The sequence below is a fragment of the Brachypodium distachyon genome, chromosome 5 (genome assembly GCF_000005505.3).
Source record: "Brachypodium distachyon strain Bd21 chromosome 5, Brachypodium_distachyon_v3.0, whole genome shotgun sequence".
NCBI classification, from domain to species: domain Eukaryota; kingdom Viridiplantae; phylum Streptophyta; class Magnoliopsida; order Poales; family Poaceae; genus Brachypodium; species Brachypodium distachyon.
The window spans coordinates 9788645-9858032 of record NC_016135.3 but is presented as its reverse complement, the minus strand read 5'-3'; the positions used below and the strand labels follow the sequence as shown (position 1 = coordinate 9858032).

The following is a 69388-nucleotide window of genomic DNA, read 5'->3' as shown; positions in this document are numbered from 1 at the left end:
GTGACTAATGAGTTGTGAAGTATTTTAGAATATTCTCAAGTATGCATTGTTATTTTTGTTAATCTGTTCGATGTGCACCGGGAGCCGTTGCAGTTCGGCACAACATCGACGACCGACACCGCATCACGGTAAACTGGACTGAATATTCTTAAATATGCATTGTTATTTTCTTAACTTGTCGATGTGCACCGAGAGCCGTTGCAGTTGGGCACAATATCATCGACGGCCGCCACCACATCATGACAAATTGGAGTACGTACTTCAGGACAAGTGGCTGGCGCTTAATGTAACACCCCAAGTATCGACCCTACCCGGAATATTAACACTCCAAATCAGTGACACTAAGTCAAGGATATACTCAAAATTTCGACAGAGTCTCCTTTGTTTATAAGGGCATCCAAGACAGGCAGTTTAATATAACTATCAATTATGATTACTATGCAATCTAGACCAGCACGCGGTTCATAATCTATCAAATAGTCTCAAGTAAAAACATAATAAACTCCCGAACGATCGAAGACTCGCAATAAAAGTGGTACGGAAATGTTTCACTACAGTATCTATGCAGGAAGCTAAATAGTATGAAACTAAGACATTTAAATTGTAATATGTGATGTGTGGTGTCCGCATGTAGTGCTGCTACTCCCGCCCATGCATGTGATTATTTGGAGTACCTGAAAACCAAATAAAGCGACAAAAAAGCAAAAGTGAATAATCAATACTCAGCAAGTACAATTTTTGAGCTGAAAGATCATAATGAATATAAGTCAACAAATGTAACAAATCCCTGCCAGCTTTTTATCCTCATGATATTTACATTGAGCGCTAAGGAGTATTCACATATGATGGTGACTAATCATCATGTGAAAGTTCTCACCGACCTGGCTCTAGCACAACGGAGAAGTTCACATGTGACGGAATTCACTGACCGAGACGGATTAGTCCATGTGAATGGTTCTCATCGCATCGGGGCACCGGGCTAAGCATTAAAGATGCAGAACAGCAACAACCTCGAGACCAAATAAATCAGAGAAGGACAAATTGCATGGAAAAAATTCTCAAATCGAGTATGAATGCAGTCAGCCATCCAATCATAAAGGGCACACATTTAAAGAGGCTTGTCATGCACTTGCCTTAATTGTAAAACAATCTGAATGTTTAATCCGTAGATTTATGCCCGACACCCGAAGATCCCGGGCTTGTGGGGTAAAGCAAGTCTTAAAACACCAAACCAGACTCTTGTCTTGCCTCCAATTAACAGAAAATTACGGGTTTGCGAAACTGGTTATGTACCTCTTTCTGAGTAATAGATCAACCAAATCAGAAGCTAGCATGCTACGGAATCTGACAAAACAAGCCACACTAATTTTCTTGCTAGTGCAAGTGCCAGCGTCCAAGTGCTAAACAACTAGTGGCACTAGTACTAACTAAGAGACCGGGTTTTCTACTCCCGACCACACTGCTCCACCTATCCGGGCCGTCAAGCCATTTTTGCTGCACCGTTGGATGGGAACACCTGACGACATCCTGAGGAAAACCACACGCACGCAGACGGCGTCATCGTCATCCATGGAAAAGGAGGCGGCGGATTACTGTATGCTCATTCTAAGGAGAGTTGTTGTGCACCCTGGAGAGATCGAGATTACAGGAGGAGGGGGGGGGCGGACAATCTAAAATTTTCCAAAGAATCAGATCTTTACGTCCGCTTCATCTGGCCTCTCGAACAAAACTAGTGTGGAAATATATCTTCCGTGTGCTTTGTCGTGGCCGTCTGATAAAGCAACCATATATATGATCGGAAAAACATAATTTGCACATCAAGAGAAAAGGGTAGCAATGGAGGAGAGGAGAAAGACAGACATAGCTGCCGTCTGATGAAGCTGGAAAGAGAAAAGATGTTGGCATAGCAAGAGAACGATATGGCTGTTGAAGAGAAGAGGGTAGCAATGGAGAAGAGGAGAAAGGCATACATAGCTGCGGCTATTGCAGATGCAAACCGGATGGAGATGGAGCAAATCAAGATGAAGGTTGAGCGCGTCTGGCGGAGTTAAATGTGAGGTTGGTGGAGTTCCTAATACTGCGCAGGGGTAGGCAGCTACTGAATTCGTTTCGAGCCATTTAGCATTCGCAGTTGCAGCCCCGGACCCGTAAACAGTTGTTGTGGGCCAGATGTCCCTTTCAAAGCACGTCCGAGCAGCTGTGCACAGTGGTACGAAAAGCATTTTCGCACTGTTTCCTGCCGTTAGCTGCTGTTTTGCACTGACGGCCGATGGACGGTAGGAGATAGGTGGAGCAATATGCTCGAGACCTGGTCCCGACCACACTGCTGTCAAGACATTTTCGCTGCACCGTTGGATGGGGACACCTGACGACATCATGAGGAAAACCACACGCACGCAGACGGCGTCATCGTTATCATCCATGGAAAAGGAGGCGACGGATTACTGTATGCTCAGGTCTAATACAACGCCCAGCTGTTCACGCGAATCCAACCTCAGTCGGCTAGCACTAATCCATCCATACATGGCAGGGAATTAACCAGTCTCCAAAAAATAAAGAACACAACCACCTAAATTTACTGGACACAACTTCTAGCAAGAATCGGTCAGAGAACCTACAAACTGAACCAAACAACAGTGTACTAATTGCAAGTGTTACACAACCAGCGGCTTGATCTAGCACTCATTCCATCGAGCAACAGCAGCTAGCGCAGAACTTGTCAATTCAATTCACTGGGACGAGCTGCGGCGAGCGAGGAAATACCTCCAGGCGGCAGAGGAACAGCCCAATTCGTACCTGGCAGCAGCGACGGCGACCACGCTCGAACCGGCAAGCCACGCGAGCGGTGCAGAAACCCCGTGGCGGCGGCGGCGTCCAGGCAGGAGTCCTGGGCGGCGTGGCTGGCGGCTGGCGACTGGACGAGGGCAAATAGATGAGAAAATTGACAAGATGGGCACTGAAACCTAACACTCCAAAATATCACTCAAAAAGTCAAGCATTCCAAAGGACCAGTTCTTTTCAGCTTGTAAACCGAATTCTAGGTCCAGAAAAGTTGCAGCCGAAAAGAATTCGATTTCAATCCGTTTCTGAAAGCAGCCCAAGCCCTCAAATACTTCGTACTAAAAAAAGCTGATGCAGAAGTACTTCCCGAGCTTCTCAAAATCCCGATCAGCGTAATTACACCGAAATGCCATTCGCGTTTTCTTTTATTCTCCCTCCCGAGCGCCCAGTGACCCCCGTCCAGTGTCTCCTCTCCGCCTAGGGTTAGAACCCAGCCGCCGCCGCACCCAGACGCCTCCTCTCCCTCCGTCCGGCCTCCTCTCCCTCCTCCGGCCGAGGCTCTCTACCTCTTCCGGCCAAGCTCCTGTACCTCGTCCGGCCGAACAGGTATGTACTCCTCTCCTCTCTCCTTCTGCAGTGTGTATTTTCCCATGGAAAATGTGTGTTCTTTACAGTCTCTAATTTGTGCAATGATTGAAAATTATATGCAATATTATAGGAAGAATATGATTGTTGAATCTAATGAATGACAAATGTATGCATTGTTATGGTGAAAGTATATGATATGCATGCTATGTATCCAATGAATGACAAATGTATGCATTGTTATGGTGAAAGTATATGATATGCATGCTATGGCAGTGAGTAATTTCATTTGAGAGTTCATATTCATTTTTGAGATGCCAAAAGCCGAAAAGAACTGGATTGCAAGTTTGTCACGAGCTTCTCCCCACCACAGTTTCTGGGGGTAGAGAAGCTGAAGCCGAAAAGAACTGGCCCAAAATACCATTAAAACTCAGTTTTTCACTCCAAAATACTACTATGGACTAACAGCCCCTAACATACCTTAACATCAACAAACTTGGACACATATACCCTTATACCTCTTCAAATAGACAACATTTTCAGCAGCATTTCAGCAGCAAAAAACAGCAACAAACAGCAGCACTTAACAGCAGCAAACAACAGCACTTAACAGCAGCAAACAGCAGCATTTTAGTACTAATAATGGTTCACTTAGTAGCTAGACACATTGTCACATCACATGGTACTTTAGCCAAAAGGATAACACTAATTTAACGCAACAACCAAACACCATTCACTGCTTAAGAGGGCTGGCAGCTCCAGTTTTGCTCCTTGTAGATGCACTAGGAGGTGAAGAAGCCATTGCCATGCTGAGGGTATTTCGGGTATGAGCCACATTGTGAAAACTGTGTTGACCGAAATACTAACGGGGACTCACGGTGGTGGTAGTTTGGAACAAAAAAAGTGTATAGTGATGGTATTTTGGAAAGCTTGGCTTTTTGAGTGGTAGTTTGGAATCCTAGGTTTTCGTTAGTCATATTGTGTCAATTTTCTCCAAATAGATTGGGTGTGAGTTTGGGTAAACTAGGGATTTAATCGGGAGAATACCCTTCTCCGATTCAGTTTGCAAGCAGCACGCTAGTATGCCTTATTTATTTCCTTTAATCCAAAATTTTCTTCAAAGGCCGAAAACAAAAGGTGCTCTGGTAAATTAATCCAGTTAAAAAATTAACAAATCTATAGTCATTTTCAATCAACTCGACAAGACAAAACTAACCATGGTCTTCGATTTTCCGTGCGGCTTACGGTTCAAAAAGTCAAACTATGGTCAACTTTGTCTGTCCAGGCTAAACGTAACCTTTAAAAAATTCGGGGCATTACACTCAATCAGGATGGCGTCATCTTCGGGCACAACTCTGACGGCAGGCTTCCTGTCGGCTCACGACACGACGTGCCGAGCTACGATCTCACGCGTGAGCTGGTCCAGAACGTCAAGGACGCGGCAACGGCGATCGAGGCTGCAGTAGAGCCGTTCACGGTCATCTACTACCCGCGGCAGGGACTCTACTACCCGCGGCAGGGATGGGATTTCGTGGTGCCTAGAGGACAGGTGGACCGCACACTTGCGGAGAACATCAATTGGCAACCCAGCTTCCTAGTGGACAAGCACGGGCTAGAATCGAGCAAACATCGTGCCAAGAGGCCCGACAACTACCATGGCTTCGTCAATGCCGTCAAGGTCACCACCTGGTGCAAAGTTGAGGCATCATATTCCGGCCTATGCAATGCATGTGATTCCGATCATGTACTCGATCGTGACATGCCCTTTGACACAAATGTTTACCGATCTGATTAACTGTAGGTATTCATATCATGTGTGATACTTTTGGGGAATTGCCCCTGTCTTTCAGCCTGCTCTTGGGAGCATTCATGTGCTTCCTAGCATTCATATGTTTTTGTGGCTGCTTATTAACAATAAACTTCTCGGTAGAGATAACTTGGAGAAAAGACAAAAACTGGAAGATAAAACATGTGTCATGCGCACTGATAATGAATCCGTCACCACTTATTCTTTGTTTGTGTTGTTGCACAAGCACTGTGGAAAGACTTGTCAGTCTTTCTAGCTACAATGTGATTGAGTGAGAAAAAGAATTTTGTTGTTAAGATGATAGCTTCTGCTATGTCGTGTACCAACTTTTTTGCTAAGTTGTTAAGATGATCTCTAAGGTTGGGTATACCCAGCCCTCCAAACCCCTTTTTCATTGCCATCATTTCCCAATTTGCTAAGTGGTACTTGTGATGGTCTTCATAGTTGTCCCACAAACAGTGAGCCATTTGGAAATTTATAGCATGTATTGCCCAACTTGGAAATTTAATCACAGATAATAAGTAACGTGTAATGTTGGCTAAACAGGCCCAAACTAAAATGATTCTCCCACCATATGAGAGAAGCCTGCCTCTCCACCCAGCCACTCTTTTAATAACTTTGTCAATTACAGGCTGGAGGTCTTCTTTCCTAAGTTTGTTGTGGTGTAAAGGTACACCAAGATAAGTAATAGGAAGGGCCCCTTTTTTGTAGCCAAAAATTTGGGCTAGAGAATTAACTTCCTCCTCTTCTAGGTTCATTGGAATAAGATCAGATTTATGGTAGTTAATCTTCATTCCTGAGATTTGTTCATACAGAGTACGTAAGAACCCATTTCAGATTTTGTGCCATTTGAAGGTCATTTTTTAGAAAAATTAGTGTCTATCATCAGCATGCCGCAAACTGATGACACCACCAGGGCTAAAACCAGGCAGCAAACCTGAGATAAGGTTCTGGTTAGCTGCTTTAACAAGCATATTCTGGTAAAAATGTCATCTACTAAGTTGAATAAGATGGGGGACAGGGGGTCACCCTGCCTCAGTCCTTTTCGGTAACTGCTCTCAGAATCATTTAATCTAATACCAACTGAACCTCCATAGATCAAAGTTTGGAGTTTGTTGATCCATTTTTGGCTATAGCCCCTCTGTGTGATCATTTGTTCTAAAAATTCCCAACTAACTCTATCGTCTGCTTTCTCATAGTCAAATTTAAGCAAAATTCCTTTTATCTTTTTTTGAGTAAATCTCATGTATAATCTCATGTGCCGTCACTACACTGTCCAGTATATACCTTCCTTTGATGAAGGCAGTTTGGTTGATGGAGATCAACCTGTCAGCACAACCACTTAATCTGATTGTGCAAGCTTTAGCAAAAAAATTAAAGCTGCAGTTGGTAAGGGTTATGGGTCTGAATTTGTTAAGGGAAGTAGCATCTTGTTTCTTTAGGAATCAATGTTAACATGGCAAATTTCAGCCTGTACAGGTCAGGTCGGCATTGTTGTTATCAAAGTCTCTAAAGAGATTCAACAAATCAGGTTTGATGGTTTCCTAGATAATTTGATAGAACAAAAATGGGAAACTTTTGGTCCCGGGGCACCATCTGCATAGGAGGAGAAAACAGCTTCCTTGATTTCCTCTTCAGAGAAGTTTTGGTCCAGGAAGGTGTTTCCTCCTCTGTAACTATGTCCTCTGGGCCTCAAAAATCATTATCCATATTAATGTCCAGCCTGTCTTCTTTACTAAAGAGTTTTTCTTGTAAAAGTCTACAACTATATGTAGCATGGTAGGTGTATCATGTACCAGCCCATCTGGGCCTTCCAAGGACACAATCTTCTTCTTTCTCCTTCTCTGGTTAGCAATGGCATGAAAAGTTGCTGTATTCTTATCCCCTTCCAGGATGTCTTTTCCCTAGCTCTTTGTCTAGCTTTGATATCTACCATTTTCCAGATTTTATTAAGCTCTGACCTAATGGTCATAAATATTTCATTTTCTACTGGGCGTAATTTTTGTGATTCAGCCATGATATCAAACAGTCATATTCTGCAATCAGAGATTTTTTGTATTTCTTCTATTCTGCTTCAATGTTGATACTTCATCTTTTTAGTAACTTTCTAAGTCTTCTTATTTCGAATTGCCAAACATCAATGGCTGTATGACAGGGGTAAGGGAGGGACCAATTTTGGATGATTAGTTCAATACATCTCTCAATTTCTAACCATCATTTTTCAAATAAAACCTTGAACTTTGTCTATAAAATTTTGATAGGATAAGTGTGCACACGTAACCGCCAAACTAAGTATGAACCACGAGCTGTTCTTTTGTTTTCTTACGGGGGTTTTCACAAAATTGAGAACTGTATGCAGCTGCAGGTTTGGCCCGCGACAGCGTCCCCTTTCCTGTCCGCACCACCAAACCTAGGTTGCAAACCCTTGTTGCTGGCCGGTAGCTCCACGCTCCCGAGTCTCTCCTGAAGGACTCTACTATCCGGCACCGCCACCTGCCCCCCTCCCCGGCGGCTCTCCTGCGTTGCTCGCCGCGCTCAAACCAGGCCACCCAAATCCGGTGGCCATGGCGGAGAAGCTGGCACCCGAGAAGCGCCACGCCTTTGTCCACAACGGTAAGCCTACCCCTCTCCATTTTCCTCTTCTAGAACATTCCAGAGCCTGCCTCACCTAGTTTTTCCTCCCTTCCATGGGATTGGTGGGGCGTGCAGGGCAGAAGGTTTTCGAATGGGACCAGACTCTGGAGGAGGTCAACATGTACATCGAGCTCCCCAAGAACGTGCCCACCAAGCTCTTCCACTGCGTGATCCAGGCCGGCCATGTCGAGGTCGGCATCCGCGGCAACCCGCCCTACCTCAACGTCCGTGGTTTACTCTTTTCTCCCTATTCAATTCTGCTCGAGCTCCTATAGAAAGATTGATTTCTTTTATTTTTTTCGTTGCGTCTGTAAGAGATTTGATCTATGGGTGGTTTTGCAGCACGACCTCATGCTCCCCGCGAAGACCGATTCATCTTTCTGGACGATAGGTATGGTTCAATTCTAACCCACCTGCAATTCTTGGTCATAACATTGTTTCATTTCCTCTGTTGTGGCCTGAACTCTGTGGTGTGCTGCACAAATATGGTGCCAACTTGTAGCCTGTTCTTTTCGGACGTCTAGACTATCGTTTTGGTAGCTTTGCCTCTTCTTTTTTTCTTTCTTGAAGTTGGGTTCGGGCAATTTGCTTTTAGAAGAAATGAGAAGACGTCTGGGTTCAAGCCCAGGTGGGTGGGGCGTTCAGCAACATCCTCCCAACTAAGTAGCCCCCAGTTTTCCTTGCTTGTCTCTTTGGAGGCACATTATTTATGTACTTGCAGCAGCGCTTGTTGGTTCATTGATTCGTATTTCTGACATCATATTTGTGTTTCTGAAATTGTTGCAGTTATATTCATCTCTAGTAGTACAACTATCAAATTTACGCAATGTTAACTAATTCAACTTAGTGTGTAGTTGATGAATGCACTCTCCTACCGCTGGTAATGCAAACATGGAAGATGTCTCTTTTGGCTTTGAGTTACTTTGCTGAAAATTACATGTTGTTGTCAGCTGCTTTTAGTTATTATTTGGAATATTGCGGAGCAAGATAGTTGAAGAAGCTTATTTGGCAACTCGTCTTATGAATTGCTACTAGATTTAACTCTTCTCTAATGGTGCAGTCACAAAATATCCTAAAACTGAATGGGGAAAGCTATGCTAGATTTAGTCAATGCACTCATGTGCTGGTGATGGTTTTGTACGATTGCCACTAATTTACGTGTTAATGATAAACTGATAGTGTAAGATTGATTGATATTCTATAACTGCATATGGATATGCTGGCAAGGATCAGACGTCACTCATACGAGGTTCAGCATTAGGGAGATCTCTATATTACAGTATTCAAGTTATTAGCACCTTCTGCTGCTCTATATTTTTTAACATGGAAAGTGGTGATCACAATACAGAGGATGGTGAATTGCATATCACTCTGCAAAAAAGAGAAAAGGGGAAAACATGGGCATCTCCAATAAAAGGCCAAGGTAGCTTAGATCCATATGCTGCAGACCAGGAACAAAAACGGCTTATGCTGCAAAGGTTTCAAGAAGAGGTATAACCGATTTGCCACATAGACTTAATTCCTTTTTGATAACTGCTCATTTCTTTCTCTGTGTACTCAATAACACCTCACTCCTGGATTGTAATATGTCTTCTTCAATTTTGTATATGCTTGTCGATAGTGTGTGATATGAAGCAGTAGCTGGTATCACCGCATAAGCATTGGTATTGCATTGCACTACTGAATGAAGTCACATTGTAGAAATGGTTGAAATAACTCATTTGCAAGCTTCGCTTTGTTATTCAAATTACATCCTATAGACCTATACAAATCCGTATTGATGTGTCATAGTCACACTGCACGAGAAACTATGATGCATAGATGAGATGCTTAGATCAGACTAGGATAAACAAATTATGTAGATAAGCATTGTGTAGCAATGTTGTTCAGGGCCTTGAAAATAAGAATCTAACCAGTATTGCTGGGAACTGTACCAGGGCCCAGCTGGCTGGTGGTAGTAACAGACCCAAAAGGTCAAAACAAGAACCAGATAGGTATTTAGGAGTTAGGATGCATGGTTCTCATGCTAGTGAGGAGTTAGGCCTAGCAGGTATAACCTATTGTCATCTCTAATGTGAGAGAGTGGGGAGATCAGGAGAAATTAGGGATAACATCTCGTCTTCTTTATTCATTGCGAAATAATCTTTGGACCCATGAAAAGCGGAATTTGCGCTTGTAACATACAGAATTTATCTTCAGAATATAAATCTATCTTTGGTATGACCTGATCAGGCCTGGGTGCACCTAGGGAGTGAGAACTATTCTGAAAGAAATATAGGAGTGCTTCGGTAACAATCACATATGACATCCTGCTTTGGTCTTACCCTAGTCCTCCAACATCTTTAGATATATACGTGCCCAAAAACCATGCACTAAAAAATTCTATATTGGACCACTAAGTAAATATCTGTTTAGACTTGTTACAGAAACTGTACCATTATATTTGCGATGAAAAATAGTTATAGATTTTTTTCTCATTTACGTTGATCAAAGTTGCACATTGGTAACTGTGCCTAATCTAAAAATTCATTACCATGGGATCAGTGCTATAAATCTTTTGGAACTTTGTACCTCAGTATGTGTACAAGTATATATATATATTGACTACACAAACTGTGTCACTGGATTATATTGCAAAATACTCCTACTTTCATCATATGTAGTATTTTTATTTATATTATGTATGTGTTATATGCAGAATCCAGGGTTTGACTTCTCGCAGGCTCAGTTCAGTGGAACCTGCCCTGACCCAAGGAGCTTCATGGGTGGAATTCGCTCTGACTGAAGCTTCTTAAAATGCAGACAGATGTACCTATTGCCTATGTAAATTGTGAAAAACATCATTGTCTTCAAATTATTCGATATATACCCTGGAAATAATAGTGATGGAATGACTTTGACCTTCTCGTTGAGTTGCTGAACTAGCAACGTCATTTGCTCTGCAACCTCAACTACTTCCAATCTGCAAGGGCCATCTCCAAATCTGGGTTTTTACTGTCCGTTTCGACCATAACACGTAGGTTTAGGTGAGATGTTGTGCTGCTATTTGTTGGCGCAGCGGACGGGATGTATTGGCTGCACTTGCAACTGGAGTAAAGATGGCCAAAAGTTCCCTTCTCCTGATGCAATTAACAAATGTGCTCTCATCTGAATGAAATGTCAATACTTCTATACTGACTTCATTTTGAGTATACCTGATTTTAGTTCAGAAAGATGCCACACAGTAGTATTATATATCTGTTAGACAAACTTAGGCCTATCACGGAAGTAGTATTTGTTTGTATCAGGTCTGTAAAGAAGAACGGAAGCAGGTTAAAAAGGGCAAGACAATAATGATCCGATTGAGAGCGGATAAATTAATTCCAGAAAATACAACTTGCACTCACTGTCGCTGGCACTACATGAATGCATGACACAAGCATCTCGAACCACAACTTCTGCCATTAGTTTTACAAGGACTCTCCATTAGTTTGCAAGGTTATTTCCTTTTTATTACCTTAATGTACATTTGTAGTTGATACTTGCGTATGTAAAAAACATCGTGGTCTTTTTTTCTTCTCATTTTTCAAAACTTCCGTTGCTGCAGGCCTGCAGCACTGCAGCAACATAAATTACAGAACTTCGTGGGTTCTTCCGTGTTACAAAAATGATACTATCAATAGGAATCAATCCATGCATGCATATTCAAAGGTAACGTGCCTGCTTTAGAATCGTTCAAACCAATACCTTTCATATAGGACACCAAACAAGCGAAACCCCATTTGGCTCCCGAGATCCAGTGCTCCGTATAGTTCAAACATCATGAAAATCATGTTTTGAAGTTTTTTGTAGTGTTAGTATAGATGTATACTACGTATCTGTACATTTTCGTGCAAAGATTCATTGATTTGTGGTCTGTGTAAAAATACCAAATCTGGGGATGTATAATAGCGCTATTGAGGTATCCATTTCCTCCCCAGATTTGGTATTTTTACACAGACCACAAATCAATGAATCTTTGCACGAAAATATACAGATACGCAGTATACATCTATACTAAAACTACAAAAGAAGTTCAGATTTTTTTGAAACTTCAAAACATGATTTTCATGATGCTATAGGGAGCATTGGATCTCGGAAACCAAAAATCCAAACAAGGGACTAGGAACAAGAGTAAAAATCAATTTGTCATGGTCTAATCCCCAATAAACTACCTCCTCTAAAGTATAAACTCCCATTCCCCTTCCCCAATGTTTCCAAACACGCCATCCATGGGAACACACGGGTTACTCTACTAGTAAGCCTTTAACACTGTGTGCTAAAATCAAATAAAAAACGTTAACCAAAATTAGCATTCCACTGCCAAAGAACATGGCCATCAATTTAGGCAAACAGAAACGAAAATGTTGCACAATGACCGAGTGAGACATAAGATAGCTATTGTAGAGCTAAACATAGACATTCTTACTGGCATAAACGCAGAAATTTTTATATTGGATTACATGTATCATTCGGTGGTTTGATTGGACTATATGGTTTCAAAATTTAATCATTCAAAACAAGCTTAGTGCAGTACACTAACACTTCTGCAATTTAATCCAGCAGAAATAATTGAGAGAAAACAAAAAATGCAACAGACTGGAACATTAAAGAGAAGAACACACCACAAGCGGACGACCTCTTAGGGAAAGAAACGCCCACGTCTTGGACTCTTGGTGCAGAAGCCAAATAGCCCAGGACGCACCGGCTGCGGGGATTCAAAGTCAAAGCTCCGCTGTGAAGCCTACCTGCACTGGTTTGGTCTCAAGGGGTGGAGGTGGCGGGTAAAGACCTGGAGGCGGTGTCAGTTCCTTCTCCGGTGGCCGTAACCCTAGCGGCGATATTCGCGAGAGAGGAAGCAAGGAAGGAGAGAGAGGCCCATTTCGCAATTGCCACAGTGTTCGGGGGGGCATTTGCAAAAGTTCATGTGAAGTCGGCGGAAGGGCCAGGGTAAGTGGCACGATCAGGACCCTTCATAGTATCTGACGGTCCAGGAGGTGGGAAGGTGTTACTTGAGTACGCCAAGGTCTCCCGTAGCACTAGATATTCTCTCCTCCCAAGTCCCAACCCTAACCCCTGTCTCGCTCTCCCGGCCAGGCCCTCCTCCCCTGGCGGCGCTCCCCCTCCCTCTTGACGGCCGCGCGATCCTCCGCTCTACTTCTTCTACCTCCTCCTCCTAACCTTCCTCCTGCTCTTACCTTCCCCGAGCTCCAATCTGCCGCCCGCAGCTGCAAGCTTAGCGTAGCCGGCGACGCCTCACACGTCTTACGCGCGAACACGTATTCCTTCGCGGCGCCGCCATCGCCGCTCCTGTTCTATCTCGTCACGACATCAGGTTCCTGCTGTCTCGATCCCGTCCGTGAAATTAGACATCCGATTTCGAGGTATGAGCTTTTTTTCTCATCCAGTGATTGGTCCAATTAACCCCGGTTTTAGTCATGCAGCGATAACTTAAGTTAACCTCCATGAATTTTGGGCTTGCCCGGAACACCATTAGATCTGCCCCTGCGAGCGGTGAGGCCGTGAGCACGCCCTAGGAAGAGCTTGAAGTCTACTGGAGATAGACTTTTCGTTTAGGATTGTTTTTTCGAATGAGTACAAGTGGGCAAATAGTGTAGGTATAGAAGGGGATGATAGTCTCCCAATCTTATTTTTGGCTCCCAAATCTCCAGTGAGCTTGTTTTAAAAAGTTCGAAAGGTGTATGCTTAAGTTCTCAGAAAAATCTGAAACTTCTCACGTGTTCATTAGGGGGATAAACTATGAGCCTACATAATTTTGCGCCAAATTATTTTCATTTGTAGGCTGTCCAAGAAAAGCAAGCAATAAAACAAATATTGGTCCTCTGAATTTGATCTCGTTCATATCTTGCAAAATTAGGTCATTTTACAAAAAAAGTTGCAGCACTGCTAATGTTTTAAACTTAAGTGCGTGATTTTTTTTGGGACCTTTTGCAATGCTGATGAATGAACTTCCTGTGATAGCCTATGTCACTATGTCTATGAACTGAATACTACTACTCCCTCTGTCCCATATTAAGTGACTCAAATTTGCTCAAATATGGATGTATCTATGCCTAAAAAGCGTCTAGATACATGTAATAGAAAGTCACTTAATATGGGACGGAGGGAGTATTATGTATGCCTTAGTTGTCAAGTGATTTTGTCACATTCACACTTGTACTGTTCCCTAGTCGATACCTAAACTGCTAATATCTGTTTTCTTATAGTGCTAGTTTAGTGTGGATCTAATTATTTAATCAATCAATAATTGAATTTTTGCAGGTTGTATAATACTGACGCTCAGCTATATTATCTGAACAGAGGGGATTCTGTTAATAACTGTACTACAGTGATCAATGGGTTCAAAGAGGAGTTGTCTTTTGATCACTTACTCTCCTGAGATTACAGATGGCATACCTTTGTATGTGTCATCTAATTGCCTGCCTGTAAAAGCTTCCAAATATGAACCTGCCGGTCATTCGTTCCATGCTGTGGCATTGAAGCTCCGTGGTCTTGATGAGAAAGAAGACACAGAAACTGATGATCGTAGTGTTTCATCAGATGACAAGAGCCAAGATTTTTCTGCTGCTTCTGATACCTTTAGCAGCAAAGGAAAGAAGAAGTCTGCATCTGGAAGTCAACAACAAGATCACTATGCATTGCTTGGGTTGGGTAATTTGCGATTCTTGGCCACTGAAGATCAGATTCGGAAGAGTTACCGTGACATGGCTCTTAAACATCATCCAGATAAGCAGGCTGCTCTCCTTCTTCATGAGGTAACAGAGGAGGCAAAGCAAGCTAAGAAGGATGAGATAGAGAGCCATTTCAAGGCCATTCAGGAAGCTTATGAGGTCCTCATGGATCCTACAAAAAGAAGGATTTTTGACTCAACTGATGAGTTTGATGATGATATCCCGACAGACTGCGCCCCTCAAGACTTCTTCAAGGTTTTTGGCCCAGCCTTCATGAGAAATGGGAGATGGTCTGTTACCCAGCCTATTCCTTCTTTGGGAGATGATACCACTCCTGTAGCGGACGTTGACCAATTCTACAATTTCTGGTATAACTTCAAGAGTTGGAGGGAATTTCCACATGAAGATGAGTATGATCTGGAGCAAGCTGAGTCTCGCGAACATAAGAGATGGATGGAGAGGCAGAATGCAAAGATACAAGAGAAAGCAAAAAAGGTAGAGTATGCACGAGTCAGGAATCTCGTTGACAATGCTTTCAAGAAAGATCCCCGAATCCAGAGGAGAAAGGAGGAGGAAAAGGCTGAGAAACAGAGGAGAAGAGAGGCAAAATACATGGCCAAGAGATTGCAGGAGGAGGAAGCTGCAAGGGCTGCAGAAGAGGAAAGAAAGAGGAAAGAAGAGGAAGCTAAGAAGGCTGCAGAAGCTGCTCTCAATCAAAAGAAGTTGAGGGAAAAGGAGAAGAAACTGCTACGCAAAGAGAAATCTCGTCTTCGCGCTCTTATGGCACCTGTCGTTGCAGATAACCAATTTAATCTGTCACAGGATGATGTCGAAACAGCATGCACATCACTTGATATAGAACAGCTGAAGAAACTCTGTGATAACATGGAGGATAAGGATACAACTGAAAAGGCGAGGTTACTGAGAGGTGCATTGAGTAAAGAAAGCTCCCCAAATACTTCAAAAGAAAAGATTCAAGCAAATGGCGTGGAGGGTTCTACTCCAAAACCCATGCCCATGGGTGGAAAAGTCCCACAGGGCAATGCACTAAGCGGCTATGAGAAAAAAGAAAGACCGTGGGGAAAAGAAGAGGTTGAAATGCTTAGGAAGGCGACACAGAAGTATCCGAAGGGAACTTCAAGGAGATGGGAGGTTGTTTCAGAGTTTATTGGAACTGGTAGATCCGTTGAAGAGATTCTGAAGGCCACAAAAACCGTTCTTCTGCAGAAGCCAGACTCAGCTAAAGCTTTTGACTCGTTCCTTGAGAAACGCAAACCAGCTCCGTCCATTGTATCGCCTCTTTCCACAAGAGATGAGACAGTTGTGTTGCAAGCTGTGGGAGCTGGAACTGAACCATCCAAGGCTGCTGCTGCGGAACCTGCTGCTGCACAACCTGCTGCTGCTAGCAGTCAGACAGCTAATGAGAAAACTGGTGCTGATCCAGTACCAGATGAAGCACCTTCCGCCACAGATCAAGATGCCTGGTCAGAGGCCCAGGTGCTGGCCCTGGTTCAAGCTTTGAAGGCTTTTCCCAAGGATGCAAGTCAAAGATGGGAGAGGGTAGCTGCTGCTGTCCCAGGTAAAACAGTGGTGCAGTGCAAGAAAAAGGTGGCGGCAATGAGGTCGAATTTCCGGACCAAGAAAGGTGCGGAGTAGAAGAGACAGGCCACCATCAGAATTACATTTATCCGATTAGTACCTGAGAGAAGCAAGTCTTTGAACAGCATTATTCTTATAGATCTGAGCATCATGGGTGGCGCAAATCTCTGCTGACGGTTTTGCTGACAAACCTAGGCGCCTCCCATGGTAACTATAATTTTGTCGTGGAGCTCTGTACGAACTCTCATTCATTCTTATGCCACTGTCAGCGTTTTGCTTATGCAAGTTATATCGAGGTGATTAGCGCATTGCTTTCTAGCTCATTACTGGTTGCTTCTAGTTCTTCATTATACACGTATAGGTGATCTCCCTGGTTGCTTTTACTTATGACATATCCCTGCTTTCTTCTGCAATATCGAAATTGTTTGCGGTCGGTCTTTGATATGCACTATTGCCATGTGTGCCGTCTACTCTCATCTAGATTTTGCAATACAGATCGAGTCGGGTGGAAAGGCAAAGGCTTTTTGTCCACTTTAGCCAAAACACCGTCATACCACTGACAATTTGTAACAAACGTGTACTGTTCTGAATTCACGCCCGTAAGTCATTGGATGACTTGTTTTGCATATGTTTTTGTGGTTCAGTTCGTATTAATGCTAAATTGCACAGCAGTAGTAGATGGCAACTCCATTGTGGTTATGCTTCTATACCTATGCGTTGCAGGTGCATTTTGATCTCAATCATACGTGACGCCCGTCTAAACTTTAATTTCTTTTATTTTCGGTTGAATTTCCATTTCCACTTGCTGAAAACGTCCCAATGAACTGATGCCACGTGAATCATTGTTCTGATCTATTTATTGCTACCTCCTCCTTTTCTGAACATAAGTGTTCTAACTTTGTTCTAATAAAATTTCTTCAAGTTTATGGAAAAATATATTTATATGATATACTGCAAAACTATATTGAGAAGATTAATAAAAAAGAAGTAGAGTTGTGGATGTTGCTAGATTTTTTATTAATAACTTGGTTAAATTTTAAATTTTTTATTTAAGACAAGTTAGAACATCTTATATTTATATTTAGAAATGGAAGGAGTATTTGTAAATACCAAAACGCGACGTCTGAAAATATGATGCTATAGCTTTGTCCTAAGTCAACCTTTCTAATGTTTGATCAAGTTTATAAAAATTATTAACATCCATGATATCAAATAAATATATTAAGACAAAGTTAGAACATCTTATATTTAGAAACAGATGGAGTATTTGTAAGTACCAAAACATGACGTCTTAAAATATGATGCTACAGCTTTGTCCTAAGTCAACCTTCCTAATGTTTGATCAAGTATATAAAATTATTAATATGTATGATATCAAATAAATATATTACTAAAATATATATTATAGAAGATAAAAAATTAGAGTCGTAGATGTTAGTAGATTTTGATAGTTAAATTTTTCTCAAGACAAATTTAGAACATGTTAGAGCAACTCTAGCAGTTACCGAAAAAGCCGAAACGACAAAATGCAGATTCGGTGTACCGAATCAGGTTTTTTCGGTTCTGGAAGAACGCGGTCAGAACAGAAACCAAAAATGAACCGAATGCAAGGTATCCGGTATTGTTCTGCGTTGGTCCGCGGAAAACCGAAACAGGTACCAAATCGTGAAAATCGACAGTTCATCAGATACAAATCGATAGTTCGACGTCGTTCAGATATAGTTCTCAAAATTGCGAAATAGAAAGATACCTATCAAACGTCAGTTGCTCCAGCTGAATCGACGCCATTTGTGGCTCCGGCTGCAGCAGCGGCGGCGGATGCCTGCTGCCGCCTGCTCTTTCTCGGAGGCAGCTTGGCGATGAAGGTGCACGGTCTCATTTCTTTGCAGCTCCCACCACTCCCTTGCAAGTGGATCATCCCAGTCGGATCCATGAGCATGATCTTGTTCTCCTTTGCAAGCACAATCGCAGCCGCCTTTTCCTCCTCAACTTTGGCCTTCCGTGCGTCGATGCTGATCCTTTGGAGCTCGACCGCGCGAATAGCCTGGAACTTTTGCAATTTTTGTTCATGCTTGTTCTCAGCACTGAGCTTTTTGAGGTCCAATTTGGCGGCCGAAGCGATCTCCTTGGGCTTGATCAATTCATCGAATTTGGTATTCAAACTTGAGGACTCGGCTGCTTCTTCATCTTCTCTTTCTCCTTCCTTCCATCCGGCCTCTTGCTCTTGCGCCCACCCTTCGGTGGATCACTATCTTCATCATCATCATCCAATGTGATGAATGCCCCTTTCTTCGGTGCTGCTTCTTTGTCCCTCAATCGCCATTTCTCATTGTGCTCCAACACCCTCCAACAATGGTGAAGTGTAAATGGCCTCCCCTTGGAAGTCGGCATTGCTTTGTACCTTAACGCCGCAATTTTGTTCTACGAAGCAAAGATTAGCAACAGTTCACAATTCAACGAAGTAGAGAAAGCAATTTCTGCCAATGGAACTCACATAATCATCGATTGTGTATCCACTCGGCGGTGCATTCCTCGGTTGCTCCAAGCAGGCACTCCAACGGTACAACAAGACTTGATCAACTCGAATCGACCTTGCAGTGACCTCAAAGTGCGCGAGATATAATTAGGCGGAAGGAGGCGGTAAAATTTGTCCTCAATTCGTTGCCAATACTTCTTGCCGGTCTGATCATTGCCGGTCACGGCATCGAGTGAGACGCTCTCCCATGGCTTAACCAAAGTAACGTCTTCTACGTCACTGTAATTGGTTGCCCTGCTTGGTTGTTTTTGTTGGGATCCATCGTACGCACTCTCATCTATTTCTTTCACTTCGTTTTCTTCTTCCCCCTCTGCCCCCTCCCTACCCATGCTGGCATCAAAATCCTCAAGCGGTGCCGATTCAATGTTCCCGTATTCTCAGCCAACAAATCGGCATACGAATTCGGCAACGAATTGTAATCGAAGCTACAACAACGGAAAAGCAATTTCATTGACAAGATTGGCGGCGGCGATGGCGGGTAGTTGGATGATATGGACATGCTAACCATGGATACGACTATTAGAACCCTAATTGTTGGTGTATCTAATAACAATTATAATCAGGTGAATTCAATTATAAAATGTTTTCAATATGTTACTTGCAAAGAGGCGGAGCTACTATCTTGTGTAATCTTATTATGTAGCCATCTTATTGAACTTTACATGTCCAAAGTGAACATGAAGTGTGATAGCCTGCAAAGGGAGATTCAAAGTGAAGCCTATCAAGTCTACTTTCCAACAAATCAAACGGCACATGATTCGGAGCTTGCTAGAGAAAGATATCACGAATTAAAGTTTAATCCGATTCGGGTCTGAGCTGTCAGGAGACCCGAATTTGTTTTAATCACCCAGGCCTCATCCGGAGTCCAAATCAAGCAAACAAGTACTTGTTGGAAAGATAATTACAAGACCTTTCCAACGGATCTGTCCCCATCAAGAGATTCGACTCGTGCTGACCGTGGCGGACAAAACAAGCTGACGGATTTGTTTTTCTGTTTCCTAAAGAGTTGTAGTTTGTTAGGAAAGTTAGAGATAGAGTTGGATTTCGGCCTCCTTACTCAAGGTGGACGAAAATATCTCTCCCTCCTCCTTTATATACCCCATGAGCCCCCCTAAGGAGCCTTGGGTTTTGATTAGATAAAATTTAGCCATCTTTGCTACTTTCGTGTAATCGCGTGTGTCGGTTAGACCACCTGTTTTACCGTCGTCAGGACTCCAACTTATCGTCTTGTTGAGACATTGGTTTGATATAGTATACTCGCAATTTTAGATTGCATCCGCTATTTATCTTGTTCTTGCTTGTTCTTCGATTGCTTGCAGGAACAAAGATCTTCGTGGTCAGGTTGATCGTGTCCCCATGTGATCAATAACCCTCTGGAGTTGGTGTATCGATTGCTAAGACACTGCCTCCTAGGCTGTAGTCGGATCGTCAATGTCACCTCCTACCCAAATCGAGAGTTATCAATCTCATCGAAAGATCGGGCCACCCCGACCCATATCATTGGAGCTCGCGCGCGAAGTGGAAATTCCCTCCCGTCGATGAGTTCAGCTGAGTTTCGGTAAGGTGCCAATTCGATGTCCAACCCGCGTATATTAGGATTTCTTGCCCGGGAGATCGGATCCCCGAAAACTTTTTTCATGTCTGGGGTCGTTTTCGTTAACTATTAGGGGCCTTTTTTCCTATCGAAACTGAAAACCGGCGGTTATTTTTCGGATCGGGGTGGTATTCGGTATCTGCTAGAGTTGCTCTTATATTTATATCTAGAAATTGAAGAGTGTGCATGAATACCAAAATTAGGTGCTGATTGACTTCATTTTCTATGGATATGTTTTTTTAAAAGGGAATAGAACGAGATATTCAACCGTATATGCTAGCTCGAGTCAGAGCCATACGTTACGGCAACTCTAGCGGGGCGACGCCAACGGACCTGACGCGTTCGGTCGGCCGAAACAGACCAAACGAGTCCAGCGAAGCGACCCATTTTCGCCATCGTCCAAATTTCGGTCCGTGGAGACGAGTTCCGGCCGCAAATCTGGGCCTGGTTTGCGTCTCCACGGACCGAGAAACGGAGCACCGCGCGGTCCGCTCGTCCTCTTAGGACAGACCCAATCAACCCTTTTCGCATTCTCGGGGCCACCTGCCAGTGACCAAACAACCCACCCAGCAAGCCCCCCCCCCCCTTCCTTTTTTATGGGACCGAGTCGACCCCATTTCCCCCACACACCACTCCATCCCAAAACCCTAACTTCTCGTCGGCGACATGGATCCGCCAGCGTCTCCTCCATCCTCAACGAACATCCGTGCCGGGCTGCCGGCGGCCGTGGAGGTAACTTTCCCGGCTGAGGAGCTACGCCACCCGGTGTGGAGTAGGCGGGAGGCGCACCAGGCTTGCCCCGAGGCACAACGGCGGCGGCGCACTCCGGGTGCTCAAGATGGAGCACGAGGAAGAAAAGGTGGCAGAGAAAGCGATAGAGATCGAGGAAGAAGAGGGTACCGTCTCAACCTCCATGTGCTATGCATGCTATTGCCCCGTCGAGGTTGCCGCCTAACGTCCAGCACCTTGAGATGCCAGAATTTGACGCTATAGACAGCTTTTCGTTGCTGCGTACACTAGGTGAATGCACGTCCTCCTCCAATGCGCCTTGCGTCATCACTGCAGTTCTTGACAAACTCCACGATCGTCGTGCTCAACCGCTGCCTCAGCTGCTTTTGGACAAAGCTCCACGACCTCAGGTTAGCGATGATGAGGACGTTAAGGCCAGATGCAACTGGTGTTTCAAGATGTGAGTTTCTTTTTTACAGTACCTTCATGATGCAAGTTTAATAGTACTCCCTCCGTTCAGTATTAAGTGTTGCAATTTTGTCTAGATATGCATGTATCTAAACGCATTTTAATGTGTTGGTACATTCGTATCTAGACAAAATTACGATACTTAATATCTGACGGAGAGAGTATAAGTTTTGTAGTCTATGCAATATATTTGAAGAAAACAATACAAATGCAGACGACAAAACACGCGTACACTCACCCTTGCAGATCCATGTAAGTTGAAGCGCATGCCATGGGAAATTTGCAAACAGGACCGTATATTTCTCTATCTTGGTCATGCTTCAAGTTTTAACTGATATGTTGGCCACTTGGCCATTTTTATCTCTCACAGACCATCTTTGATTATGGAGTTAAATATTGTGTTTTTTATGGGTTCGCCTACGGCTTAGTTGAACGAGAAACACAAATTCTCAATCGACCGATCATGTGCGTCCAAAGTACTAATTGTACGGCCGAGAAGGCGCCGACCGAGAAAACCACAGTCTCAAAAATGATCGTACGGTCGAGAACACGATATCAGTCGGCTGAGCCCAAGCAAAACCGTTTTCTTACTAAGATGCTCGTTTCCTTTCAGTTCTTGGAACAATGGTGTATTGCACTCAAATTTCTATACGGAGTACCAGTTTTTGCCCCCTGCTTGTTGTTTGCATTTTTTGTCTAATTCGAGTTGTTTTCCTCTACATGACTACATCGGCGCAACACTTTCTCAATCGCCTCAGGCCTTCCCTCTTGTTCGTCGATCTGGAGTTCTTCCTCCGGCCGGTGTCGACCCGCCGTCTCCCAACTTTGTAGCGGCAGCGCTTCTTCCCCATCTCGCCGCCAGTGGAGCTCCGTGCCTCCGTCCCCCTCCAATCCCTTCGCCTTCACCTATTATTAACGTGGATCCGTGAGTGCGCCCCTCGCTGTTTAGCTCCTCCACCCCCAGCGGCGGCACCGGCCGGGAAGTGAACATGAGGTACTGTGTTCCTGATAATTTCGTACAGTATGAGCGCTTTCAGTTAGTTTCTACACATTGTTTTTTGGGGTATCTGTCGTTCTAAGCCGAAAACCCATTGTACTGTTGTATATAAGTATAACCGACCCCAAATGTGGTTGATCTCTTTATCATTTTGTACTCGTTTGTTTTATGCAATGAGCATAGCCAAATCTCATGCACTGATACTGTTTTCTTTGAGACGAGACATTCATTGTTTCAATGCGGTCCATGCAGTACTAGTGTGGATTGTTAGTGGACAGATTAGTTTTTCCCGTACGCCCGTTTCAATTGTTTGAATTGTTCAGTTCTCATGAGTACCTCCCAGGTTATTGTAGCCACATGATTTGAGCTAATATGTTCATCGATCGACTCTCCAGTTTGTTTCTCTGGAAAGGTGCCACTGTACTTTCTCTCAATTTTTTTCTTTGTGCATGTTGGAGCTTCTTCAGTTAGTATGAAGAATGCTAGGAATCCATAAATATGGCACTGTTCATTATAGTGGGGTTTCAGTTTATGGTGTAGTCACAATCCCAAGTGCAATATACAGTGTGGATGCTACTAGAGCACTGAGCACTTCCTTGATTTCCTATTTTATGTTGCTCCAAAGAAATTATCCTAGGGGCAAGTTTACATGCATAAAGCATTAATCTTTGATAGATATTGTGAAATCGGTAGTAGTATGTAGAATCCTAATTAATAACTTTGTGTTTCCGCAGATGGTAATGGGCTCTTAACTACCATTTTGGCGCACTATACTTCCTTTTTTCCTATGGCCAACCTATCGTATTCATAGGTACATCTGTGGACTCACAAGTGTAGCTGAGATGAAAGGCTTGAACTTTGGACCAAACCTCGTACTCAGCTTATTCTGCAAAATGCTAACGGTTTGGAGGTTTGACCCATTGCTTAGCTTGCTTTTTCTTCAAAAAGAAGCTAAGTAATAGATAGTTCTGCGTCCAGGCATAAAGGCTCAAGCAATTCATGTACACTGTTTTGCGCACCTTTAACTAAAGTTTACGGCACTTAATGTACTAATGTAGGATTGCAAAGCAGAGATCAGGTGAGGGCAATCGCGACCTTAAAATGCATTATGCAGATTTGTGCGGCACTCTCTTTATCAATTGGCTGAACTTACGATGGGATCATGGGAATGCTCATTGGAATACAGGGAACCACTATTATTGGTCTACACCCTGCAGCTATTATGGACAAGCAATCTAGGGCACCCAACTTATTCAGAATTTATCACCATATGTGCTAGCATATGCAATCTAGGGCACCCAGCTTATTTAGAATTTACCACTGTATGTGCTTACATATGGAAATCCTTTTTTTCTTGGACCTGAATAAGTAGCAGTGTTGCTTTTCCTACAAGCGTTAATGCGTAATGGAACGAGGGCAATTTTTTCACACTATTCTGTGTGTTAGACAAATTATTTTTGGGACACTAGTGATCTATATGCAATGGTATTTGCTCGCAAGATTTTTTACTCTTTTGTACTGTTCTCTTCAGTCTATGAGAACTTAGCAAATTTCTTTCTGGAATGTGATGAAAAAATTGTTGTAGACGAAATAAGCCATGCTCCAAGTTGAGATAGGCAAACCAGTTTTTTTAATGAAAAGGTTCAAGAAATGAATTGTAGCTTGAGGCAGCAATTCAGCATACTAATACCCTGTTAAGCTTAATCGAGCTAAGATTGCTTTGGCCTTACTGCCTTAGTCTGGTACACTAGATTGGTCATGCAAGACGGCCAATTGGCATTCCAAAATGCTTGCTTGATACTTCAGTACTTTAGTCGCTTTTCATAGTACCTTACAGTTTTGATGTCATTTATTTATAAGGCAGATGATTCTATTTTAGACTAAGGACATTAGTGCTAACATTTACCTTTTATTGTTTCAGGATCTTATATTTAACTAGTTGGCCGCAGTGATACAGAGCACATTGCCCTTTGCCATGGCCAGTGAAGAGGATGTGAAACAGCGGCTGATTATTGAAGCACGTGCAAGGAATATTAGCCACAATGTTAGGTGCACTGAGTGTGGCAGCCAGTCTATTGAAGATTCACAGGCTGATGTGGCAATTCTGCTCAGAAAGGTACATTTTCGTTCTATATAGTAGCTCTGAGTGGTTAAGTTAGCTGTCAACAACTCAACATTTCGGTAGGAGAACTGTTACTGTTGATCAAAGCAAGCTATCAGATTTTCTGATGTATGTCTTTTTTCATCTTTCCACAGCATGCAACATTTGCTTTGTTCATCCTATGGTCTAAACCAAAAGTAAAACTGATTTTTGAAATTGCATTTAGCTGCGGTGCCATTTGCACTTGAAAGTGAAACTTGTAGTGATGAATAATGATGGAAAATAAAAGTTGTTTCTATGTTCCATTTGATTCAAAATGGATTGGCCATTTTGTTAGAAGTCAAGATTTTTACTGGCACCCAATGTTTGTTTAGAAGGGCATTCTCGATTGAAACTTCATATGAAGACTGCAATATGCTGCTTTTCTATACTAGATGCATCTTTTATTTACTTGATTTGTTTTTCTCTTAAAAAATTTGTACTAGCATATCTTCTATGTTTTCTTAAATTTAACAATACCTTTTTGTGTCTGCCAGAACAATGCGGTCTGGTGCACAAGTATGTACCATGTGCTACGTCTAGTATAACTGATCTCTATACATGTACTCAATATAATGCCGGCATAGACAAATGGTCTTGTTGATTTGTAACGCCAGGCAATCAGTGCCAATGTCATTAGAAACTTTATTACCGATTATTTAGTACTCTGATATGGATTTTGCAGCTAATTCATTATGAAGTAAGAGCTGGAAAGAGTGATAAGGAGATATACAAAAAACTAGAAGACGACTTTGGAGAAAAAGTTCTATATGCCCCTAAATTTGATATTCAAACTGCAGGATTATGGTTATCACCGGTAAGCCTCGAAAATGATTGAGCATGCTGCCCATATTTGTAGTTGTCTTTACGCTGTTGTAATATGTTCCTTTCATCTGGTTTCCTGAAAGTTGTTAAATAGACCAGGAAGAAACACCACCCTGACTTGTTAACAAGTGTGTGAGTCCTTGAACCCACGGACAATCCCATTGCTATCTGGGAGACTTCTCTTTTTCTACAAATAAAATGTCTTCATAGAAAGCAACATCATATGAACCTCCTTGGCATATAATCTATTTGATTAATGCACACCTTGTGTCTCTTGGTGAACTCAAGCATATCCATCATGACAAACTTTTGCAGCAAGATGCTTGTTTATTGAATCTTGAGCAGCATAACATAATTGCCGAGGCTACGCTTTCATAACATTAAGATATTTGGCAATGTGGAGATGTGGAAGCTCAGTGTTTCAATTTCCAAAGAAGCTAATGAATTATCGAGCATTCCAGCTGGCTTCTTGCTTTAGATCAACTTAGTCTCCTAAATAGACAGCAATACTTTATGACCGAGAAGCTTTGGTGAAACATGTTAGAATGAACACTTCAGAGATCTCAGGAACTGTTTTCCTTATGTGCTTAACCTTTGTTTGAATCATGATGTTTTTGCTATATACCGAAATAGAACATTTCCTGTAGGACGGTTTAATCTAGTAAACTTTGTAGGTCATTGTGGGTGGCGTAGCAGCTGGCATCTGGGCTCTCCAAAAACACAGGCAAAGGACTAACACCCACATTATGGCACTTAACCTCGTCCGAGGGGTCCCACTGACTCCAGGAGAGAGGGACACGATTTTGACATCCTTATACCGCCTCTGCCAACAAGGCGGTGGTGGTGGCCTAGCAAGTGATGTTCATGTGCTTAGCATGCAAGACAAGACTGATGAAGCTTTTAGTGCAGGAACCAGATGGGATTTTCGATTGTTGAGAGTTTTTGGAAGAATGTGAAGCTGCCAAGAGAAAGGGTGCAATATAAATTTCTTTATGCTATATACATTCCCAAATACCCCAACTCTTCACCAATTTATAAGCACACTGGTGGTCGAGCCGTACTCGCTTTGAACTTGTCTTAGCGGGGTTTCACCATATTCCAACTTGCCCATGAACTCCCTATAGAGCCAACTATTGTTATAAGAAATCCGATCCAAAACCTCTTTGCGAGCCTGAGCGTCATCCGATGGATATTGTTAGCGCAAACCGGCGAGCACCTGCGCCTCTCTGATTTGGGCCCTTTTGGACCAATATTGTGGAGGAAGCATTTCTCCTACGTTAGATCCTTTCATGAGAGAACAATGTTTCGTATAGTGGTTATATTTATTATCTCACATACGATTTAGCACCTCCGATCCAAAATAAGTGTCGCATCTTTGCATTAGGCTTGAACTAGGCTTAGTTCAAACTGAGACACTTATTTTGGATCAGAGGGAGTACTTTTCTAGCATCCCAGGTGTGTATTATATTTCTTGATACAATTTGTAAAGTTACCTTTTTCATGCATTGACACCTTTGCTCAACTTTCACAAGATAACCCAAATAATCTATGTCTTGCATGTTCATAATACAGTTAACAAATGAATGAGCATGGAAGGTTGATTTTCATTTTTTTGTCAATTCATGCTGTTTCCAAAGCAACTAACATTCCTACTATTTAAACGATTTTCGGAACCTATGTACCAGTACATCCTTTATTTTGCAAAATTAAAAAAATCTGGGTAATCTGGAAAATTCACTAAAATTTTAGTTTCACTGCTGTCTGTACAAGATGGTCAAAAGAGAAAGGAATAAATATCTAGACAACAAAATTCATCCAAATAAACGCACATCAACTGTCAAATAGAGCAATTTTGTTTGGACTTCTTTAAATGCGATTTTGTGGCACCAAATCAATGGGGCCTGGTGCCAAAAGATAATACGTATGAGGTAGAGCATATAACTCACAAAATAACAACTAGTCAAAAGAAGCAGCAAGCTCCAAGAGGCATATATTACAGGAGAATCAAAGGCTCAAATTAACTACCCCACCACATAGGTATATGGATGTTCATTTACAGATGTAATGTATCATATCTGGACAACAAACTATCATAAAAATAAAACACTGGAAACAGAAGGAAGCAAGGTAATTAAATCAATCAGTAGGGAACTAGCCCTCGCAGCTTATTAGCAATATGCAATAAGTGGTCGATATTTGTGGGTGGGTAATTCTGGAGAAGCTTGAGGTTTGCAGTGAAGTCGCCAGCCAAGAGCCGCCTCCGAACAAGAATTAGCATTGCACAGCAGATTCGTAACAATGTCGCCTGCACTCAAACAAGAGTTTGAAATAGTGCGCTTCAAAATATGCATCAAAAGAAACCAGAAATGGCAGTTCTTAACCTGAGGTCCCTCTGGGTCACCTAATAGTGCATCCCATATGTGGATGCAGTCACGGAACTTGAATTCCTGTGTCAATAGCAAGGTGATCCATCTGAATGCATAGAACTGTGGGTTAACCTGGAATTGAGAGAGCAGAGTCACAATGGGAGCAAACGAATATATAACCATATACCTCTAAGCAATTAAAAAGAGTTATTTAGATTCATACCTTGGTTACAACCTCTAAATGCCGCCAGAGCTCTTCATCATGCCTTTTCAGAAGCTGGGATAGTTTACTGATTGTGGAGCGTATACCGACAACACTGTTGTCAAGCTGCTTACAAAAATTATCTCGAAATCCACTAAGCACCTCAACAAAGCAGAAAAAAGCATCTGACTCTGCCGAAACCTGTTCATACAAAAGAAAATGAGTGTGAGGTCATCATGAAGAACTCTCAAGGTCAGAAAATAGCACTCAATCTTACTGTGGTCAGTTTGTTTCACCAGCACAAAAACTAAAGTTTTCAATTCCAAAGCAAATAGTGACAGAACTTACAGCATTACTTTGGTCTGGATCATTCTTGAAAACATAGTAGAGAGGTGCCAAAACTTCATTCATTCCTTGTACATATCTTATACCCGGATTTAATTTTGCAAAGATATTAAGTATACGCTTTAGTGACTCCTAGAAAAAATACATTCACAATTAGACTAACAGAAAATACAAGTAAAAAGTGGCATCGTGTCAGATAATAAATGCCTACCTGATTAGACATGGCATCAGAACAATCCCCATTGAAAAACTGCATCTCAGGATGGGTACGCTTAACATCTCTATCAATCTGCTCTACAATTTCAGATTCCTGATGTATATTGGATAATATGTGTGTCTTAGTAGCTCAATAACTAAAATAACACAACAATTAACTAACCAGCAGATTGCAAAGGAAGTTCTCTCGCGACAGAAGAAGTTGCAGTTTGCAACATTAAATCAAACTAATATGTATCCATAATGTACATGATATAGCAAACAGCTAACAAGTACACTAGTTTTAATTTTATGAAAATATTACCTGGAAGTGTTGGTTCCAAACGCTAGTTTTCCCAAGGCTTAGAGGGTGTTCATCCTGGACAATCTCTGCCCTTGGGAGAAACCCCGTTCCTTCAGCATTATGTTCCTTCCTTTTCGGAGTAGTCATTTCCATTCTTCGGGTAACTTCTGACTGAGCAGAACCAAAAATATTATTGTGCAGGTTTGTTAAAAATAGAAAATTAACCAACACAGAGTAGGTAAATTAACAAATAATATATACCACAGTAAACCCTAGTTTGTAGCCATATCCATATCATCTAAATTATATGTCATTTTAGCTCCATGCACACAGAACTAAGTTAATGCCTTGGTTTGCCCATAAAGCCATATTACTTGTATTTGTATACCCATCTGTCCACACCAGTATGAATCAGCAACAAGTTCCGGCATTTGTGGGAAGTGTCATCTCAAAAGACAAAAATGTTAACCACTTTGTAGGCAAAAATAATTTGCTAAAATATCATCTGTTGCAGTCAGCACTATAGGTAGGAAGGAAAACTTGTAGCAGCTGGCAGGACCGCAGGAGGTAGTTGTCTGTCAGCCTAACACTAAAGGCAACAAAATCACAAGATATTAAAGGAATACTTTTAATGAGCATGATTGATTTGGACAAATTTTGAATGGATCACCAATACTGGAGCTTTCCTCAGGGAAGGAAAACGCCATTCCTGATCGATGATACTTGGTATTTCTATTTTAAACTCATAATTAGCCCCATGCATCTACAGTGGTAAGAACTCACAACACCATATGTATTAAGAACTTACAGGATTAACCAGAAGCTCATCTTTGAAAGCACTGTATTGGGACCGCTTTTTCTCCAATTCATATGCCCACAGTGCACGATCCGTTGGCAAGTACCCCAAGAGAAGCTGCTAACTATCAGAAAAGTCAAATAAATTCGTAACATAGTAAACAAGAAAGAAAAATACCACACAACCAATTTAAAACAATGCGTGCCTATATCAATTTACCTAAAAACACTTCCAGTTTGTTCAGCAGTCTATTTTATTTTGGTTTATGGGGATACCTACAAAAGCTTGATTTTTTACACTTGAGTACTTTGCATGAAAAGTTTATTCATGACACATATCACTACTCTCAGAATCTAGAATATCCAATTATAGTTTGTATGATTGTGTTGAATCACTAGGTTCCGATATATCATGACAGATGACACTGCCAACAAAGGCCTCTTCCCTTCAAGTATTAGGTTTAGAAAATAATTACCAGTTACCAGATTCGTCGTTCGCTCTATTCGTAATCCGGGTTCAATGAGGGGTATACATCTCTGATTTGCGAATCAATAACTGATCTGTGAATGTGATAATTCTGATTCGGTCACCAGTAAATGCAAGACCCATCGCCTTCTTCATAATTAACTACAGGCAACTAATTCTAAAATAAAAACTGATTCAAAATATTTGGTGGAAAATATCAAGACTGGGGCCCACATGTCAAGAGGGTCGTTAATCTTCTATATCTAAGTAGGAAAATCCCACTACTTGACTTCTCTCATGCATCACATCATTAATTTGTTCACACCTATTTAGTAGGAACTCATATTTTTTTACACATGCATGCTACTTCCATCAAGCTATCTCCACTAAGTGAAGAATCTATCATACAATCTCATTATCTGTTTTAAATTTGAAATACTCTTTCGTTGCTACTCAATTTCACTCATTTATTTTAACTAAAAGATTCCGCAACAACGTGCGGGGCATCATCTAGAATTCTAGATCCCCCAATCCAATGTCCCATGACCTGACCCCATTGTCTTCTCCAAAAAATTCCCCACGGCAAGTCTCCTCTGAAAATCCCCACAACTCGTCTTCTCCCAAATCTAAATCCCACACATTCACAAGCTTTTGTCCTTCATGATCCCAAATGCCAGGGCTCAGGAGGAGTAGAGTGTCCCCAGCATGCATCCCTGTGGTACCGGCCACCAGAACTTCACCTGAGTTAGGGTGTGATTATGTGTCTTACCAGCACACTATTGAACTAATTCATTGCAAACTCACAATCTTGACTTAATTCATGTCGAACTAACAAATATTTGTCTAGCTATGTCCCATGGGTAGAACTAAAGCTGAAATGTGTAAAATTTTGAATCAATTCATATCTTCTCATTCTAGCGACCATATGGTGATGTGCCTTCACTTTCTGTAGAATATTAGTTATGGGGGTTATTGCCACAAAGTTTAGTAGTTCACTATTACTATTACTGTATCTGCTAGTAGCATGTAGTCAATCCATGTATAAACAAATGCTTACCTATCTACCTTTTATGCTCGAAGAGATGCATCGTGACTCATGAGAATACAGTTATCATGTTCACACTTCAAAAAATTGGCTTTTTGCAGGAACAAGATTTCAAGTAATTCTAACGATATAAGCTGGTGTTGGGGTTTATTTTCACCAAGTATCAAAACAATCTATTGCTGGGGGCAACTTGAGAGATTTTGTCCAGCTTTGTCCATCAAATAACTAATATGGTAGATGCACACAGGCATAAATACCCATTTTCAATTACTAACGCCGACTCTTTGATGCTTGTGTACTCCCACGGTTACTCACTATATTCATACGCTAGTACTAGCACACAACTCAGATCAATCTTACTGTCGTGAACTACTAGCAAGTTTTATATGATCTAGTTCAGCAAAAATACCTTGGGAAGAATGACAAGGAACTCTGTAGGACAAAATGGAAGATTAGTGCATGTGCACGGTCAGATGCCGTGCTAGCCTACCATATATAAAACCAGTGGAGCTCATACAAGCTCATCATAACAAGGATCAGGGCAGCACAATGCAACTCTGCTAATGCCATATCTCTAGCATGTGGGTGAGAACAAACACTCGAACGTGTCCAGACAACAAGAAGCACAAACACATGGCATTGTACGGTAAAAAGAATGATACGAAGGAGACGGGATAATTCCCAGACCTTCCAGACGACAGGCCGCACGCCCGCATCATCGGGCACGCCCTGGCACGCCAGCCTCCGCAGCTCCGCCAGATCCACCACCTTCCTTTCTAGCTACACGCACCGAAACACAAACGAACAAACAAGTGAGAAACCAAAACCAAAACCAACAACGAAGTGTGGCCGTGACGAGGTGGCCGTACTGACCGCGGCTTTGAACTCTGCGACGAGGTGTGGCCGTGTGGAGGTGGCCGCGCCCTCGTCGCCGCTGTCGGAGCCGGAGTTGGAGCAGGGGCCGCTCTGCCGGGACGGTTGAGCAGGGGCCGGCGGGGCCGGATCGCGGGGCGGCTTGGGAGGGGGAGGCGGGGGAGGGGAAGGGGCGCGGGGAGGGGAGCGGTGGCGCGGGGTAGGGGGAGGAGTGGACCAGATCGGACTGTTGAGCCAATCGGGGACTTCCTTCTGCCTGGGTGTCGGCGTCGGGTTGGGGTTCGCGCCGTCGGCCATGGCTGCTGATGCCGGAGGAGGCGTTGGCGGCGATGGGGTTTAGAGTTGAGGAATGGGGGAGGGAGGAGAGGGGAAGCGGGTTGTTGTCTCGGGATCGGAGAGTGGGTTGGACTTGGACCGGTCGGTGCCTCAGGTTTTTGCTTCTCTCCTCTTCACCTTCTTCGATACCGTAAAAAAAGAAAAAGAAAAAAAACTGATAAAAATAATAAAAGCAAAGATAGAAACTTCAGCAAAAATATACTCCCTCCAATTCTAAATTGTTATTGAAATATTAAATATATCTAGGCGTATTTTAAGAATAAATATATTCTATTTGGACAAATGTGTATCTAAGCCAAGCTTTCAAATTAATAATATTTTGCAGGGCACATTACTGCTACTATTATGAATTATACTGACAATTGGGTGAAGACGCATCAAAACCTATGACCGAAATCATTTAATTAGTACGACTAGAAGTTGCTGGAAGTGACAACCATACTTACTTAATATACGGGTCCTCTCGTAAAGTAGTATTCCTGACCCCATGTATTAATTAATAATGTGGTCAAACATTGGACCATATCAATACCTTTGAGAAATCAAAATTGTATTTTTAGGTGGTTAGAATATACAGTATCACATGAAGAAGCGAGGTATGTTTTAAATGGATGAAACAAGATGAACCAAAATTATGCCCTGTATGTCAAAATGCAGTCACTGGGACCATCTTTCGTCGTGTTGACCCAACGAAAGAGGTTCTTTATTATTCTTGAAGAAAATTCCACGCAATACTTGGAACTGCTGAATGGGATCTCGCTACGGCTTTGCTCATATTTTGTTCTTTCTTACAATCGAATAAAATTTGAAAATTCTAGTAAATAAAATTGAAATCTTAGCAAAACTGAAATGGAAAGTCAATGCTGTTCTTCAGAATTTGTCGATATTTTATTTACTGTTCTTTTTTTCACAGCTATATTCTATTCTGATTTCACAAAAAGTTCTCTTCGGTTTCGTTAAATTTTAGCAATTCCTTCAAAAAATTTTTTAGCAATTCGTGCACGTCGTGAGATCGGTCACCTTGTCCAGAGAATTCCTTTTCCCTCTTTCCCTAGCCTTCCCACGCCACGTGCGCGGCGGGGAGAATCGCATTTCACGGCTCAACGCTCCACAGGCCAATTACCCGAGACAGCGCCTCGCTCGCGCCCCACGCCGACGGCGACTGGAGGGAGGGACGAGGCGGTGGTCGTCGCCGTGGTCACCCTCGTGATCCGACGGGCCCAGATCTTCCGGCAAGATGAACGCCTTCAGGCTCGCCGGGGACATGACGCACCTCATGAGCGTCCTGGTCCTCCTGCTCAAGATCCACACCATCAAGTCCTGCGCCGGTGAGAACCCACAGCCCCTTGCACCACCTCTCCACATTTCTTCAAGACTTGTTAAGATTTTGTCCCCTCCGAATCACGGTTGGGTCGTTGCCAGCTCAAGAACAAGTTTGCTGTCTTGTTGGGCAGCTTGTTCTGATTTAGCTCAGGATCTTGGGGAGTATGGCGCAGGAAATGCTGTTTTGTGAGGCCAAATCTTGGTGGTTTTTGGATGGATACTGAGGTTCTAGATCTTTTTCTTGTCGGGGAATTTGAGGGATTGGGGCAGTATTGGCCACGGAGTGCAATTGGATGGTTAGGCAGGTTCGATGTGTGTGGAGTTTGGAGGAATTGTGAGATACAGAGTAGTAGTTTTTTTTGCTTCAGGTACAGTCTTAGCATTGCAGGGAAACCTACGTTGTCTGAAGATTTCATCCTGTAAATCGATTGTGGTTGAGATTAGAACTTGGTTGGCTTGACCATTGGAGGGAAATATTGTGTTTAGCCTTCTATCCTCCTAATCATCCTTTGGAGGCTTTGGAAATCAAGGAATGCTAAGGTGTTCTCTAATGAAGACGTATCAAATCATCAAGCCCTCGTTTTCATGAAAAATGATTTAGCCCTTTGGACCTTCAGAATCAAGAAAAATGAAGCAAAAATAGCAGCCGGTCTGTGGCGTGACTATTTTTTCCCCCATTTGTAAAACTCTTGCTTTGAAGTAAATTATTCAGGTGGGGAAATCCCCCCCCCCCTCCCCCCTCCCCCCTCCCCTCCCCCGCGTTTTCGAAGGATTATGTGCATGGGAAATTTTCATGTCTCGATTCTTCCATAGTCATTACTCTTTGTTTTCAGCTAGTCTAACTTTCTGGATATGCTTGGGAATTTGAAAAGCCCTGTTTATAATAAATTGTCCAGCGTAAAACATTTTTTCTAGGTACTTACAGATTTACTCACTTGTCAGAGTCAGACACCATTTAACTCCCTGTAGTTTATGGCAGACATGTTTGTAGTTCGTATGCATGAGAATCATATGCTCACAATTACTGCAAATGTTGTACTGCTTTTGAAACATTATATTATATTAGTGGTAACTGGATGAGTGCCCAAACAGTTTAAAAGGTATATTCTTTGTGCAGCATGTTCAATAGCTTTAATGTTTTGTTGGCCCAGACTCCTGAAAATGAACTGGTACATTTCAAGTAGGTGATAGCTGTACTTAGTACAGATAATTTATTTTTCTTCTATCACTCTGTGTTGATTGTTTTGAACATTTATTATACAAGAAGTGTTATGAGCTCAATTTTTTCTCTGGCTTTCTTCTCGTTGTAGGTGTTTCCTTGAAGACACAAGAGTTATATGCTCTTGTTTTCGCTACTCGCTACTTGGATATGTTCACAGACTTCATATCCCTGTACAATACGGTCATGAAGCTGATTTTCCTGGGTAGCTCATTCTCAATTGTTTGGTATATAAGACGCCACAAAATGGTCCGTAGATCATATGATAAGGATCATGACACATTCCGACATCAGTTTATTGTTCTACCATGTCTTCTCTTGGCCTTGCTTATACATGAGAAGTTTACATTCAAGGAGGTATTTTATCAAACTAGCTGTCTACATTGTTCATTTATCCTTTCATTTCATACTTATATAAATAATGGTGTTTTTTTTTATCTTAATTAGGTGATGTGGACATTTTCCATTTATGTAGAAGCTGTTGCAATTCTTCCTCAACTTGTACTACTTCAGCGTACTAAAAACATTGATAATTTAACTGGGCAATACGTTTTCTTCCTAGGGTAAGCCATTTTCTTTTGTTGGAAACAACAGCTTATGTAGCTTGGTTCATAGGAAGTGGATTTCTTTCTCCAAAGTGGTTATAACCAAATTTGTTATGTTTGCCCTTAGTAGTAATATCTGTGATGTGGGAGGCTGGGAGGTATCCCACCGTATGGTTTGTAATGTATACAATGTTTCATCCAGATTACATATGCTGAACACTTGGTCCTCTTAACTTAATTCTTTCAGGTTCTAAGTTCATGTTCAAGCACTGAGCACTTTGCACTATTATTTTAGGATTTTTGTTTACCACTGTTTTCCTTGGATAAGATATAGCAGCAACACTAGATTACTTCTGAAAATATATAATGGTTTGCAATATTACGTGTTTGATTTGTCATCTATCTAAATCAGATGGTTTTGCATTGACCATCTTTAAGTATCGCTCTTATGGCACTGTTGTTAGTCAAGGAAGCACATGTGGCTGCTGTTTGAAGAAACAACATCACTGCAAAATCTTTGAAAAGTAACCATCATTTTATCAAATGGCACTATGGCTCTACCAAAGCAACAAATATTTTAGGCTCGTAGAGTATCATGTAAAGAACACTAGAAGCGGACAGAGTGCAAAACAATTTGTAAACTGAATTTCAGATCTTAACCAGCATATATTTCCTCAATTATCTAGAACAATTAGAAAACCATTTTTGGCCTTTTCTTTGTAACTGAGATTATCGTTTTTCAGTCGGCTTGGGTTTTTCTATCACCAAACTGGAAGACCAAACCAAAAGAATCCTTGAACTCCTATAAGCTGTAGCCCTCCCGTTCTGATTTAATGAGATATACATAATTTGTCTCCACTGCTCTAAGGGCATCTCCAGTAGTTGTAACTTGTAAGATAGTTGTTAGTAACTTTGCCATGTAGGATCTTTTGATGACGTGGAAGAGAATAAATGAGGAGAGAGAGCAAGGCTGTATGTAAATTAACCAGCAACCATGCACAACCTCCAAGGTGGAATGAGAAAGCAAACCTTTATATTTTCTAACCTCTTATTGGACAACTAACATATGCTCTGTTGGAGTGCTTGTGTGATGTATTATTGGTTGATGACATGGACAGTCTAACTCACAAGCTAACTGCTAACGTACAAATCGTTGAGATGCCCTAACCGTAGGGTCTACACAAAGGGACTCAGCTGCCTGTGCTCCCTGTTTTTGGTGTCTTTGTACCTCTCACTCCACTTTCCTGTCCAACAGCTTTTTCATCACGAAATGACTTCAGCAAGATGAAATAAACCTCTTGGTCATTGCAATTAAGTAGGAAAGTAGGTCTGTAACCCTAAAGTGATCGAAGATTCACGATGAATATTTTTTCTTTGCTTTCTAAGATTGATGGTTCATCCATGGAAGATCTGTTTGATGCGTGGTGTGATTCACCACTGGGAAAATGAGGATTTTTTAGCTATTTTTTTGTTACTAAATCACTTCCCACCTTGTTCATAATCTACCTTCAAGATTAACCCTCAGTCATGATGTCAAGTATATCACTTGCTCATTCAAGTAAACTAACGGACAGTTTCCTTTCTAACACTGTGTTTGGATGTAAGAATTGGAGCCTGGAATTGCCCATCCGGAATTTGAAGAGCCGAATTCCAGCGTTTGGATGTTCCTGGCATTCGCGTGCGGCAATCGAAACCAATTCCGAGTCTGCTCCCGCGCGCCTCCACTTACTTTCCCGCGATACCGAGGGGTTTCGCTCGGTTTTGCTTGGAACAACTAAATTCGAACAAACCAACAGACACAACTGATTTTTCATTATCCTACTTGGATTGGTTGCAACTGTAAATTAGGCTCAACAAGAATTGAAGTTCACTGAAAAACTTGAAACCGGCCTGTCACTGAATGATCATCCCTAGATAATACACAAGGTAAAGAGGAGCAATCTGCTCTCTTTGGTTGCTAACTTTCTACTGGGTTTCTCTGGCCCACTTTATGGATAGCATGCTAGTGCTGGGCACTTACTAGGAAAACAGTAGTTCTTGTTCTGACATCCACATTTGCTATATCCTTCTTAAACAAGTCCAGAAAGTTAATATATGCTGACAGTACAAAATTATGTGACGAGTCTAACCATTGTTTCCATAAGATATTATATGATTCTCCTTATAAACAATGATGTACTTTTCTGTTTTTGCTTGAGGGGAAACATGAGTATTTTCACTTATTCACTGTGTTATGCTGCAGTGCATACCGAGGATTGTACATCCTCAACTGGATCTACCGCTACTTCACTGAGCCACATTATGTACATTGGATAAGTATGACATCACACGATTGGTTAATGCTGTGTTTAGTTTATACACCATTGAAGAACATATATAACTTCTCCGATGTTGTTGCTTGAACAGCTTGGATAGCAGGATTCGTGCAGACATTGTTGTACGCGGATTTCTTCTATTATTACCTCAACAGGTAAACAGCTATTCTATTCCTAAACTGATTGTTGCCTTCATTACTGAATTTTCAGGTAACCATGTTGCATCACTCGTGCAAGCAATAATAATATCTATAACCAATCTTGCAGTTTGAAGAACAATGTGAAGCTCACTCTACCAGCTTGACAGCATGGCTTTGCTGGCCCTATCAGAAAGATCAAAAATATGTCCTTGGGATCAGGGAGGTGCAATGTGGAGGATTAAATTGCACTGGTCGAAAGTAACGTGCTCCGATGTCAGGAGAACAGACACTTATTTTCGGATTCGGAGATCTTTTGTAGAGAATCCACTGTACATTAAAATGGATAACATTAGCTCATTGGACAACGGAAGATGAGGTGATGAATAGTTGATATACATGGAATATTTGTAAACGTTGCAACTCCTTTTAAAAATGTTATGAACTCTCATTGCTAAAGTCTCCCCAAGGCTTTTTTTTGCAGGCTTTTGGCTCTGTCTTGTCTAACTCTAAGTCTTGTTGCACTGACTTGATGTTTGCACTAGCTCATAAAATTGCGGCTACTCAATGATTCGTTTCAGTTTAAAGAACAGCAATGTTGTATTCATGCCACTCCAAAATGCTCCATTTTGAAGTCCAAGAGAACTACTCGGTTCCATGAAGAGTAAAGTATGTTTTTAAGCCTTTGAGCCTGTAGGGAATTTTACTGTTTTCCGGTCATTAGTGACCTTAAGGACGTATACAAACAAGGATTGGTGACCTTAAGAACATATACAAATAAGTATCGCCCGCATTGCCATGGTCAAGCCTGGGATCGTTGCCAAGTGGGTTGGGTCCACCTTGCAAAGTGAAATGCCTGGGTCCACCTCGCGAAGTGAAATGCCTGGTTGACGCCTAACCCACTTCTCGGTCTATCTCCCTCCTCTCTTTTTCATCCCGTTGACTCCTAAGGTTTCACCTCCTTCTTGCGACAACAATGGAAAGCAACGAGGAATAGAGCAGCGGCCAAGCGACGGTCGCTGCAGAAAATAAAGAAGAAGGTAACGGCTCCCTTGCTTATCTATTTGTTGTTTTAAAATATTAGGACCGCGGTGGAAAATAAAGAAAAAGGTAATGAGTTTCTTGTATTGTTTCCCTATTCGTTCGTCTCCCCTATGTTCGTAAATTTCATGTACAGCTCGTTTGGCGTTTGGCAAAGTTGAATCATAATGTTGTCGGATCACATGAACCAAGTTACAAAGATGACGAAGTGACTCATAACCACACTACGTTTCTCCTTACCTGAGCTCATGCCATTTCATGGATAAAACCGCAGCATAACAGATATTTCGGCATTGTGCAATAGAAAATGCCCCGTAGATATGCCCTAGAGGCAATCATGTGATGATGACATTTCCTATGTTTTCGTGAGTCGATATTGTCCTTGACCATTGTCAATGATATATATCAACAAATATGTGATTTGGTTGTGAAACTGTGTATTGCATTATGCTATTTTATTGTTTCGTAGTCATTGAAGTTATGTGGACACATAACCCCATAGGCTTGTAATATCGTTCAGGGTGATTACTATGTTTCGCAAGTCATAGGCAAGGAGTTGGAAAATGTGAGTAGTATGCACTCGAGGATGGATCACCGACAAGGACAAGCCTGCACTGAGACAAAACGAGATGATTGTCATTTTTCAGTCTCAAGTACGATGTATTTGCTAGTCCAAGACCTGAGTTCCCTGCACATGCTTGGGATATGAATCATCTTACTTGAGGACTGTCAAACGCTACTATGTAACTGGGTAGTAATAAAGGTGGTTTTCAGGTTTGTTATGAAGCTAGTCATGATTGATCAAGATGGGATTTGCTCCTCCTACTCGGAGAGATATCTCCAAGCCCTCCCAAGTGATCAGATACTCGGAGGGATATCTCTGGGCCCTCTTGAGTGATGAGATTCGGAAAGCATGGTCATGCTACTTGGCTTAAGTGTTAACCTCATTGAAAATCTGTATCATGGGAAGATAGTCGAGCTATCCGCATGGATGAAACTACTCGTGTTTAGTTCGAGAGAGGCAAAAGGAATGATGCATATGACACATTGTATGGTTGTCAGTATAACTTTGTGGGCACTCGGGAGTCAGCACGTGTTGCTAGGTGCCGCTACCGACAATCAACTTAAGTTTGAGCACTCGTAGACAAGCAAGTGTTTCTCAAGGGCGAGTAGGGAGTTAGTCGGAGACACAGATGAGTGCTTGGGGGGGATTCAAAGTAATGTCCGAGTGGCGAACCTAAAAGGTCGCATGCTTAAAGGGTGGCAACCTGGTCAGATTGGATCCGAGTGGAATTGGGATAGAGTACTAATGTGCCTCAAGTGTTGAGCACGGTTGCTTTTGGCGATTGTGGAAGCAACACTGTGTTGCTGTGGAGGCCGCTGCTGGGCAGCGGCGGTTGCTGGTGGCGGCCCGTCTAGCAGCACGCGACGAAGCAATGTGGCGGTTTCTACTCGATTGCTGGGGCGACAACGGTTGCTGATGGCTAAGGGCGGCGCGGTTGCTAGGGTGGCGGCTAAGGGCGGCGACCATTGCTGGGGCGACGATGGTTGCTCGGCAGCTAAGGGTTTGGAAGAGGAAGACGGGGATAGAGGAGTTGGGAGAAAGAAGGAGATGTTTTCGTGCGAGAGAAATGGATGAATCGAGTAATAAGGGCTAAGCGATAAGAAACATATGTCCAGAAGTGCGCCGCTGCATAAGCGGTGGGTGGGCACACAGATTGTTCGTTTTTTTTATCAAAATAAAAAGAGAGAGAAGAGATAAGGAGGATGGAGGGGGGATAGCCAAGTGGGGAGAAAGAAGGAGATGTGTGCCGTGCGAGAGAGGATCAAGTAAGGGCTACGCGATAAGAACTGGATGTCCAAAAGTGCGCCGCTGCGTAAGCGGTGGGTGGGCACGCGCATGTTCGTTTTTATATTGAAATAAAAAGAGAGAGAAGAGAGAAGGAGGACGGCGAGGATAGCAAAGTGGGAAGAAAAAAAGAGATGTGTGCCGTGCGAGAGAAATGGATGGATCAAGTAAGGGCTCTAGAGAAGAACCAAATGTCCAGAAGTGCGCTGCTGCGTAAGCAGTGCGTGGGCACGCGCCTGTTCGTTTTTGTATCGAAATAAAAAGAGAGAAGAGAGAAGGAGGACGGCGGGGATAGCAAAGTGAAAGGAAAGAAGGAGATGTGTGCCGTGCAAGAGAAATGGATATCCAGAAGTTCACCACTGCGTAAGGAGTGGGTGGCCACGTTCTCCGTTTTTTATCGAAATAAAAGAAGAGGAGAGATTAGAGAGAAGAGATAAAAGAGAGAGATCGAGAGAACTGCCGAGAGCAGAAAAAAGAAAAGAAAACACAAAACACCATGGGCTCCAATTTTTTCCAGTGGTTATCACGGTGTCTAGGGTCGGCACTTGACTTCATCACCCCGCATGCCTTTGAGGAGGGCGAGCTGACCAGCTCACCGCCGGAGTCGCCACTTGACGACGACGACCTCCTTTGCGAGATCCTCCTCCGTCTTCCCCCGCAGCCGTCTTCCCTCCCCCGCGCCTCCCTCGTCTCCAAGCGTTGGCTCTGCCTCATCTTCGACCCTGGCTTCTTTCGCCGCTTCCGCCTCCACCACCGCCGAAACCCTCCCCTCCTCGGTTTCTTCGACCGTGACATTGGCCTCTCCTTCATACCCACTTTGGACAGCCCCAATTTTGTCCCTCCCGAGCGCTTCTCTTTGCGGTTCGACGATGGTGACCACTACGAACGCTTGCGGTCCCTCGGATGCCGTCATGGCTTCATGCTCATCTTAAACCTAACGCGGCGTCAGCTCCTGGTGTGGGACCATCATCACCCACGACCAGCACCGCCTAGCCATTCCCCCAAGGTTCGATCTGGACAACTTCAGGTTGAACGGGGCGGTGCGTCGCACTGCTGAAGGCATCCACTTCCAGGTGGTCTTGACAATGACAAGCAATGATGATGAACATTCACGAGAGATCATTTGTGTTTACTCGTCGGAGACCGGCATATGGGGTAATCTCGTCTCAACACCGCTCCTGTCCAACGCCTTGGTTTGGATGATGCCTGCTGTGCTGATTGGGGATTCTCTATATTGGTTGTTTGTTGGGGGTTCGTCGGGCATCCTTGAGTTTGATTTGAATAGGCAGATCCTAGCTGTGATACCTGCGCCGCCAGTGGATATGTTGAATGAAAGTTGCCACTACTGGGTTATGCAGGCAGAGGATGGTGGGCTGGGTATCATCTTCATGTTATGCACCAGAGCACAATTATGGAAGAGGAACACCAACAATGATGGTGTTGCTTCATGGGTACTGCGAAGAACTATTGAACTGGATAAGCTACTTCACGTGAACCCATAGGAAGAGTGAGGGATCACGCCGATGCTAGGGTTTGCTGAGGAAAACAACGTGGTGTTCATGTGGACAGTTGACGGTGTCTTTATGATCGATTGAGTCATTGCGGTTTAAGAGACTTTTCAAAACCAACCTCCTTTCTCACTATCATCCATTTGAAAGTGTCTACGCTGCAGGTAACACCATAATAGCATGCTTTTCCAAAGTGGATATAACAAAACCAAGTTATGTTCAATATTTGGTTGATGGAATGCCTTTACACCTTTTATTTTTTAAACTAACAATTTGAACAATGTTTTATCAATTGTTTCGTTTGCTGCTTGATGAACTCTCCAACATATAGTGATGTTGCTCCGTAGTTTTTTCTGCCCTGATGTTTCTTTGGTCACGTCCTATGTGATGGTTGTGATCTGGAAAAACATCTGTTAGTGGTGCATAGTTCCCTTTATGTTAGGTGGTTCTGCAGTATCGTGATTTTGAGTTTCCTTAATTGAAGCCAGTGGGCGTGCCTCCCTCATTAGAATTTTTTTACTCCTGTAAATATGCCAATTGGCAATGGTGCTACATCCACCTTTGGCTACATCATTATTATACAATTCTAGAATATGTCGACAGCAGGAAACATACAATTTACTATAATTATTATACAAAGAATTGCTGGTCTACTCTTTTGGGAATATTCTCTTCATCATTCGATATACATGGACTTCTGTTTATTTATTACTAATGGTGCATCAAGGCTGAGTTGTTTTTCTCAAATTACAGCTGTGAGTTTATGCAAATATCGTTGATGCCCCCTTATCTATTTGAGTTTTTGTTGGAATGCCATTGGTTCCATGACTTCCTATGCTTGTGGACACAGGCATTGATGGTGCACACCATAGAGCTGAACTTCTGCACAATACATAAGATGGTTACCCGGATAGATGTGCTATTGTGTTGTACTGATTGAGGAGGTAAGCTTATCTTTAAGTAGTATCAGGATGAAATATTTTCCTTTTCCCTTACTATGTGGATATTATCTGTTTTACTTTTACTTATCGTTACATTGTTTTTTTTTCCTTTCATAGCTCTAAAGTCCGAGTGTGTTTTGTATTTTATCCCCTCTACACAAATAATTGATAACCAACAATACCTGAGCATTTGGCTTCAAACTTCCTTTACTAATTGAGCTTGGAAGAATGTCATTTCATATCACTGCTCATTTGGGATTGTTATAATACCTAGTTTGGAATGTATATCCCAACTCCTTTACCTTTTATTGGAATTCTTCCCTTTGGTCAGATAGTTCAACAATACTCCCTCCGTTTCATAATTCTTGTCGAAATATTACACGTATCTAAACGCTTTTTAAAAAGAGATACATCCATTTTTGGCAAATTTAAAACAAAAATTATGAAACGGAGGGAGTACTATTTTAGGATCTCAATATTGCATATAATGGTGATCGAAAATACCTCCTGGGTCAACCATCATCTACTTTTCCAGGAAACCTCTACGCAAACTAGACTAGTGCTTGCTTTTATTGTAAAATTATGTTACTTCTAGGCAGTTTACTTTAATATTTTCTCAGCGTATCTTTGTTTTTCAGTCTGACACGCATATGTAATCAGAGCCCCTAGAGTTGTTTTTAGACACTCCCAGATAGTTATGATGTAATCAGAGCCTCTACATGATCCAAGATTCCACATTTATCTTACCTCGTAGGAGGCAATCCATTTCCAGTTAAGAGCAGCGGTATATTTCGTAAATATTGTAAACTGCTCTGTCGCAAATAAGGAATAGACAGTATCATGGTATACTTCGCTAAAACATGGCAGGAATATCTAATAAAACATGATACTCTGTTTCTTCTCAAGGAATCGATAATACGTAGTAGTAATCTTACTTTCTATATCTAATTATTTCCACCATCTCTATACTTCACTTTCAGACGTACTCACTAAATATTTGAGATCCAATGTTTTTAAAATAAATCCTACAACTACAATTCTGATATTTAATTAAAATTATAGTATTCACACTATAGTTTGTCACCCTCAATTTGTAACTGAATTTTACATTTGAGATTTTGAAACCCAGAATTGATTACCTTGTGCTAGCAGAGGTTTATTATGTGTTCACTTTTTTTTGAGGACACAAACGGTCGATCCCCGTGATTCGATTAGAAGAAAGAATTGGCCCCGTTTATAAGGAAAACCGAGCCGGAAAACCGATACAATACCCAGCTTATTCTAGAAAAGCTGAACGAAAAACCCTGACAAAGAGCAAACACAGGACGAAACCGAAGAAACAAGCCGCTACCGCGAAGACGAGCCCCCTCCACTCCAACGACGCCGAACAGGGAGCAGCTCCTTGCGCAAGAGAAGGTAGGCAGAACTGGGCTTCTTCGACGACCGGAGCCAGAAGAGGTTGTCCCGACAGTAAGAGCTCGAGCATCGGCAAGCCCGCGTCGCACGAAGCCGCCCTCCTTGGTCAGGCCCCCCGCTGCGAGCATACTCGGCCGCCAAATGAGGGTTCCAGAGGCAACGCCTCCAAGGAGGACACGATGTCTAAGGACGCCACTGTTACCCGACCCGGACACTGAATCAGAGCTTTCGCTCGGAGCCACCTCATTTGCAAAGGGTGAGAAGTGGCGGAGCTGCACAACAATGACTTCAAGAAGGAAACGACGTCCAAGGACGCCGCCGTCGCTGGCACCGACAACGGCGAATCAAGATTTTCACACGCAACCACCAAACCCACCACGGACAAGCGCAGACAGCACTGCGAGCTGAGGTCCCGACCAGAGGCCACCGCACCACCACCACGAGTGTCGGCGAAGCCCGCCGAACGCCACGTGCCAAACCACCAACGAGCACCGGCCAGGGCGCTGCAACCGCCCCACGCACCGGATCAGGCCACGCCATCCTGGCCACACAAGCAGCGGAATAGGGCAGCATGGCCATGGCCCGCCAAGCCCAGATCGGGCCCACAACTCCGAAGACAACGGCCGTGCGCCACCACCACGGATCCCAGCAGCACGGCTGCGAAACCAACCGGATCCGGCATCACCAACCCCGGATCCGGCGCTTCCACCTCTAGATCTGGCCACGCCGGCCTCGGCAACGAAGCCGTCGCCCCAGAAGCACCCCAAGGAGGGCCATGACCAGCCCCGCCGCGCAGCGCCCGCACAGCCTCCCCGCGCCCGTGCTGGCCAGAGCACCGCCACGCCCGCAGCCCTGCGAAGCCTACACGCTGCCGCTCGCCGCCCACTACTGCAGCAGCCCCTCCGCACCAAGCATCGAGAGGGCCGCGAGGAGAGCAGAAACCGCCCCGCCGCCCCCTTCCTTGGGCGTGCGTGGCTTCACCGACGCCCCCTCCGGCAGCGGCTTTGCTGGGGAGATAGGAGGGGAGGCCCTGTGGCCGGCGGCGGCTGGGTTCCCCCCGTGTCGCCAGAGGAGCGCGACGCGGGGGTAGTTGCAGAAAAAAAGCAGAGCTCTTATGTCTTCATTTTTTCACAAATGAATGCATATGAAATATTGTTGTGACATACATGATACATACACATCGATCTTAAAGGAAAGAGGCTTGGTAGACTATTGGACCAAATATATGTATTAAAATGTACTCTGATCTGATATGCATGTAGTTTTTGCTGAGCTCAGATGTAGCAAAAAAAAATGAAAAAAGTGAGAGGATGTTAACAATACAAGTTGAAGGCATGCCACTAAAATCTAAACGTCTTCCCATTGCTGCTCTATGTTTGTAATGTTGGTTTTGTCCAATAAACTGAAATTATTCAGCTTTGGAGCTTTTGGCACAATTTCCAAAATGTTGTGTCTAATGTTTACTGTTATGAGTCGTATTTATTTGTTGTGAGATTATAATTTTACCATTTTTTCTTGAATGAATGGTACAAATTGGTTTGACTGATGCCATGATTTATCCGCAGGAATCTAGAGTTCCATTCTGTTCGCTGAGGGGCAGCAATGGCTTTGTTTGTCGTAGGTTCTCGCAGCCCGTATGCTGTGCATGGGGCCTGTGTTGTGCTCTACACAGAAATCGACCCTCTTTAGGGCTTCTACAACGTGACAAATGGTAAATTTGTCGCCTCATATTATTTGGCAGTTAAAAGTATTATTTCAATACAATGTAGTCAAAACCAAATTTCTCCATGTATAGAATCCACCATTGTTAAAACTCAGATATAAAATGTACTTTCTCTCCTCCCTCGTCTATTTTCAACCAACAAGGAAGCAGATGCATGCATGGATATTGTTTGAAGTAATTTAACACCGGGAGCAAGTAGGTGATCCGGCTCCATCTTTTTTTAATTTGGCAACCCTTCCACAGTGACATGAAAAGGTAGCAAAAGCTAAATTTTTAATTTGAAATCTCAATTTGGCACACTGTGAGACCTTATTGGTGAACTGTGAAGTGAGCTTGTAGGAATTCACATGTCATGGTCAAGTGTGAGGTGGGAATTAATCTTTTAAGTTGTTGGCTTCAGTGTATTATCTGATTTCGATTTCTGTGGACATTATTCCAGCGGGCATGAAGACAAAACTAACGTGCTTTGATTTAACACTTTAGTGTTTGGACGTGTCAGTTAATCTTCTGGTTCATTTGCTTTATGCCTTCCAGGCAAGCACGCCCGAGTTGCTCCAAAAGAAGAAAAACAAGCACATTGAGGCAAGCTCACCTATCAGTTGACCTTGCTTGCGTTGTGCTTGGCTGGACCAACGAGCTGTTCGGCTCGTTAAGCTCAAAGTTTTACAAGCTGAAACCCCGAACCCGTGATCGGCTCGAGCTCGTTAAGCACTCGATCAGCGTTCGTGAGCGTTCGCTAACATGCTAGAATATGCAATTCTTTTTTGCATGACTTCATGACAGTTTGGTGACTTCGTGAGAGACACATTTGCGCCCTAAATTGGCCACATCAGCCCGAAACCACTGTCTGGTGTGATTTATCTGGTATTTGGGATTTTGGGATCAAAATTAGACGGTTTTCGACTTTAGGGGTTATGCGTCCCGAGAAATACATTTGGGGTGAAATATGGACTTCTTTCTTTGAAAAATAACGAGCTTAATGAGCTGCTCACGAAACTCGTTTGCTCACTCTACTTAGTGAAGTGTGCACCTTAAGGAAGAAGGTGGATTTGAGAGTGATTCAAGTTTTGAGTTAAGATTTGAGATCCATAACGAGCAAAGCATTGAGTTTGCCTCCAAATCTTCACCGTGTTTGTTTCTCTTGGATGTTGGGGAGCCCTGGCAGTAAAAGTTGGCCGAAAGCATCCACGCTTTTGTATTTGCTTCGAGAAGACCGTGAAGGATGTGCTGCACCTCCATAAGGAAAGGAAAACCACCAAGAGCAATTAACCTCGAAGGAGAGCGCTTTGAGAAATAGCACATTCTCCCCTTTTTTTTATTGGCTGGCACCGTGGGGTCCACGGGCCGAAGTTGGGGATTCCACGGGTCCTAAGGTGGCGCCCACACACAACGCCTAGTTGGTGCACGACAGAGGTGGTTTGACCGGCCCGGCCGCCGACCAGAAAATGACACACGGCGGTATTTAATTAATTCCAAACAAAATATTTTATCCTATTACGGAAAAGGCAGATTTTGAAAAAATGGTCATAAATTATGAAGTTTAACATGCATGCTTCAAATCATTTTCTCTACATATTGTAAAGTTCTAGCTCATTTGGAGCAAGTTTAGAATAGTTGAATGTATGTCAATTTAAAATCAGATTTAAAATTTACTAGGCTTGAAATATTTGCCTAGCCCCTTTTAAATATTTGATAAAATTCCAAGAAATTCCAATTCATATTTGAGTTTTCTAAAATAGGCAACCCTCAATTTTGTTTTATGAATTTTGAAGTAGTTTTACCATATTTAAATATAGTTTAAATTGTGAAATAAATATTTTTGTGTTTAAATAAGCTCCAAAAAACTTTAAATTTGCAGGGCTCATCTTATAAATATACGATCTTTTGCAAGAATTCCCAAGGTCATTGGTTAAGATTTTACCATCGAAATTATTTAGGTTTAAAACATAGTACGAGATTTATACACAAAAGTTTTAATTTGGAGTCAAGATTAATGCATGTAATGATGGCATGAATGCAATGCTTAACCTTAGTTGTCCATAATTAACCTTAATTAACCTAAATTTTGCTTTGGGGTCATTGCACTTGCGCTCGTGGAAAACAAATCTTAATGAGGGAAAGCGACATGCATCTAATTACTACGAGTGGAAAGTATACTCCAATTGTTGCAACGATCTTAGCTGGCACAAGCTTTGTTATTTTCCTCTTTAATGAGGTAAGTTGTTGAAACCCGAGTTTGTGGTGTCTTAGGCTAGTGTGGATTTGGTAATGTCGATGTGATTATCCGCCTACATAGGGTTGTTTATGATAAAGTCGGAACTGGTAGATCACAAACACGGGATGAAGATGAAAACATTTGTGAGAAGATTTGATGCAGAGGCGAAGCCAGGCCCCAAGCAACAAGGGCCATGGCCTGGGGCTTGTAATTTTTTTTTTGCCTTATGTTTATAAGTATAAACAACTGGTAATCACAATGTATAATACAATGTTGGCTGGTGTTTGGTTGAATCTTGGCTCCACCGCTGATTTGACGGATGAATCTTCCCAATCGTGTGCGTCGAGTGAAGCGTGTGGGTATGTTATGACCGTGAGCATCCTGCAATGAATTGGATAAAAACAAAAAAAAATCAACCTAATTTATTGGTTGAGACAATCATCATCGACTCTGATTTCTGATTTCCAAAAAAAGAGTGTGGTTTGACATCTCAAAAGTTTTACAGATAAGAAAATAATCTCCACGTGCACAATCTAGAAATAGAAAGAAGGAATCAGGGAATTCTTTGACAACCGTATCACATTAGTGATTGGTTGCCCATGGTTTTTGCATTACCGCGTGATGATGATTGTACCAATCGGCAATGCGAATGTGCAACGCTGGTGGAGTCCATCTTATAAATGGCTTAGCTGGACCTTGGCACAACCACGTCCGGGCTTTGGCATGTCATTACTACTGTACAAAGGTGGCAGATGGACATTTTTTTTCGATATTTCAAAGAGCGCCCAGGGGCGCTAACGGCCTTCTCCTCAGCCAGCCCAAACCTTGGCCCTGCTCCTGCCCACCGAATTTTTTTCCATTCGGCATTTCTTTCTATATTTTCCTCTCCTTATTAGTTCCTCTTTCTCTCCCCCACCGGTGGCATCTCGGACTACAAATGCGGCGCTCAGCGAGCCGCGGGGGAACAGAGTAGACAGCGGAGGACTGCTTTTCTTTTCTTGTCTCCGCCTCGTGTCCACTAGAGTCAAAGGAGGGAGGGGGACGCAACGGCTAGTCGTGGCCGCCCTTTCGGGGGCCGAGGCCGATGGACCCGCGTAGCGGCGGGGGAGGCGGTGGCGCCGGCGCCGGCGCCGGCGATGATCAAATGTGCGTGCGTCGTTCCTCTTGTTCGTTACTCTTGTGCGGCCCTCGCGGGGATATGTGTTCCGTGGTTTCTCGGGCGGTTTCGAGGATTTTGTTGGCGGATCGAGGGGATCGAGGGAGGGTTTGGTAGGGTCTTGAACTTAGCATCGGCATGGCGGCTTGGTGATTTCCGGTGGCTCCATCCGGGACTCGTTCCGGCGATCCGTCCGAGAGTGCAGAGATCTTGTCGTGGTTGTGATTTATGGTTTGCCGATTCGGTAGATTGGTGTGACCAGTTAGATGGTTCTTAGGTGCCCCGTTTATGCGTTTGGAGCATTGATGCACGCTCCTACTGTTGTTTTATATATGCAATTGAGATGCTAGGAGGAGGCAAGGTCATTTGTAGAGTTTGTGTGTTTGATTGGATATTTGGATGTGGATAATCTGGGCTCGGAGGGGTCTGCTAAAATTTGATTGCTATCTGCATAACATCTGTACCTTCATAGCATTTATGCAATCTTTAATTCTATCACCTGTCCACAGAACTGAGTAGTGAGTGCTGCCTATAATTGCACAACTATTTCAGTGTATTGCTTCGGTTTAATTTATAATTGATCTAATAATGATTACTGCAGTCTGTGGGATTGGCAAGCAAAGGAGCATTGTGAACCTAGTGATGCAAATCATGGTACCTTGCTCAATCCCATAACAGATATCCATGTCGGAAACTTATATCCTTTTTACTTACTATCTCGTCATTGTTATGTTCACAACAGATGTTGCTAAGTTCGTGTGGGATTGCCTCAACCAAGATGATGATGATGATGAGCTATTCGGAATGCTGGGAAATCAAACTCCTCTGCGAGACTGCCGTTCCTTCTTTGATATTGGTGGTAGGAAATTCTTGTTCTGAGACTTACCAATTGATGTATTATAATACTCTTGAATGCTTTGCTCAAAGGAATAGGTTGCTTGTGACAGATATCTCCTGCAAGGAGACCCTGGACCTGGAGGAATCACGGGAATCAAAGCGGCGACGCGTGTTGGAGTACCCTTCTGAGTTTAGTCAGCCAGAATTTGGAGATCATGAAATGGGTTCTACTTCTGTCATGTCTGAGGTGGTTCACTACTACCTGGCTATGTCGTGCAGTATGTTCTAAATCTTTATCACTTTGCTACTACTTACACCACGCTTTCTTTGTTTATCAACGTTTCAGGTAACAGAGACCTCATTACTTTGCACTGATGAACTAGAGAGCTTAAATTGGGATGTGCAGCACAATTCAAATAATTTAGGTTTGTCCTTTCACCATATATGTCTGAGTGTGTGACATCTGCCTACATCCAGGCCTTTACTGTTTACTAACTGAAAGTTTTAGTATCAGATAAGACAAGTTCCTTGTCAATTGGAGCACCCTACCGGCCATCAGATAATCATTCGGAAAGTTGCTCTGATGGAACTATTATGTACCACACGCCTGATCAAATGTTGGTTCCTATCTGGTTCCATTAAAACCAATTTGTTTTAATTCACATTCCTTTTCAATCATGACATGTTCATCTTTGGTTCACTGTAGGCCTTCTAGCCAAGAGAGCGTTACATATATTGATGTTGATGGTCAAACTGATGTGCAAGGTTAGTGCAAAGCACATTTCTATAACATCTTTTGAAGTAAAAAAATAAATCAAGAAATTTCTTCTTATGTCAGAGTTTCTAGTCTATGCATGTGTTCTCCATATTGCAAGTATTTGTTCCTAAGATGCAAAGAACATTCTGTTTCATATCTTTTGTACTATTCCATTGTGGTCTACTTGCATTTGGTGCATTGTGCTGTTCTTCGGCAACCATAGTGTATTGTTCAAACCAAAGATTTTATAGCTTTGTTCGGCTACTTATTGTTCTTTCTGTGACGACAGGAACAACTGAGACTGCACCGGTGACAGAAAGTCTCATAATGCAGGAGACTAGGAAACTTTCTAAGCTCAAAGTATCTAAAGGTATTTCAGTTTAACAATATCTTATTATCCATCAACTTATCTTGCACACTTTTTTTTCGAGAAAACACAAAACGCTATCTTACACACTTTGAACTTCTAGTTTTATATATGTTGATCATTTGGCTCTGCTGCCCTACCAGGAGGAAGCTCACTGATTAAGGTGAAGCAAAATATAACTACAACTATAGCGTACCCTTTTACCCTTATCAAACCATCTTGGGAGGAAGGAGATGTTGTGACTCTGAAGGATATAAATCAGCGAATCCATGCTCCTCCGAAGAAGCCTCCAGAAATCCTGGGAACTTCAGCTTTCTCCGGCAAGCCAGTCATCAACAAGACAAGAATCAGAACAGAAGGGGGGAAAGGCAGCATCACAATACTAAGAACGAAGGGCTGAGGATGCCACAACTTATTTAACAGCCATTCCCTCGATTGCTTACAGAATTTGGTCTTCTGTGTGAAGGCCTCTATAGCTTTCAAAGTTTTGTTCGCCCCAATTTTTGTGCCATGTGTTCAGAGTTACTGTAGATGGCTAACTCTTTGTTCAAAGATTCAGCAATCATCTGGTGTATTTTAGTGGCATGTGGCTAATGATATATATGAAAAATTAAGTTCAGAAAGCAGCATCTCTTCGATGTTGTTCGTATGGTACTATGGTTTGAATAACTCTAAGCCGAAGATAGTGCAACTTACCACACAATGTCCTCACGATCCGTGCACATCCCCAGTATCTAGTTATACTACTGTAGTATAATTCCTGAGCCTTGCTATGGACTTCAAAGTACTTGTTTAAATAGAATATTATACTCGTTCACATCTTAATGATTTATTCCAAATCAGTAAGTGATGCAAAAAAATGATATAGTCTGAATGTGACGGATCGCCATCACCAATTGAGCAAGGATTTTTCAAATATATTGATGAACAATGAATGTTTGTTGTGAACCTTCCTCCCTTCGATCCATAATAAGTGTCGCTGATTTAGTACAAATTTCTACTAGGCTTAGTCCAAAACCGCGACACTTATTTTGGATTAAGGGAGTACAATAGAACACAACAAGCGCATGGACAGGATTGCAGCAAGGGGATCGATTGTGCTTTGTTCTTGGAAATTGTTTGATAACATCTATATGACATCGGGCTTGAGTTAGCTGGCCAGATCACATATAACATATATCGACACCAACCAACTTGACAAATATTATTTCACATAAAGTCTTCCACTCATGTATCTTCCTGCTATGTTGTTATTTTACCGTGTGTTGCCGCCTATCTTGAGTTCTTACCAAACATATATTTTTCACAATTCCACGCCGTTTGACTTGCCGTATTTTGACATATGTATAGCAAGTACCCAACCGTATATGGCTATACCCCCTTTGGGCTTTGACGTTCAGCCTTACACCAAGGCGATCTTTCTAATCATCTTTTTTATTGTTAACTTATGTTCTTTCTTTTGTGTTCGTTCGTGTATCAATCTTTTGTACTTTGTATCTTGAATCAATAAAGCCAGATCGTTGCTCTAAAAAAAAACTTATGTTCTTTCTTCTCTCAGATTGCTCACGCTTCTCTTCACTCAATCGCTCCTTGAAACCTCTCCCGCCTCTCACAATGTGACGTAGTCAGCCATAATCCGTTTGTCGCTGCCACTGATCTTTCTACACATTAGATTTGGTCAAGGCATGGGTCGCATGTCCCCTCCACTATCCCTGTTTTGCCCTCCGATCGAGGAAAATGTCAGGCTGACATCGCCCCAGTATTCGCTATATGTGTGCAAAATTTGTCCTACAAATATGTGTGCATGCTAGATTAGATTGTCCTGCAAATGGGCAACCTCTTCTCTCTCTTTTTTTGGCGCAAACTCTTCTCTTTTCGTTATCTGCATGATGCACCATTGCTCCCGTCATAGCTCACCACGGAGGCATCTGTCTTGGTAGACCACCACATTAGAGGAGACATGTGATGTTTTTAGGTGTAATCCAATTGATTTTGGGCGAAAAGCACATCCAAGATAGAAGCGTTCACATTTTTGTCGAAAGTTTGCGGTAAAGTTCATCTAACTATTTTTGGAACTTCAAACTTACTCTAAACTAGTTAGTACTATACATTACTTGCACTAAAGCTAATTTTTGTTTCCAAAACAGGCTAAATAAATCTACAAAGTAGCAGAAGATTCATCAAAGTTGAATGAACCTCAATGAAACACAATCTAAGGGTACTTACAATAATTTAGGGTACAATAATTGAGCCACATAATTGAGGATCCACCTGTAACATTTCAAGTACATTCCATATTGGTTGATCGGAGGCATAATCTATTACTATCTATTAAATTACAAGCGTTGGTGGTGGTGGACGTCCGTAGGTCTTTTAATCAAAATTACTACGTACGGATGCCACCAAATTACCGCTCACGTTAAGAAAACACCCAAACATTTTTTCCCTCCGCACGCCCAAGCACTCCGCTGCCCCCCTAGGCTCCCGTCTCTGTGGCCACACCTTCACCCGCGACGCCCCGACCGCAGGTGCTACCACCACGACGACGAGTTCGTCGTTGTCTGGTTCCAATCGAGCAGAACCGAAGACATCACAGATCAAGCACCGAGGAAGAAAGAAGGATGAGGCAGCGCGCGTGGCGGCGTGCTGGGGTGGTATGGCAGGCAGCGGCGCGCTGGGGCGGGATGGCGGGGGGCGGCATGCGCAGATGGTGGCGGTGCGGCTATCGTACCAAATTGGTTGGGATTTCGACTTCGAAACCCCTGCACGTACCAAATTGCCATAGTCTTCGAGGATGCCACCATCTTGGATTTCATCCTTGCGCGTAAGGGGAGGGCCACCACCTCTCCTGATAGGGGAAAAGTGCCCGATCTTTCGATGAGAAGGTAGCTATCGATTATGGTGGAGGTCGACGTTGACGAACCGACTACAAACGTGAGAGACGTTGCGCCCTAGCAATCGCTACACCAACTTCCGAGGTTATTGACCACGCCGGAGCTAGATCAACCTGATCCCGAAGGATCAATTCCTGCAAGCAACCGAAGAACTGGCAAGAATTATAGATGCAATCAAGATATTGCGAATAAAGATGAAACTTTATTGATAGGATTCTGTAAGCACGTAGTACAGAAGGTCGATTTGACACTTGCACCTATGGTGAAGATTAGCAATGGCTAAATCTTAAACTAAACAAAATCCGAGTCTAAGCGATGACCTAATGGGGTATATATAGAGGGGCATGCGGCCAGCCTTGGGAAAGGAGGCTGAAAACCCTCTCTAGGTCGGTTTCCTTATCCTACACGGACTCTAAAAGTTCAACCCTCTATGTGAACGAAAATTACATGGGCCTGACCCAAACTTAAAGGTGACGCAGCACCAAATAATCATATGGACGAAATTATGAAGTAGAAATCTCTATATTTCGTCCACATCTTCATCGCTTATTATGGTGCTTTAAAGTTCTGAAAACTCCAGTGGTGCATCATCTTCTACCCTCACGCGCTTGCTGCCATCCTCTCCATGCGTAATCATGTTCCAATGCTTGTCCCTCTCATCCACGCTAGATCCATCATTCCTAAGTGTAACAAACACACCTGATTTAGGCAGCATCATATTCTCATGTATGTAAGGAATCGTTCCAAGAAACAAAAGTATCTGATAATTAAGTTGGCGTGCACGAGCTCTTGTGAGAGGTCTTTCTATTGTGGCTGTAGGTGCAGCGGTTGCATCAACATGGGGATGTCCTCATCATCTCCTAATTAAATCCCAAGAATCCATTCAATTTGCTGTCTTTTCATCTGGACCGGCCGTAAACTTTCCTTGCGGCCGACCATAGAGACACATGAAACAGGGACGACAGCAGCAGGAACTGTTCTGAGCAACAAGGAGCGGTAGGTACGTGTGTGTTTCTTTTTGATCTATTTATTTCTTCATGTTTCACATGTTCATTTTCTCTTTATCAATTTCTTGCGTGCAAAAGGCCAAAAGATGCATGCAGAATTACATATGCAGGTTAAGCAAGGAGAACAAACTTTAATCTGGTCAGACCATCATATGTGGGTATGACGAAAGAGGAATGATGAGAGGCCTAAATGTTGTTTGCCACATGATGATCGATCCCACTTCTTTATCCTAATTAACATGTTGCCTATGAAGTCATCTTGAGTCAATCACCAAAGAGAAGCGAGAGGAAAATGACAGCTATTTGCGACCCGTGATAAAAAAAACATCCTCATCGTAAAAATCTTGAACACTGACTATGCCAGTTCTTAATTGGTGACATTGCAAAATAGTGTTGCAAACATACATGACATAAAGTACAAGGAGGTCGCTGAGTTCAAATACGCGAGATCGCTATCTAAGTTTGGTTGCATAGTCTTCTATATTTGCGTTTTGTGTTTACTAGTGCAACAATATATGGTTAATAATCTCTTTTACTGAACCAACAGCCATTTTTTTGTTTGACACCATTGAAAGTTGTTGGTGAATAGTCGTTGTTTGAAGACACACGAGTTGTACAAAGAGGCCAAACCTTGAACATAAATTTAAAAATTGAAGGTGTAAGAGCGAAGTGTCTAATATTTTAATCCAGTATCTTTTTCCTTATATTCTGCGTCATTTATTTTTGCGAATCAGTGGCCCGAAATATGGTTCCAAGCCTCAAGCGGAATACCGTCACGGTCCAATTTTGGATCTAACGGCTGTAAAGCACGTATCTGTCAGCGGTTGCCGTTGTAGAGCGAAAGCGGCAAACCTGAGCAGATCTGCGCCGCACATCGATCAATTCAGAATCGACTCAATTCTAACCTTAGCAAAACCCTAGCCCGAATCGTGCCCTCCCCTCTCCCTCCCGTCCTCGTCGCGCCGTCCCTCCAAGAGCATCCTCCTCCTCCTCCTCTTCCTCCGCGCCGCCGATCACCGAGCACCGAGCAGCCATGGCGAACCGTAAGCGCTGCGAAAACCCTGCTCTCAATTTTTCTGTTCCACTTCACGCCCCCGTCTTATGACCCTGCTGCCATCGGGCGTTTGCTTGTCTGATCTGCAGCAGCACCAGCGGCGGGAGGGAAGTCGTTCCTGCAGGCCATAGCAACTGTCACCGAGGAGGCGCCGCCGCCGCTCCGTGTCGTCCAGATGGAGGGCCTGGTGATTGCTCTCGATCCCCCTTTTGCGTTAGCTCGGTAGTTACGCGTCTATACGCTATGTTAGCTCGTTTGATTTGGTCGCTGACTCGTGAGAGGAAGCTCTCGCTGTTTGAAGGATCTGTTCGTTTGGTTGAGGCGTTGAGCTCTCGCTACTTCTGTTCTAGGTCCTCCTCATCTAGATTGATTACTGAGTTGATAGTATGCAGTTGTTTTGCCGAGTGTGAGTTAGGTCGCTGTATCTTTACTAATTCATGTAAGATTTTGCTGTTAGATCCTTTATTAAAAGGGGGCTTTCAACTGACATGCCATATGTTGAACAAATAGAAATCAAAGAGCGGTCCTTTTGAAGAGCTATCGTAGTGCCAAATGGAGCGCTATAAAGTGGAACCCTTGTGTCATTTAGTGCATAGTGGAAAAAGGTACTGCAGTGTACTGCCATAGTCTGCCAATGGGGTGCGGCAGTATATGCATAGAGTGATAGAACACACTGATCTTATGAATGGCATTACCTGGGGTGAGGAATACAATCGATAGGACTGTTTATTTCTTCTAGTTTCCAATGTTGCTCAAAGCTCAATTCTATTAGCCCAAAATATTGACACATTGAAAGAAGTGCACAAAGGTTCGAGACTGAAACAAAATTTTCGCCCCGTTAAAAGCAGCTACAGTTTACTAGTGGTTGATCGGATGGTTTTCTCGTGACTAGCAACTGGTATCTGAGTTACAGAGCGCAGGCTGCACAGCTTAGCTACTCTAATTTCTTCTCACTATCATGTGTTTGCCTCTACTATGCAGGCAGTTCTGAAGATCATTAAGCACTGCGAGGAGTTTGCGCCAGCTCTGGTTACAGGGCAACTGCTTGGTTTGGATGTTGGTAGTGTTCTGGAAGTGACCAACTGTTTCCCTTTCCCTGTGAGTCTTTGACATTCTTGATAGTGGTTTCTGTATCTTGGTATGGCATGGTTACTTCCAGGATAATTTTGCTGTATACATTTTATAGGCTAATAGTGCATGTTATCACTACAGACCAGAGAGGATGATGAGGAGGCAGATGCAGATGGTGCAAACTATCAGCTCGAGATGATGAGGTGCTTGAGGGAGGTTAACGTTGACAATAACACAGTTGGATGGTATGTGAAGCTGTTTGATCTCATTACATACTGATATTCAATTAATTCAGAAATAGTGAGCGGTGTGTTGAGACGTGTTGACAAATTTGCTTTCATGTAATAAGAGTTCCATGATCTTGCATATCTAAGTAAATATTTAGTAGCGAATTGCCCTTGCATACTCAGGCAATAGTTTTTCATTGTTTTTTCTATTGACAACATGTACCTTATGCTGTGATGTTCCACATGTTAAGCACATTGTAGGCCTGTAGATACTGTAGACAAAAAAATTGAGATGTCTTTATTTGCCAATTTAGATGGTACTGCTGTTGGCACCTAGGACACACTAGTTTTGGGCATAGCCTCTAACTCTGTATTCTGCTAGGGATTTGTGGCTCAAACTGACAGCTGCATTTATTCATTTTTAAGCACCTGTCCACCGTTTTGAGGCTTGGTTTTAAAAAGGTATAGCGAGTCCTGGCGACCATATAAAAACTAGTTTGACAACAAATTAAATCACATTACTAAATTATTATGATGGGAAATTAAATCACAGCACACATCCAATAGCAAATTGAATCAGAGCACAGAACCTAAGCCAGTATAACCCTTTGTGTTGATAGCACATGGCTTTACCTCAGAATTCAGCACATAGCCTCTAGCCCTACACGTACACAGCAGAAAAGAGCAAAGGAAGGCGGGGAGGAAAAGAGATCGGGGGAGGAAGAGACGGGGAGAAGAGGAGAGGGATGTAGGATTTACTTCTGCAATACACCCTGCTTAGATCTGTGGATGAGGGCAGCCAGAGATTGGGCTGAAGCTGGAGGGAACCATGCAGATCTGGAGCTATATGGGGGAAGTGGAAGGTTGAGCTAAAGCTTTAGGGAAGGGTGTGGAGGCCGCTAGTCGCTGGAGAGGACAAGGGTGGACAAAAGAGACGTACCTAAGTTTGCCCCTATCCTGAAGGTGTGCCACTGCTTTTCCCTCGCGTGCCCTGTTTATCCTTCCTGTGCCTACCTGCTCAGCCAGCATATGGTGTTGAAAATTGATTGAGGCGACACAACGCCTCGCTTTTTGGATGCCATGGTCCCATGGCGGGCACCACATGACTATTTCTATCATGAGGCCAGATGCCATGGCCTAGAGGGGTGCCACAGCGATACAACGCTGGCTCTAAAAACATGCATTATACTGTTGCTTCTGTTTATAGTTTGGTAATTTTCCTGGTTGTGTGACTTGAGGGAAAATCAGAGGGTTGATGTTTCAGTGTTTTATATTTCGTGCGCAACGACAGAGGGTTCATTTGTCAGTGTTTTGTGTTCGTGCACATACGCCATGGTTTACACTATTTGTGTACTAGCCTACGTGTTTACAAGTCTTGTTAAATATGCTGAGTATATTTCATATTCAACATTATATGTCATTGTGAGTTTGTGGCCATGACTACTTGTCCAACATAGTTCGTTTTGAGCTACCTGATTATGGCACCGGTGCTTGTTTGCATTTTTTAGGTCTCCCGTCATGTTTTGTCTTGCTTATGTTGTGTCCTCTAGCCTTCTATAGCATTCATGCCTAATCCGCTATTACATTCGAGACATCACGGTTTATGTATTAAGGTGATGTAGTTTAAATAAAAATGTTTTGACCTTTTTTTTTTGCATTGCTTTTACATATGCTTGCAGGTATCAGTCTTGTTTGCTTGGATCTTTTCAAACTGTCGAACTGATTGAAACATTTATGAACTATCAGGTATGGCAAAAAGAAATAAGCTTTGTTTTAGTGTTTAACATTTTTACTAGTGTTGCTATCCTCCCCAGCTTTGAACTTAGCTACCGGGCCCCACCTTTTCGTCATTAGTTCTTTCCAAATAAATTTCCACCATTCCCACTTCAGTCATCTAATCTGTAGTCATGTCCTCTTGCACGAAACACCTGTATAACTTCAGTAATGTACAACATGCCTACACCAAATAGTCACATCGTGAATTGTTATCTGCCATATAAGACAACGTTAGTTATTTTAAGCTATGATGTAGACCTGAAAAAGGAGTTTGTAGGAGTTTTATTGCAGGGAGTTGGCGAGATTTTTGGATTTGACTTGGCAAAGTTATTTTTTTAAGCAATTCCGTGCGGGAAGGGTGAAACAGATGCATGTTTTTTGGCTCACTGGTTTTATGTGGTTGGTTGTAGGGAGCTAAATGAATGCACCACATATTTCTCCTTTATGATAGTGGTGGTACATTCCTTGGCCTCCCCCCCCCCCCCCCCCCCCACCACCTCCCAATTTTTTTTTTGATAAAACCGTACATTCATCCACAAAATTCAGTAGATCTCAGGCATCTGGGTCTAGTTTTCAACAAGTTTTTAGTTTCAGATTCAAGTTTCCATGGGATTTCAAGTAGGTACTAACTTTTCAAAGATTCCAGCTATTGGGTCTAAAGTTTGAAATACTTCTAAATAACAGAAGGCAATGCAGTTATTAGGGAGAGATTGTTATGACTTGCAAGTGGTTTGGGTAAAGAATAAGGTTGATGTTGCATGAAAACTGGATGGTCGAAGCTTGATGCCAAGGTTTTGACCAGATATGGTTGCGTATCCATGGAATAGTAAAACAAAAACCATTTTTCTATGGTGGATTCCAACAATGTGGTGGCTGCTGGTAGTATAGATTGAGATATCAGGTCTAATCTGCAACCACATCCAATCATTGTAAATATTGGCAGTAATTGAACAACTATATTGGTTTTGTGTGAATGGGGGTGCCTCTTTTCCTTTAATGTAGTAAGATTGTATATTGTTGTTTAACTTCAATTTTAACTTTGGATGATTTTGAGCCATGATTTTCCATGTGATAGATTTCCAGTATGAACTACTTCTGTTTGTGTAGGTCCAAAAATCATGGTTTTTATTATGTTCTCCTATTTTCCATGCTGGAATGATATTTGCATGTCGCAGGAGAACATCCGGAGGTGTGTGTGCATCGTGTATGACCCATCTAGGTCTAGTCAAGGAGTGCTAGCTCTCAAAGCCCTGAAACTCACTGACTCATTTATGGAGCTTTACCGTAACAATGGTTTGACTGGAGAGAAGTATGCTTTTGTTTCAGCGATTCAATCCTTTTAGCAAGTTAGGAAACCATTGTATATGCAACTGACAATGTTTTTACAGGTTAAGGGAAAAGAAATTGTCATGGGTTGATATTTTTGAGGAGATACCGGTATGCACTCATATATCTTCCATTTCTGCCATGTCAACTATTTTGATGTCCTGATGTATGCTTCCTTGTTTATCTCAAAGATCAAAGTGTCCAACTCTGCGCTTGTCAGTGCTTTCATGAAGGAGCTGGAACCTGAATCACCTGTTTCACAGGTTAATTTCCTTTATTTGCAAATGCTTTTGCTGTCCTCATACTTTTAGCATTTTCTGGACTTATTTTTTTTTCGTTTATGGTTCCAGTGTGACTTTGACCGTCTTAAATTGTCAACTGCTCCATTTATGGAAAGGAACTTGGAATTTATGATTGGGTGCATGGATGCTCTTTCTTCCGAGCAAAACAAGGTATCTTATGGAAAGTAAGATTTTTGTGAAGTTGAAGTGACAAATCAATATGTTTGACCTAGTGTTTCCTTTCGATGTAGTTCCAATATTATTATCGCAACCTAGGGAGACAACAGTCACAGCAGCAGGCATGGCTTCAAAAGAGAAGGTGAAAACAATGCTTAGTGTATAGCTTATATATAGTTGGAGCATTCAAAGTGCCTCCCAGAAACAAGTAAAGCAATCATGTGTCCATTAAACACCTCTCTTACTATCTGCGCTAATACAGGCAAGAAAACATGTCGAGAAAAGCTGCTGGCGAGGAGCCATTGCCAGAAGAAGATCCATCCAACCCTATCTTCAAGCCTCTTCCCGAGCCATCACGCTTGGAGGGTTATCTTGTAACCAATCAGATCTCCAGTTACTGCAACCATATCAACGGGTACGCAGAACTTGAAATAATACACTGCATTTGCTTGTCAGTTGGTTCTACTGTCGTTCACTCACATTGATTATTGGCATTGCAATTGCAGGGTTGCAGGCCAGAATTTCAACAGGCTATACCTGGCGAAGGCGTTGCAGGAGGATTAGGTGATGGATGGTGGCAGCTGGTGTGTGATTTAACTTAACACTGTACCGCACCTCAGTTTTGCACAATGTACTTCATGTGATCATGCACATTGTCTATTTTCTTTCGCCAAGAATGCCAGACCGTTTAGTTGATATCATTATTTTGTTGGTCCTTATCCCCTCAGATTCTTTGCTTGCTTGTGAGCCGGTCTTCAATGCATAAAAGGTTAACACTTACACTTGACAAGTTGATATATTTGGATTGCGCTCAAATTAGACGCAATTGCCCTTGTTAGATAGTCTGCACATTTATTGCCTCATTGGGGCAGTATCCTGTGAATCCACCTCCTTTCGTGTATCCCTGCATATGACATCCTTCAGCCGCCCAATTCACAGCTGACGTCTTGGATTTGGAGCGTGGTAAATTTGTGGTGAGACGCCTGCTAATTTGCCAGCAACTCCTTAGCTAAACGTACCTCTTCATGTCCCATCTACCCAAGGGTCACGATCCCTGAGACGGCAGTAGCCAAAGTGCCAAACCCTGGCCATGGTTTACCACATCCTGGGCTCCTGGTGACGAGAGCTTCGATGGAGACCTGCGGCCCTGCGCTGGTGGTGACCAAATTCTGGAGGTAGAGGTCCGCGCCGACCTTCTGGTGGCATGGAGACCAACACGATGCGGAGGCATGTGAGTCCAGCGGCCTCCCTGACCGTGCTAGTGATGGCGACCACGTCCATGATCTGATTTTTGTTGTTCTTGCTTGAACCTGGCTGCGAGGATCTTCTGGTGACATGACGTCCATGATCTGGCCTGCGACGACCTCCTCGTGACATGGTGACATTGCGACCACGTCCATGATCTGATTTTTGTTGTTCTAGTTCGATCTATCGATTTAGCTTTTGGTGAATCAAACTAGAAGTTTATCACCTAGTCATGCCGCTGCTGCCATCGCAAAGAATTGATCCAACAAGGCTGAACAAGCCCACCGCTAACAATTTCTTAACACGTAGATGTCTGCAAGGTGCTATCGGGAGATACCTGATGCAGAAGCTGGTTGGACGATGCGCACACATTGCCCAGGCCGTGACCTTGGTCTCCGGTTCCCTGGCTCTTGGACATCGTCGGAGGAAGAAAAAAGCAGGACGGCTGTTGCTCGCGGCCCGCCGCCCCCGCATGGCTGCACAAATCCTAGAATCATCGCCGAGGCTGTATTACGGTTCGCAGGAGGTTATTGGGGTTGTTGGCCACCAGCGGATTTACGGCAACAGGATTTAATTGTAAAACGTGCAGCCTAGACGACCAAGTTTTAGGCAGCAGGCAGGCGTTATTTTGTAAATTAACCATTTCTCGATTTGTGACGTTGGATATGAATCGCAAGGCTAAGACGTTCCAGATGCACGGATACACAAATGGGACGGATTCATAGGATATGATGCCTTTATCATTTGAGATGATTGGCTGCTACGGGACAAGGAAAATGGAATGGAAGTCAAGGTGTGACGTTTGGAGTGTTAAAATTTCGTAGTGGGGTTCCAAATATAAGAAAAAGGCCATGATCAGTTGATGACAATGGCTACCTAAGCTAAAACAGCTAGTATGTTGAAAGTCTTACCTGCATGTTTTCGTATCGTTGCGAGAAAGTCTATTCTTCATCGCTCGACTATTGCCATGTCTGTCCTTCAACTGTTATTTTGAGGTGAACTTTATTCTTCAAATGCAAATGCTGGTAAATTTTGTCTTTGCCGATGTAGTTTGGTCAAATCTGCTTGAGTTGACCAAACTACACCGCTATTAGGACCAAATTTAGGTACTCACTCCGTCCAACAAAAGATGTCTCAAGTTTGTAAAATTTTGGATATATCTAAACATGACTTAGTGTATAGATGCATTCAAATTTAATCAAAATTGAGATATCGTTTGTTGGACGGAGAAATAGTATTAACAGTTTACGGATGATGTTTGTGGAAAAAAGAGAGTTGAGGAACAGACTACACTTTGGTGATAATCGAGGGATGAAAAATGTACTCAGTTTTTTTATGTATCTATTTGACCCAATTATGCGTATAAGCTCCAGGTTGAGCATAATCAGCATGCCATGGCGTGCGCAATTTGTACCAGGTGACCATAGGATAGGATTCGTTAAACTGCGGTTCTCTCTGTACCTACTGAACGCGCAGCTCGCGGTGAGCATTTAGCATACTAGATAAAAAGCCCGGTTCTCGTGGCAGTAACTTCCGTCGCAGAAGAAGACAGGGAGATGGGCCTGTATGCTCACTCTCTAGCTGGCATGTACTGCGAGTAAAGTCGATTTTCTTAAACAGGGTCCATCGGCACATGCACGGCACAGCTTCTCTTTGTCTCAGACAGTGAATACTGCTTGGTTCGCAGTGGGGCTGACATTTTCGGCTACGTATCACCACCGCATTGTTGCTTCACTAAATAATGTTGTCTGCATTGGTGGCAAGAGATATGTGATGTCTTTGCCTGTTTGGCAGGCATAGAGCAGAGATTGCCAGGAGCAGCGAGCCCACGAGGACCATCCTTCCAAATGCAGCTGCCTCGGCAGACGAATCAGCACCACAAATCCCGTTCTTGGTTTTGGAGCGTATAAACCTCTTTCTAATCCCAATTTCTTCCTCCGTTTTAGCATCCCGCGCTCAGACCTCAAACCCCGCTGCAGTGAGCCAGTGAGAGTCTGCCTGGTTGAACAGGGGTTTGGCCGTTTGGGGGAAGCAAACACTTGCATAGAGATTCCCCATTTCGTCCCATGACACGAAAACAATGCGCGCTCTGCAGTCTCCAGTGATCCAGTCACCCGCCCGCCCACCTCGACACCTTCCCCAATAATGGCATGCAGCAGGACACTCCTGCTCTGCACTGTAATCTCACTCTCCCTCGCCGCTTCAGCTCTCGCGCGACCTCCTAATAACACCACCCAACCGGCTGCAGCGACGGCGGTGCGAGCCGGGTACTACTTCGCCGCCGACGCCCACCTCCGGCCCCTGGCTTCCCTCGAAGCCTCCCTCTACACCCACCTCTACTACTTCTCCGTGGACCCAACGCTCCAGCTCCCCCGTGACCCGGCCCAGGCGCGCCTCCTCTCCGCCTTCTCCGGGGCGCTCAAGGCCCAGAACCCGGCCCTCGTAACCCTGCTCTCCGTCGCCACCCAAGCTGCTTCCGCGGCGTCCGCGGCAGCAGCAGCAGCAGACCCCGCGTTCGCCGCCATGGCCGCGGACCGGGCCTCGCGGGCCGCGTTCGCCCGCGCCGCCGTTGCCCTGGCCCGCGGGAACGGCTTCGACGGGCTCGACGTCTCCTGGCGCTTCCCCGCGTCGGCCCTGGAGATGGCCCACTTCGGGCTCCTCCTCGCCGACTTGCGTGCTGCCGCGGCAGCGGCCCCGGGGTTCCTGCTCACGGCCACCGTCTACTTCTCCAACCACGTCTTCGGCTTCGGCGTGGACTACCCGTCGGAGGCCGTCTCCAGGGGCCTCGACTGGGTCAACGTCATGGCTTTCGGGCTCAGCCCGCCCGCCATTGCGAACGTCACGGCCTTCGACGCGCCGCTCTACGACGCGGCCTCGCACTTCTCGGCGAGCTACGGGGTCGTGTCGTGGCTCGACGCGGGCGTCCCGGCGGGGAAGCTCGTCCTGGGGCTGCCGCTCTACGGCAGGTCGTGGTTCCTGCGGAACAAGGCTAACGGCGGCGTCGGGGAGCCCGTCGTGGCCGCGGGGCCCAAGCAGCAGCGCGGGAGCAACGCCGCGGGCGCCATATCCTACGCCGAGGTCCAGGCGCTCGCCGCAGCCGGGGCCGGGCGCGCGCCGGGGCCGGTAATGACGAGCTATGATAATGTCTCTGTGGCGTCGTACGTGGCCGTGGGCGACGTCTGGGTCGCCTTTGACGGCGTGGCTGTCGTCGCCGAGAAGCTCGGGTTCGCCGCGCGGCGCGGCCTGCTGGGTTACTTCCTCTGGCCAGTCAACTACGACGACGCCAACCTCACCGTGTCCAGAAGAGGTCAGCGTTTGAGTGTTCACGACACCTGCCTCACTTCTTCTTGCCTCATTTCAGCTGCTGTTCCATTCCATCACTATGCGAGTACTGATATGATGCACTTGGTACCTGCCTATTTCGATTTCAGCATCAGATGTCTGGGTGCAGAGCAAAGTTTCGTCGGATTTCAGGAACGCCACCGCCGTCCGGCAGAGGAAGGCCCCACTTGAGCTGCCGCCGGCTCTCCGGTCGCCTGCGCCGGCATCACCGCCGTTGCCTGTGCCGACTTCCGCGTCCTTCTCGTGGCTGTCCCGGAAGAAGCTTGATACGCACCTGCATTTCGCATTCGTAATTCTCCTCCTATATTAGGAATAACAATTCCAACCACAACTATTAGGCATAAAATAGACTGCTCTCGTAAGAATTTTTTAGATGATTGTATTATGATTTTGTTTGCTCGTAGGTAGCAGCATTTTTCATTCTAAACAACATAGCAGCAGTTTTTAGATTTTCTATAGCAACGGTGTAAGTCATTCACAATTGGAAGATATGTCTCCGATTTAAGTACAACTTTGTAGTACTAAGCTGGTAAAATCCGAGACACTTATTGTAGATCTGAGGGAGTACCTTTGTTCCCAAGCAGGAGTGCAGGGCAGCGGGGTGAGACTGAAAGGCAAAACAGAGCAAGCCGTTAACTGAATTTGGAAGGCCAACAATGTTACAGTACCATACTATGAGGCAGGATTCAATCATAAGGGAGTCAAATAAATGACATTGGAAGATTGGAGGGGCGATTGAGTTTAGATTCTAGCAATTTTACAACCTTAAATCCATCCCCGCATACCCTTTACAGGAATTCCGCACCAACCTGCGATATCATTTTCCTTTTTCCAAATATTTACTATGTCAGAATCAATATGAGGTGATGGTAAGTTGAGGACCGTTGCCACCGATTGATATTTCTATAAAAGTAAAGATTTGAAAAATTCTTAGAATTCATAGTGATACATGGGGATGGATATAACCAATTGCAGTTTTCATAGAAAAATGTGTCAATTTGTGTCACCCAAAAAGAACACAAATGTTAGTATTGGACATGAATGATTATATTGGAAAAAGTTTTATTGTCCACTTGTATGGATTAAATACACCTTTCATTCCGTTACAGTGGGCATGCATGTATTTCAAAGTTTTACTTTGACCATCACTTACATCACTAACATGAGATTTATGTGGCCTCAAAATTATACCATTTCAGACTTTTTAAAATAGAATCGATTTAATTTGTGGTTAAAAACTTCAAATTGAACTTTAAAATACGTAAGAGTCTGCTATAAGAAAAGGAGGGAGTAAGAGTTGATTTTTTTTCTTTCAAGAATTTATTTGGACCACGCCTTACCATTTCTACGAACATCTAAACGACTAAGAACTTCAGCCGCCCCCCCTAAAGGCCTCCCAAACGCCAAATGGGGGCGCCGGCGCCCAAAAACCCACCCAGCCCATCCCCCCATTTCTAAAAATTAGCCCGCATGGCCCGACTTGCGGGGGGGGGGGGGGGGGGGGAGGATCGGGGGCATGGGCTGAAGCCAAAAGGCAATGCGGGCCACACATGTCGGTGAGATAATACAAACTTTCCTCCAAATTTTTGCCGGCGCCCCCCTTTCCCCTCCACTTCCCCCTGCTTGGACGGCCAGTCCCGCCATTTCCCCCATTCTTGTCGCCGACACCACCGCCGCCCCAAAGCTATGCCGCCGAAGAGATACACAGCGCCTCAGTCCACGGCGGCCGGTGACCTAGCGGCGAAGAAACCAAGGGAGGAGCGTCCTCCTGGGACGAGCAACGCCGATGGGGCGACGAACTGCCACCATCGCCTCGTAGCCATGAAAAGAAACGCCGCCCTGGCGCGGCAGATGGAGGCGCAGAGGGTCGTGGCCTCGGCGCAGATGGCCGCGACGATGGCTGGCATGACAGCGCCGCGGCCACCCCTCCGGCCAGTACTGGAGCAGTGGCAGCCAAGGGAGTTCTTCATCATCGCCGTCCAACATTTCGCCGGTGTCGCCCCATGAAAACCATGGAAATGCCACGCCGTCCCTCTCGCGGTTCTCGCCGGACTACCCCGACACCGATCCCCTCGTCGGCGTCAACCCCAACACCTTCGCCGTGGATCCCCTCGGCGGATTCAATGCCTTCGCCTCACCTCCTCTGCGATGTTGGTCTCTTTCCTACGGCGGTTCTTTGCCGTCCGCCTCCTTCTAGCAGTTCCCCGCTGGCTGCAGCCAGGCCGCGCCCAACCCGTTCGGCGGAATGTCACAAGGCGAATCCATCATGGCCGACATGATCAACGATGGCTCCCAGCACGCCCACTACACGTACACGCAAGAAGAAGAGGCTTACGCCAGCGAGGACGTTGAAGAGCGAGAAGAATAGGCCGACGTGACAGAGGAGCCCGCCGTCGCCGAGCTGAGGGGAAGAAGAAGTCGGTGGCCGAGAAGAGGAAGGCCAGTGGCGGAGGCCGGGGCCCCAAATGGACCTCCAAGGAAGACGAATGCCTCGCCTAAGCTTGGAAGGTCGTGAGCATGGATCCCTTGACCGGCGCGAATCAAAATGCCGACACCTATTGGAGGCGGGTGAAGGCAGCGTATGATTAGCGTCGGGTCGTCGATCGGGAGTTCGCAATGTTGACCCACGATCGCAACGAGTCCTGCATGTCGCACCGACGGGGCATGATCCAACAAGCATGCAAGAAATGGCATGACATTCAAGAAGAGGTGCGCCGACGACCCCAAAGCGGCAGCACCGCCCACGATCAGGTAAGCCGACGTCTTTTTCAACTTCACCCCCGTAGATGGTCACCATGTTCACCGCCTACCAAGAGGACAACAACGACGTTGAGTTCAAGTTCATCCATGTCTTCGCAAGAATTGAGACGTGCGACAATTGGATGGAGACGCGGGATGCTCTCTCCAAGTCCGGCCCCTACGACCCGAAAGCCGCTCCATCGGTGGCATCGGAAGGCCGGCCCATCCGCCACAAGAAGGCAAAAGGCAATGAGGGATGCCGCGCCGGCCACGGAGCGTCTCTACACATGCATCGACAAGTGCATGTCCGCCGCCGCCGCATGAGCCGCGAAGAGGGAGGAGCTCGCCGCCAAGAGGTCACGGCGTCACGATGGGCGACGGTGATCAAGAAGCAAGATGACAAGCTCGAGATCCTCAAGGCGAATGTCGCAGCGAAGAAGAGGCAGGAGGACTTGTTGATCTTGACATGTGACACCACCGGCATGGACGCCGAGGTGAAGGCGTGGTACGATGGCTAGCGCAGGCTCATTTTGGCCGAAGCGAGAGCGCCGGCGTCGGCGCCTAACAC

General features: G+C 43.8%; 7 protein-coding genes, 1 long non-coding RNA gene and 2 pseudogenes across 11 annotated transcripts in view; 8 read left to right on the top strand and 2 right to left on the bottom strand.

The window, feature by feature from the left end:
- Positions 1-380: 380 nt before the first annotated feature.
- On the bottom strand, positions 381-2786 carry LOC112269414. The gene is made up of 2 exons (XR_002961261.1): positions 1971-2786; positions 381-674 (listed from the first exon to the last, which is right to left on the bottom strand). It is a non-coding gene; the product is annotated as an uncharacterized LOC112269414 (long non-coding RNA).
- Positions 2787-3213: 427 nt separating this feature from the next.
- On the top strand, positions 3214-10728 carry LOC100828146 (nudC domain-containing protein 2). The gene is made up of 6 exons (XM_003579541.4): positions 3214-3387; positions 7533-7786; positions 7883-8031; positions 8150-8198; positions 9156-9298; positions 10506-10728. The coding sequence occupies exons 2-6, from the start codon at positions 7738-7740 to the stop codon at positions 10590-10592; spliced, it is 477 nt and encodes a 158-aa protein (XP_003579589.1). The 5' UTR covers positions 3214-3387; positions 7533-7737; the 3' UTR covers positions 10593-10728.
- A 2145-nt stretch (positions 10729-12873) lies between these two features.
- Positions 12874-16439, top strand: LOC100827837 (dnaJ homolog subfamily C member 2). Its single transcript, XM_010241482.3, has 2 exons — positions 12874-13209; positions 14108-16439. The coding sequence occupies exon 2, from the start codon at positions 14182-14184 to the stop codon at positions 16171-16173; it is 1992 nt and encodes a 663-aa protein (XP_010239784.1). The 5' UTR covers positions 12874-13209; positions 14108-14181; the 3' UTR covers positions 16174-16439.
- A 5636-nt stretch (positions 16440-22075) lies between these two features.
- Positions 22076-26264, top strand: LOC100843427 (annotated as a pseudogene).
- A 1079-nt stretch (positions 26265-27343) lies between these two features.
- Positions 27344-32409, bottom strand: LOC100827535 (TBC1 domain family member 13). Its single transcript, XM_003579539.4, has 9 exons — positions 31997-32409; positions 31811-31903; positions 29626-29730; positions 28839-28988; positions 28530-28628; positions 28322-28450; positions 27995-28174; positions 27787-27903; positions 27344-27710 (listed from the first exon to the last, which is right to left on the bottom strand). Exons 1-9 carry the CDS (start codon positions 32291-32293, stop codon positions 27546-27548), a joined length of 1335 nt encoding a protein of 444 aa, XP_003579587.1. The 5' UTR covers positions 32294-32409; the 3' UTR covers positions 27344-27545.
- Positions 32410-33383: 974 nt separating this feature from the next.
- LOC100827227 (ER lumen protein-retaining receptor) lies at positions 33384-38354 on the top strand. The gene is made up of 6 exons (XM_003579538.4): positions 33384-33660; positions 34966-35231; positions 35322-35437; positions 37662-37735; positions 37826-37889; positions 38002-38354. Exons 1-6 carry the CDS (start codon positions 33570-33572, stop codon positions 38036-38038), a joined length of 648 nt encoding a protein of 215 aa, XP_003579586.1. The 5' UTR covers positions 33384-33569; the 3' UTR covers positions 38039-38354.
- Positions 38355-41257: 2903 nt separating this feature from the next.
- LOC100843125 lies at positions 41258-43166 on the top strand (annotated as a pseudogene).
- A 6290-nt stretch (positions 43167-49456) lies between these two features.
- On the top strand, positions 49457-52356 carry LOC100826924 (protein XRI1). 2 transcript variants are annotated; one of them, XM_003579537.4, is made up of 9 exons: positions 49457-49710; positions 50322-50374; positions 50463-50579; positions 50668-50804; positions 50904-50982; positions 51072-51174; positions 51264-51322; positions 51604-51684; positions 51825-52356. In XM_003579537.4, exons 1-9 carry the CDS (start codon positions 49649-49651, stop codon positions 52079-52081), a joined length of 948 nt encoding a protein of 315 aa, XP_003579585.1. In that variant the 5' UTR covers positions 49457-49648; the 3' UTR covers positions 52082-52356. The 2 variants fall into 2 exon arrangements, with proteins under 2 accessions (XP_003579585.1, XP_010239783.1); XM_010241481.3 differs by having other exon boundaries at positions 51066-51174.
- Positions 52357-56457: 4101 nt separating this feature from the next.
- On the top strand, positions 56458-62284 carry LOC100826610 (eukaryotic translation initiation factor 3 subunit H). Of its 2 annotated transcripts, none has more exons than XM_014896194.2 (12): positions 56458-56625; positions 56729-56823; positions 57618-57734; positions 57849-57952; positions 59614-59680; positions 60886-61019; positions 61099-61147; positions 61228-61299; positions 61387-61488; positions 61569-61636; positions 61757-61909; positions 62001-62284. In XM_014896194.2, the coding sequence occupies exons 1-12, from the start codon at positions 56616-56618 to the stop codon at positions 62056-62058; spliced, it is 1029 nt and encodes a 342-aa protein (XP_014751680.1). In that variant the 5' UTR covers positions 56458-56615; the 3' UTR covers positions 62059-62284. The 2 variants fall into 2 exon arrangements, with proteins under 2 accessions (XP_014751680.1, XP_003579584.1); XM_003579536.4 differs by having other exon boundaries at positions 56459-56625; positions 56726-56823.
- Positions 62285-64230: 1946 nt separating this feature from the next.
- The window catches only part of LOC100842821 (class V chitinase), a 7115-nt gene continuing 1957 nt past the window's right edge, over positions 64231-69388 (top strand). Inside the window, exons 1-3 of one of the 2 annotated variants that reach the window (XM_014895622.2) lie at positions 64231-66046; positions 66171-66370; positions 66666-67070. In XM_014895622.2, the coding sequence (XP_014751108.1) occupies positions 64885-66046; positions 66171-66370; positions 66666-66686 (1383 nt within the window). In that variant the 5' untranslated portion in view covers positions 64231-64884 and the 3' untranslated portion in view covers positions 66687-67070. Of the gene's footprint in view, positions 66047-66170; positions 66371-66665; positions 67071-69388 lie in introns of those variants that run through there. The other variant, XM_024456154.1, reaches the window with a different exon arrangement.

Bases quoted from the DNA above. Each gene is read 5' to 3' on its own strand.
- LOC100827227 (XM_003579538.4), top strand. From the start codon at position 33,570: ATGAACGCCTTCAGGCTCGCCGGGGACATGACGCACCTCATGAGCGTC. The intron at 33,661-34,965 runs GTGAGAACCCAC...TTCTCGTTGTAG, and splicing joins CACCATCAAGTCCTGCGCCG to GTGTTTCCTTGAAGACACAA. The intron at 35,232-35,321 runs GTATTTTATCAA...TATCTTAATTAG, and splicing joins AGAAGTTTACATTCAAGGAG to GTGATGTGGACATTTTCCAT.
- LOC100827535 (XM_003579539.4), bottom strand. From the start codon at position 32,293: ATGGCCGACGGCGCGAACCCCAACCCGACGCCGACACCCAGGCAGAAG. The intron at 31,904-31,996 runs GTCAGTACGGCC...CGGTGCGTGTAG, and splicing joins TCGCAGAGTTCAAAGCCGCG to CTAGAAAGGAAGGTGGTGGA. The intron at 29,731-31,810 runs GTCTGGGAATTA...GATAGTTAGCAG, and splicing joins TGCGGCCTGTCGTCTGGAAG to CTTCTCTTGGGGTACTTGCC.
- LOC100827837 (XM_010241482.3), top strand. From the start codon at position 14,182: ATGGGTTCAAAGAGGAGTTGTCTTTTGATCACTTACTCTCCTGAGATT.
- LOC100826924 (XM_010241481.3), top strand. From the start codon at position 49,649: ATGGACCCGCGTAGCGGCGGGGGAGGCGGTGGCGCCGGCGCCGGCGCC. The intron at 50,983-51,065 runs GTTTGTCCTTTC...TGAAAGTTTTAG, and splicing joins GCACAATTCAAATAATTTAG to TATCAGATAAGACAAGTTCC. The intron at 51,175-51,263 runs GTTGGTTCCTAT...GGTTCACTGTAG, and splicing joins TACCACACGCCTGATCAAAT to GCCTTCTAGCCAAGAGAGCG.
- LOC100828146 (XM_003579541.4), top strand. From the start codon at position 7,738: ATGGCGGAGAAGCTGGCACCCGAGAAGCGCCACGCCTTTGTCCACAAC. The intron at 7,787-7,882 runs GTAAGCCTACCC...TGGGGCGTGCAG, and splicing joins CCACGCCTTTGTCCACAACG to GGCAGAAGGTTTTCGAATGG. The intron at 9,299-10,505 runs GTATAACCGATT...TGTTATATGCAG, and splicing joins TGCAAAGGTTTCAAGAAGAG to AATCCAGGGTTTGACTTCTC.
- LOC100826610 (XM_003579536.4), top strand. The intron at 61,020-61,098 runs GTATGCTTTTGT...ATGTTTTTACAG, and splicing joins AATGGTTTGACTGGAGAGAA to GTTAAGGGAAAAGAAATTGT. The intron at 61,489-61,568 runs GTATCTTATGGA...CTTTCGATGTAG, and splicing joins TTTCTTCCGAGCAAAACAAG to TTCCAATATTATTATCGCAA.